At 39.3% G+C, this 72,089-nt stretch overlaps 1 protein-coding gene and 2 long non-coding RNA genes across 5 annotated transcripts; 1 reads left to right on the top strand and 2 right to left on the bottom strand.

The window, feature by feature from the left end:
- Nucleotides 1-20,231: 20,231 nt before the first annotated feature.
- LOC114322253 (uncharacterized) lies at nucleotides 20,232-22,798 on the bottom strand. Its single transcript, XR_014358567.1, has 3 exons — nucleotides 22,538-22,798; nucleotides 20,593-20,647; nucleotides 20,232-20,506 (listed from the first exon to the last, which is right to left on the bottom strand). It is a non-coding gene; the product is annotated as an uncharacterized LOC114322253 (long non-coding RNA).
- Nucleotides 22,799-24,228: 1,430 nt separating this feature from the next.
- On the bottom strand, nucleotides 24,229-30,981 carry LOC145816160 (uncharacterized). Of its 3 annotated transcripts, none has more exons than XR_014358597.1 (5): nucleotides 30,884-30,981; nucleotides 30,281-30,329; nucleotides 29,429-29,943; nucleotides 24,413-24,561; nucleotides 24,229-24,291 (listed from the first exon to the last, which is right to left on the bottom strand). It is a non-coding gene; the product is annotated as an uncharacterized LOC145816160 (long non-coding RNA). The 3 variants fall into 3 exon arrangements; XR_014358598.1 differs by having other exon boundaries at nucleotides 24,232-24,291; nucleotides 24,416-24,561; XR_014358596.1 differs by lacking the exon at nucleotides 24,229-24,291 and having other exon boundaries at nucleotides 24,308-24,561.
- A 7,524-nt stretch (nucleotides 30,982-38,505) lies between these two features.
- On the top strand, nucleotides 38,506-44,041 carry LOC145816132 (uncharacterized). Its single transcript, XM_082912377.1, has 5 exons — nucleotides 38,506-38,518; nucleotides 40,486-40,733; nucleotides 40,820-40,918; nucleotides 41,214-41,395; nucleotides 44,029-44,041. The coding sequence occupies exons 1-5, from the start codon at nucleotides 38,506-38,508 to the stop codon at nucleotides 44,039-44,041; spliced, it is 555 nt and encodes a 184-aa protein (XP_082768503.1).
- Nucleotides 44,042-72,089: the final 28,048 nt, after the last annotated feature.

The following is a 72,089-nucleotide window of genomic DNA, read 5'->3' on the forward strand; positions in this document are numbered from 1 at the left end:
ACAACTGTAATTCACTCCACGTAAGCACATAAACACATAAGCATTTACGAATTTCGTTTCCGGATAATGATAGTCCCGAGGCGTTGCTAGAGTTCCGGTCACAAACAGCATTGATCAAGTGCCTTTCCAACAGGACTCCCAGAAACCCAAGGATCCAATCAACATCCTAGAGACTAAACCCCATACCCACATAGTCACATAAGCATGTTATCAATTAAGCACATAACATATGACACTACATCTAAGTCTCTATCAAGCGAGACAAACCCATTGTGATCCTAATCACTTCCCACGTACCCAAAGCATTCGAACCCGGTACGCTCTGATACCAAGTTGTAACGCCCTCAAAATAATAACATTAAACCCATCAATATAAACATACATTTATATACAAAAGATCCACATTTCCTCAATTCATCAGAGTACTTCATTACAAAAGTATTACACGTTAACAACAAAAGTAAATGCCCTACGGGCTTACAGCTTTCCAAGTTAACACTAGGTTACAAAAGAGAGTATTGACTCGGTTACACATTAAGCCCTTGGCTTGAATTTTACATGTAATACATCAAAAGGAAAATAAGGCAACAAAAGTATGTTTGCCCCTAGCCTCCCAAGCTATGTCCTCAGAGGTGGCATGCTACCTGTACCTGAAATGATGTTCCCATATAGGGTGAGTCACAGCCCAGCAGAGATATACTAAACCAATTATAAACAATGCCTAAAAGATGGTCGATACTTACACCTCCATTTACATCTTATTTCAATTCCATGACAACCAAGCCTACGTTACAATTCACTTTTCATTTCTTATTCAACTTTGAGTTTGAAAAAAAAAGGGCTCAGTACTCTGGCCAAAACATTTTGATGAGATTATAGTTCATCACTAGAACACTTTCAAAATTCACGGTGGATGCACATTTTGGTGTTGTATCAATAACACATAAACTACTTCCATACTTCACAAATGATGATGATATACATTTTAGCGCTATATCAAATCAAACAAACTTTTCAATAGATAAGCATATGAGCTACATCACTACTGCAACAGATAAGCATATAAGCTACATCAATACTACAATCCGATAAGCATATGAGCTATATCAACATTCCAATAGATAAGCATATTACACATCAACAGATAATCATATTAGCTGTATCCACACTTCACTAGACAAGCATATGAGCTGTATCTACACTTCACTAGACAAGCATATGAGCTGTATCTACACTTCACAAAGATAAGCATATGAGCTGTATCTTCACTTCTCCAGACAAGCATATGAGTTGTGTCTACGGAGTTCATCCCCCATCCCCTCCCAATCCTATCCGGTTTAGAGGTACATCCCCCATCTTCCCCTAAACCGCGGAGTACATCCCCCATCTCCTCCTCTATACACAATGCATATAAACACAAAGGGTCTATACACAATCAATCAATACATAAAATTAATGTATTCTACCAACCGTCTACACATAATGCATATAAACACATTGGTCATATACACAATCACTCAATACATAAAGTTAATGTATTCTATCAACCGTCATACTCTATGACACATCTGATTGATTAGTTTTAGTTTGCCTAATCATCATGCATTGTCTACAATAATCAACACTACCCTCCACCGGTAGCCCAAAGCAATTATTTCTAAACAGGAAATAAATGCACAAATGGATAATATATCAACATTCCAATTAGGTGAGCAACAAATGATTTGTCTACACTCTTTAATCTCATACATTCCCAATTTCAACATTCTTAATTCAATTCTTCGCTTTCTTCAATTAATTATATGCATTAATTAATTAAACCAATTAGGGCAAATTACCGTAATTTACAAAACAACCCTAAGGTTCCATTTCCATCAATGTCCCAACATTAATCCCATTTCTCTATGCCTAACATGCATATAGGTTTATATATTTAAAACCCCAACTTTTGTAAAATTATACAAAGGCCCAAACTTTCTCAAAAATTACCCAACAACCACCAACATAACAAAATGCTAAAATTTAAAGACAAAGCTCATAAGATGGAGTACGTTATCCCTACCTCGAATGATGGGGCTCAACGAAGGAGGTGAAGAAACGAAAATGCTCAAAATCCTGAAATTTTCAGATTAAAAGATAGCCCTCGACGATCAACACAACTTTTGTAAAGGCCCAAGGTGAGAAAACAACTCCTACTAGATCATTCCCAAGAGAAAAGTTGGGGTTTTAGTGAGAGGAACTCTCAAAATAGCTTTTTGGAAAAGTAAGAGAGAGAAAGGATGTTGAAAAGTGAACAAAAAGGTCGAATCTCGACTTTATATAAAAGTCGCCCCGCTCGAGCGCCAAACTCCCCGCTCGAGCGTCACTTACAGATCCCCGCTCAAGCGTCCAATCCCCCGCTCGAGCGGCGGATGCATGCTCCTAGAACTTTTATAGACATGATGCCCGCTCGAGCGTCAAACTCCCCGCTTGAGCGTCAGACACATACTCCCGCTCGAGCGTCCAATCCCCTGCTCGAGCGTATACCACTGCAGACGAAATACTGGATGGGTGATTTCCCCGCTCGGGCGCCAACACCCCCGCTCGAGCGGACAAGCAACAGCAGAGTCCCGCTCGAGCGTCAAAATCGCCGCTCGAGCGGAAAGACCAAAAACTGGGCAAAGACTTTACGTTTTAAAACGCAACCAACTTATTCCCAACTTGCCCAACACAACTCCAAGCTCGAACACAAAGAGAAAGGGATAGAAAGAGGATAAGACAACAGCACCCTTACGAAATCGAATCCGGATTACAGTTAAGCACGAAAAGGAAAACCGAGATCGCTATACTATAAGCTTACAACTTTCCAAGTCAAAACTTGGTTAGAAAAGGAGAGTAGTAACTCTACACAAAAGAAGCCCTTGGCTTGATATACATGTAATACAAAAAGGTAATCACAAAAGATGTCCCAGCCACTAAGCCTCTCAAGCTACATCCTTTGAGGTGGCATGCTACCTGTACCTGAATGATGTTCCATATAGGGTGAACCAACGCCCAGTAGAGATATGCTAAACATAATATGAGCAATAACTAAAATATTAGCACTTGATAAATGTTTAACTTAACAAACTCAACTTATAAACATGGCTCAGAACCTGGCCAAATAACTGAAACAAGACTACATCTCATGCCAACAATACTACAAACTGCCATTTTACGAAAATTGCGTCCGCGGGACTCGACACCCGTGTATTTTCATTTTCTTATGGCCATTTTACGGATATTTCATCCGCGGGATTCGGCACCCATGTATATATATTCGGATTTCCATTTTACGAAAATTGCGTCCGCGGGATTCGGCACCCATGTATTTATATTCTCTTATAGCCATTTTACGAATATTTCATCCGCGGGATTCGGCACCCATGTATTCAAATAAACAACTTGATTAGTTTCAATTTACCTAATTATCATGCAGTGTCTACAACAGTCAAGACTATCTTCCACCGATAGCCCAAAGCAGTTATTTCTAAACAGATAATAAATGCCCCAACTCAATTTCATGACAAATGTCATTAATTACACTAATGACCCAAATATACCCAAATGTGGCATTTTTTCCCATCTTCTCAATATTGACCCAAAGGTCCAAATATTGTCAACAACTACAATAATCCCCTTTCTAGACACAAAACACATACGTATGAGCCAAATAAACAAAACCCCCTTTTAAACATTATACATCTCAAACCTTAACATCCCAAAACCAAACCATTTATACAAAGGCCCAACATTTAGGTTAAAACCCATAAAGATGAGTAGGAATCCCTACCTCAAAAGATGAAAACCAACGAAGGAGATGAAGAAAACGAAGATGCTCCAAATCCCAAAATTCTCGAATCAAAATGTAGCCCTCAACGATCAACACACTTTTTACAAAGGCCAAAGGGTGAGAAATTACTCTAACTAGATCAAACCCTAGAGAGAAGTGGAGGTTTTAGTGAGAGAAGCTCTCCAATGGCTATTTTGAAAAGTAAGAAAGAGAAATGGAGTTGAAAAAGTGATCCAAAAAGCTAGTGTTTAGAGTTAGAACTCTCTTTTGTTGAACCCAAGTGTTGACTTGGAAAATTGTAAGCCCGTAGGGTATTTACTTTTGTTGTTAACATATAATACTTTTGTACTAAATACTCTGATAAATGGAAATATGTGTTATTCTCTTACGGCTATGGATGTCTTGAATGATTGGTTTATATGTATTATTTTGAGGGCATTACAGAAAGTTTTGACATTTCCATTTAAACATCATTTCCTTCACTAGTAACTCTCCATAGAAAAGAAAGCAACTCATAGAGCCTAATCTTTAGAGCTGTAACAACCCGAAAATTTTAGTTGTCCCTTAAATTTTATACTAGTATTATGGTTTTATGTGATGATATATTATTAAATAAATAAAAATAAATACATAATCAAATTTGGCATTGGATTATCAAATATGGGATTAATTATGGATTATTATTTGGGGCAAATTAATAGAAATGTGGAATTATAATATTAGTCGGGCCAAATTAAAGTTAAAAATAGTAAATAAATAAATAAAAAGTATGAGTAAATAAAGAATAATAATAATAATAATAATAATAATAATAATAATAATAATAATAATAATGGGTGTGGTAGTAAAATAAATAATTAATTTTCTATTGGTATACGATAGAGTGTAATTTAATTAGGGATTAATTTATTTATATAGTTATATTAGAAAACTGGGCCAAAGTGTAATTGTCTTAAATATTTATTAAAGATAAGTATAAATCCATATAAATTATGATCAAATCTGTGGGAGGATTCGCATTGGCCATGTGTTGGATCGAAATCCCGCCTTAGCTGCCGAAAATGGATTGAAGAAACTGAGAAAATTTTGAGGATTTTTTGGATTGTGGTGGTTGTTGAGAAAAAAGAACTTTATGATCTATTATAATTCTTGGAAAAAAAGACAGAGATGTACAGATTGTTACACAACTTCAGAGAGGGAGTGGCTTCTATCGTGAAAGGTAGGTTCATTTTTTCCATATTCTTGGCGTTTACCCTGAAAGGTAGGTTCATTTTGTCCATATAAAGTTGGGGTATCAATGTGGAAAGTTTTGACGTTTCCATTTCAACTTCATTTCCTTCACTAGTAACTCTCCCTAGAAAAGCAAGCAATTCATATAGCCTAATCTTTACAGTTGTAACAACCCGAATTCTTGGCATTTAAACAAATAAGTATAAAAGTAAGAGTACATAAATAATAATATTGATAACAACAACAACAACAACAACAACAACAATAATAATAAAAATAATAATAATAATAATGGGTGTGCTGTAAAATAAATAATTAATTTTCTGTTGGTATACGATAAAGTGTAATTTAATTAGGGATTAATTTATTTATATAGTTATATTAGAAAACTGGGACAAAGTGTAATTATCATAAATATTTATTAAAGATAAGTACAAATCCATATAAGTTATGATCAAATCTGGGAGAGAATTCGCACTGGCCACGTGTTGGATCGAAATCCCGCCTCTGCTGCCGAAAATGGATCGAAGAAACCGAGAAAATTTTGAATATTTTTTGGATTGTGGTGGTTGTTGAGAAAAAAAAACTTTCTGATCCGTTGTAATTCTTGGGAAAAAAGACAAAGATGTAGAGATTGTTACACAACTTTAGAGAGGGAGTGGCTTTTATCATGAAAGGTATGTTCATTTTTTTCATATTCTTGGCATTTACCCTAAAATGTAGGTTCAATTTTTTCATATAAAGTTGGGGTATCAATTTGGAAAGCTTAGATAATTCCATTTCAATTTCATTTCCTTCACTAGTAACTCTCCATAGAAAAACATTAAATTCATAGAGCCCAATCTTTACAGTTGTAACAACCCGCAAAATTTAAGTTGTCCCATAAATTTTATACCACTATTATGGATGTATGTTATGATATATTATTTAATAAATAATAAATAACAATAAATACAGAATCTAATTTTGTGTTGGATTATAAAATATAGGATTAATAGGGATTATTACTTGGGGCCAAATTAATAGAAAATGGAATTATAATATTAGTTGGGCCAAATTAAAGTTAAAGATAGTAAATAAATAAATATAAAAGTATGACTAAATAAATAATAATAATAATAATAATTAGAATAATAATAATAACAACAATAACAACAACAACAACAACAACAACAATAATAATAATAATAATAATAATAATAATAATAATAATAATAATAATAAAATAAATAATTAATTTTCTGTTGGTATACGATTGAGTGTAATTTAATTAGGGATTAATGTATTGAAACGCCCTCAAAATAATAACATTAAACCCAACATATAAGACATGCATTGATATGTAAAAGTTCCATATTCTTCCATTTATCAGAATTCCATTACATAAGTATTGCATGTTAACAACAACAACAAATGCCCTAAGGGGTTACAGCTTTCCAAGTTAACACTTGGTTACAACAAAAGAGTACTAACTCATACACATTAAGCCCTTGGCTTGAATTTACATGTAATACATCAAAAAGTAAACCGACAAAAGTATGTCCGCCTCTAGCCTCCCAAGCTATGTCCTTGGAGGTGGCATGCTACCTGTACCTGAAAATGATATTCCCATAAAGCGTGAGCCACAGCCCAGCAGAAATGTACTAAACCAACCATGAACAATGACTAAAATATTAGCAATTGATAGATGGCCAACACTGATACATTCACATAAATCACATATTTATGTCATACGACTTATGAGTCCAAGTTACTTTTCATTTTCCCTTTTGCAACGGATAGGCATATAAGCACTAACCACATTCTCAACAGATATGTATAACAACAATATCCACATTCTTAGATAAGCATATAAGCTATATCCACATTCTACAACAGATATGTATAACCACAATATCCACAGATAAGCATATAAGCTATATCCACACTTCACAAAGATAAGCGTATAAGCTCTATCTTCACTTCTTTAGACAAACATATGAGCTGTATCTACGGAGTTCATCCCCTATCTTCTCCCAACACTATCCGGTTTAGAGGTACATCCCCTATCTTCCCCTAAACCGCGGAGTACATCCCCCATCTCCTCCTCTACACATAACGTATACAAACACAATGGTTCTATATACAATCACTCAATATATACAGTTAATGTATTCTATCAATCGTCAAATCCATGACATATTCCATTGATTAGTTTTCGTTTGCCTAATCATCATGCATTGTCTACAACAATCACGACTATCCTCCACCGATAGCCCAAAGCAGTTATTTCTATACAGAAAATAAATGCACAATGGATATTCAATCAACATTTCATTTCCTCATTCCTCACAATTAATTATCCCAATTAATTAAACAATCTAATTAGGTCAATTCCCATAATTAACATTCCAACCCTTAGGTCTCATTTTCATCAATGATTTAACATTCATTCCATTTCTCTATGTCAAACATGCATCTAGGTTTGTTATGAATAAAATCCCAACTTTTGTAAAATTGCACAAAAGCCCCAAACTTTTACCAAATTACCAAACCAACCCCAACATCTCAAAATACTAAAATTTAAAGACAAAATCCATAGAGAGGAGTAGGATATCCCTACCTCGAAGTTTGAGCCAAAAAGGAGATGAAGACTCGAAGATCAACGTGCTCCAAATCCAAACTTTTTCAGATTAAAACAAAGCTCTCAACACCCTCTATCTTTTTAACAAAGGCCCTAGGCTAGATTCACACTCTAGGGAGATCAATTCTTAGAGAGAATGCAAGTTTAGAGAGAGAGTGTCTCGGATCTAGGGTTTAGAAGAAAAAGAAAGTGAAAAAGTGATGTTCAAAAACGCTACTGTCCGCTGATATAAAACACGCTCGCTCGAGCGAAGACTTGGTCGCACGAGCGACCAAACACAGAAACTCTCGCTCGAGCCAAGGAACTCTCGCTCGAGCCAAAAGCTCAGAAGTGCGCTCGAGCTAAGGAATGCTCGCTCGAGCCAACAACTCAAACCCTCAGGTCTGTAACCAGAAGCACGCTCGAGCGACAGACCTCTCGCTCGAGCGAAGAACAAACCAGACCGCTCGAGCCAAGAAAAGCTCGCTCGAGCCAAGAAATACTACTCTCAGGTCCAGAACCAGACGCCATCGCTCGCTCAAGCGAAGCCACTCTGGCTCGACCCACCAGACACGAACTCAACTCTCGCTTGAGCGACCAACTCCTCGCTCGAGCGAAGGTCCAAAAATCTGGGCAGCAACACTAGGCTCCCAAACACAACCAACCTGAAACAAACCTGCCCAACACATCCTATAACTCAATATACAAAGTAGAAAGGATGCAAGCTAAATAATAAACAACTACCAACATCCACGGACACATGTCCGGATCACTGTACAACAAGGGTAAACCCGGGATCGCTATAACCTCCCCCCCTTAAAGAATTTCGTCCCCGAAATTAAGCACAAGTTTTCAAAAACAAGTTTTTTTTCTCCATTTAAAACAATGTTACATTTAACATTCAACAATTCGACCCATTACCGGTCATCCCATCCCTTTAACAAGAGGTATTTCACAATATGTAAACAACATATTTACTTTCAACATGCATCAACATTATGCATTATCTTTCCAATTTCAACAATATATTCAACAAATATAATGTTACATTCAACTTCCATATGAGGCAAGTTCCAAAACATACTTCCAATTAACCAAAACATTTTCAATGTTTCACAACTTCAGACATATATAAAAGCTCTTAAGTTCAACAATAGTTCAAAATGTAAATACAAGATTACACATCAACAAACAAGTCCGGATATTTCTCACGGACTTCCAACTCACGTTCCCAAGTGGCTTCCTCCACTCCGTGATGTTTCCACAAGACTTTCACCAAAGGAATGGTCTTGCCACGCAGGACCTGATCCCGCCTATCCAAGACCCGAACCGGTCTCTCCTCATACGAGGCATCCTCATCTACCTCTAAATCGGTCCAATCCAACACATGTGATGGATCTGGCTCACACTTCCGAAGCATACTCACATGAAACACGTCATGCACTCCAGACAACTGCGGCGGTAAGGCTAACCGATAAGCAACCTCGCCAATCCTTTCAAGGATTTCAAAAGGACCAATAAACCGAGGGGATAACTTCCCACTCTTCCCAAACCTCATCAAACCTCGCCTAGGTGATATCTTCAGAAAGACATGATCACCTACCTCAAACGCCAAAGGCCTCCTCCTATGGTCGGCATAACTCTTTTGTCGACTCTGGGCTGTAACAAGCCTCCTACGGATAAGCTCAACTTTCTCCGTCGTCTCCCTAACCAACTCCGGACCCAACAAAGGTGCATCACCCACCTCAGCCCAACAAACTGGAGACCTACACGGTCGGCCATACAAGGCCTCAAACGGTGCCATACCGATGCTAGACTAAAAACTGTTGTTATAGGCAAACTCTACCAAGGGCAAGTGCCTCTCCCACGTCCCACTGAAGTCAAGGACACAACCCCGAAGCATATCCTCGAGGATCTGAATAGTACGCTCGGACTGCCCGTCAGTCTGAGGATGATAAGCCGTACTAAAGGTCAACTTAGTGCCCAAGGCACTCTGCAAACTCTGCCACAACCTAGCAGTAAAACGAGGATCTCTATCTGAGACGATCGTCACTGGGACCCCGTGCAATCTCACTACATCCCAAATATACAAATCGGCAAGATGATCTACCGAATCTCTCACGCGCATAGGAATGAAGTGCGCAGACTTAGTCAACCGGTCTACAACCACCCAAATAGCATCACTACCCCGTTGAGTCCTCGGAAGACCTACAACGAAGTCCATAGTGACATGCTCCCACTTCCACTCGGCAATAGGCAAGGGTTGCAACAAACCCGTTGGCCTCTGATGCTCGGCCTTCACTTGCTGGCAAGTAAGGCACTTCGATACGAAAACAGCCACATCTCTCTTCATACCCGGCCACCAGAACTGGCGACCCAAATCCTGATACATCTTAGTACCTCCCGGATGCACCGCAAGGCGCGAATGATGAAACTCTCAGAGTACTTCCTCACGGCAAGACTCCGGTACAAACAAACGGTCTCGGTATCTCACACTCAGGTCGGGATACACCGTCAAACCCTTCTCAACTGTCCCACTGGAGATCTTCTCTCGGAGGGATTCTACCTCAAGGTCACCTCTCTGTGCCTCTAACACTCTAATCACAAGTGTAGGCTGCGCAACAACAGAAAACAAGGCCGCAGCCTCAACAGATTCGCCCAGTAGCAAATCAAACTCGCCAAGTGCTCCCAACATCTCCCATTCCCGGATGGCTATACTAGCTACATCACCAATGGTCTTCCTACTAAGGGCATCGGTCACAACATTGGCCTTTCCCGGATGATAGTGCAACTCAAAATCATAATCCTCGATGAACTCCATCCATCTCCTCTGCCTCAAATTCAAGTCTCTCTGGGTAAACAGATACTTCAAACTCTTATGATCCGAGAATACCTCGAACCTCTCACCATAAAGGTAGTGCCTCCAGATTTTCAAGGCAAAGATCACTGCCGTTAACTCTAGGTCGTGTGTGGGGTAATTCTTCTCGTGTATTTTCAACTGACGTGAGCCATAAGCTACCACTTTCCCTTCTTGCATCAATACACAACCCAAACCCTCTCGTGAGGCATCACAATAAGCCGCATAACCCAACCCTCTCTCCGAAATAATCAACACCGGAGCGGTGGTCAATCTAACTTTCAGCTCTTGGAACGACTTTTCACAAGTCTCACTCCACACAAACTTGACTCCCTTTCGAGTCAGTCTAGTCAACGGTGACGCTAACCTGGAGAAATCTTTCACAAACCAATGGTAATACCCAGCTAATCCCAGAAAACTGCGGATCTCAAACACACTCTTAGGCTGTGCCCAATCCTGCACTGCCTCAACCTTGGATGTATCAACAGACACCCCTTCCCCGGATACCACGTGGCCTAAGAATTTGACTTCCCTCAGCCAGAACTCACACTTCCCAAACTTGGCATACAGCCTATGGGCTCTAAGCAACTCAAACACCACTCTCAAGTGTGCCTCGTGCTCCTCCTCAGAAGACGAATAGGTAAGGATGTCGTCCACGAAGACGACCACAAATCGGTCTAAGAACTCCCGGAAAATCCGGTTCATCAAGTCCATAAAGACTGCCGGTGCATTGGTAAGCCCAAATGGCATCACCAGAAACTCATAATGGCCATCCCGCGTACGGAATGCCGTTTTCGGAATATCCTCTTCCCTGACCCTCAACTGGTGGTAACCCGATCTCAAGTCTATCTTAGAGAAACAACGGGAACCCTTCAACTGGTCAAACAAATCATCTATACGGGGCATAGGGTACTTATTCTTGACCGTAGCCCGATTCAACTTCCGGTAGTAAATACACAATCTCAAGGCACCATCTTTCTTTTTAACAAAGAGGGCCAGTGCTCCCCACGGCGAAACACTAGGGCGAACAAAGCCCTTATCTAGCAATTCCTGGAGCTGAACTTTCAACTCAACCAACTCTGCTGGAGCAAAACGGTAAGGTACCATAGAAATCGGCGCCGTGCCGGGCACTAAATCAATAGAGAACTCTATCTCTCGGTGAGGTGGCAAACTAACGAGATCTTCGGGAATGACATCCGAATACTCACAAACCACCCTCGGCAATACATGCTGGGTCTCACCACTCTCACCACTCTCAAAGCTGGCAAGTAGACTACTAAGCTCACTTCGCCCTCGCGAATCATACCCCGGTGGCAAAACACAACCAACCCGGTCTCCCAAGAAATGGAACCACTCCCCGCTCAAGGTACATAACGTGACCCTCTGGCGGTAGCAATCGATAACAGCCCGGTATGACGATAGCCAGTCCATACCCAAAATAACATCAAAACCCTTCATGGGCATGACAACAATCGGAAAAGGAAGGCTATAGTCGGCGACCTCTATATCACAACCTCTAACACCCTGTTTCAAGATCAACTCACCACCCAAAGGCGATACCACACAAATAGGAGATGCTAACTGTGCTAACTCCAATTCCAAAACAGATGCAAATGCAGCAGCTACAAAAGAATGAGATGCACCCGTGTCTATCAACACACTAGCAACCGAGTTGCAAAACAGAAAAGTACCTCTCACTACTGATGGAGCTGGCACTAAATCCTGCGCGGTAACAGCATACACGCGCCCCGTAGGCCCCTGGTCTACCTGCTCACCTCTCGGAGCAAAAGACTGCTGCACAGACTGGGATGACGAAGCTCCCAGATTGGCCCTCGAGGCCTGCACAGACTGAGCTGGCTGAAAACCCTGCGTCTGCCTAGAACCAGACGCTCCCGAAGTGGCACTCAACTGCGGGCAAAACCTCTTCAAGTGCCCAGGCTGTCCACACTGATAACAAGACAAGGGCTGCCCCCTGCCCAAACTCTGACTCTGCGGTCTAGCTGAAGAAGAAGCAGCTCTCCGACCCCCACCCTTCTGCGGGCAAACAGAAACCTTGTGACCCAACTGGCCACACTTGTAACAGGTGAAATCCCCCTGACCACCTCTCCCGGAGCCTGCACTCGGCACTGGGAAGGTCGATCTAGCAACACCACCCTGCGACTGCTGAGGGTTAGAACCCCTCTGCCTCCTGCCATCGCCCTGACCATCTTGGCTCCTCTTGGAGCCTCTCTGCCCCTCATCCTCCTCCTGCATCATGAGCTCCATATGAGCTGCAGCGTCCACTAGAGATTAGCCTCAACTTCCGCTCAAACTCATAACAACGGCGTTCCTCAGACGCCACCAGTTCAGGTGCAAACCTGGACAGACTGGTAAAAGTAGCCTCAAACTCGGCCACTGACAAGCCCTGTTGATTAAGCCGGCTAAACTGATCCCTCAGCTTCTCCCTAGCTGCTGCAGACAAAAACCTCTCCTGAAAAGCATTTATAAACGCCTCCCAAGTACCACCAACACGAACCTTCTCGAACTTCCACCATTGACCCGCATCTCCCTTCAGCTGGAAGGATACCAAGGTCACTTTCAGTGCTCCGTCCTCGATGCCAAGCATCTCGAACGTTTTACTTATTTGCTCTAGCCACTCATCAGCCTTCAGTGGCTCCTTCGGATCCCCGATAAACTCATCCGGATTAGACCGGAAAAACTCCCTCTTCAAGAAAGAAGGCCCTGCCTCAGATGCCTGATTCCCAGCTCTAAGAATACCCAAAGCTCCTGCTATCTCTCTGGCTAAGGCACCCATGGCCTGCTGACCCACTGGCTCAGCCACATTGGCCTGACCAACTCCCTCCTGCACTGCCGAAATCTCACCCGGTAACGGTACTTCCTGCCTCGCAGGTCTACCACGCCTAGCACCTCTTCCTCGTCCTGACATCCTAATAAAGGTAACATAGAACATTAGCACATTCACAAATGTGCCGAAACTAAACACTCACGTCTTAATGCATGGACAACTGTAATTCACTCCACGTAAGCACATAAACACATAAGCACTTACGAATTTCATTTCCGGATAATGATAGTCCCGAGGCGTTACTAGAGTTCTGGTTAGAAATAGCATTGATCAAGTGCTTTTCCAACAAGACTCCCAGAAACCCAAGGATCCAATCAACATCCTAGAAATTAAATCCCATACCCACATAGTCACATAAGCATGTTATCAATCAATCACATAGCATATGATACTACATCTAAGTCTCTATCAAGAGAGACAAACCCATTGTGATACTAATCACTTCCCACGTACCCAAAGTATTCGAACCCGGTACGCTCTGATACCAAGTTGTAACGCCCTCAAAATAATAACATTAAACCCAACATATAAGACATGCATTGATATGTAAAAGTTCCATATTCTTCCATTTATCAGAATTCCATTACATAAGTATTACATGTTAACAACAAAAGCAAATGCCCTAAGGGCTTACAGCTTTCCAAGTTAACACTTGGTTACAATAGAAAAGTACTAACTCATACACATTAAGCCCTTGGCTTGAATTTACATGTAATACATCAAAAAGTAAACCGACAAAAGTATGTCCGCCTCTAGCCTCCCAAGCTATGTCCTTGGAGGTGGCATGCTACCTGTACCTGAAAATGATATTCCCATAAAGGGTGAGCCACAGCCCAGCAGAAATGTACTAAACCAACCATGAACAATGACTAAAATATTAGCAATTGATAGATGGCCAACACTGATACGTTCACATAAATCACATATTTATGTCATACGACTTATGAGTCCAAGTTACTTTTCATTTTCCCTTTTGCAACGGATAGGCATATAAGCACTAACCACATTCTCAACAGATATGTATAACAACAATATCCACATTCTCAGATAAGCATATAAGCTATATCCACATTCTACAACAGATATGTATAACCACAATATCCACAGATAAGCATATAAGCTATATCCACACTTCATAAAGATAAGCGTATAAGCTCTATCTTCACTTCTTTAGACAAGCATATGAGCTGTATCTACGGAGTTCATCCCCTATCTTCTCCCAACACTATCCGGTTTAGAGGTACATCCCCTATCTTCCCCTAAACCACGGAGTACATCCCCCATCTCCTCCTCTACACATAACGTATACAAACACAATGGTTCTATATACAATCACTCAATACATACAGTTAATGTATTCTATCAATCGTCAAATCCATGACACATTCCATTGATTAGTTTTCGTTTGCCTAATCATCATGCATTGTCTACAACAATCACGACTATCCTCCACCGATAGCCCAAAGTAGTTACTTCTATACAGAAAATAAATGCACAATGGATATTCAATCAACATTTCATTTCCTCATTCCTCACAATTAATTATCTCAATTAATTAAACAATGTAATTAGGTCAATTCCCATAATTAACATTCCAACCCTTAGGTCTCATTTTCATCAATGATTTAACATTCATTCCATTTCTCTATGTCAAACATGCATCTAGGTTTGTTATGAATAAAATCCCAACTTTTGTAAAATTGCACAAAAGCCCCAAACTTTTACCAAATTACCAAACCAACCCCAACATCTCAAAATACTAAAATTTAAAGACAAAATCCATAGAGAGGATTAGGATATCCCTACCTCGAAGTTTGAGCCAAAAAGGATATGAAGACTCGAAGATCAACGTGCTCCAAATCCAAACTTTTTCAGATTAAAACAAAGCTCTCAACACCCTCTATCTTTTTAACAAAGGCCCTAGGCTAGATTCACACTCTAGGGAGATCAATTCTTAGAGAGAATGCAAGTTTAGAGAGAGAGTGTCTCGGATCTAGGGTTTAGAAGAAAAAGAAAGTGAAAAAGTGATGTTCAAAAACGCTACTGTCCGCTGATATAAAACACGCTCGCTCGAGCGAAGACTTGGTCGCTCGAGCGACCAGACGCAGAAACTCTCGCTCGAGCCAAAAGCTTAGAAGTGCGCTCGAGCTAAGGAATGCTCGCTCGAGCCAACAACTCAAACCCTCAGGTCTGTAACCAGAAACACGCTCGAGCGACAGACCTCTCGCTCGAGCGAAGAACAAACCAGACCGCTCGAGCCAAGAAAAGCTCGCTCGAGCCAAGAAATACTACTCTCTGGTCCAAAACCAGACGCCATCGCTCGCTCGAGCGAAGCCACTCTGGCTCGACCCACCAGACACGAACTCAACTCTCGCTCGAGCGACCAACTCCTCGCTCGAGCGAAGGTCCAAAAATCTGGGCAGCAACACTAGGCTCCCAAACACAACCAACCTGAAACAAACCTGTCCAACACATCCTATAACTCAATATGCAAAGTAGAAAGGATGCAAGCTAAATAATAAACAACTACCAACATCCACAGACACATGTCCGGATCACTGTACAACAAGGGTAAACCCGGGATCGCTATATGTATTTATATAGTTATATTAGAAAACTGGGCCAAAGTGTAATTATCTTAAATACTTAATAAAGATAAGTACAAATCCATGTAAATTATGAAAAAAGAAGACAGAGATATAGAGATTGTTACACAATTTTAGAGAGGGAGTGGCTCTTATCGTGAAAGGCTGGTTCATTTTTTCCATATTCTTGGCGTTTACCCTAAAACGTAGGTTCATTTTTTCCATATAAAGTTGGGGTATCAATGTGGAAAGTTTTGACATTTCCATTTCAACTTCATTTCTTTCACTAGCAACTCTCCATAGAAAAGCAAGCAATTCATAGAGCCTAATCTTTAGAGCTGTAACAACCCGAAAATTTAAGTTGTCCCTTAAATTTTATACTAGTACTATGGTTGTATGTGATGATATATTATTAAATAAATAATAACAAATACAAAATCAAATTTGGCATTGGATTATCAAATATGAGATTAATTAGGGATTATTATTTGTGGCCAAGTTGATAGAAATATGGAATTATAATACTAGTTGGGCCAAATTAAAGTTAAAGATAGCAAATAAATAAATATAAAAGTATGAGTAATTAAATAACAATAACAATAATAATAATAATAATAATAATAATAATAATAATAATAATAATAATAATAATAATAATAATGGGTGTGACAGTAAAATAAATAATTAGTTTTCTGTTGGTACACGATAGAGTGTAATTTAATTAGGAATTAATTAATTTATATAGTTATATTAGAAAACTGGGCCAAAATGTTATTATTTTAAATATTTATTCAAGATAAATATAAATCCATATAAATTATGATCAAATCTATGGGAGGATTCGCGCTGGCCACGTGTTGGATCGAAATCCCGCATTTGCTACTGAAAATAGATCGAAGAAACTAATAAAATTTTGAGGATTTTTTGGATTGTGGTGGTTGTTGAGAAAAAAGAACTTTATGATCCATTATAATTGTTGAGAAAAAAGACAGAGATGTTGAGATTGTTAAAAAACTTTAGAGAGGCAGTGGCTTTTATCGTGAAAGGGAGGTTCATTTTTTCCATATTCTTGGCGTTTACCCTGAAAGGTAGGTTTATTTTTTCCATATAAAGTTGGGGTATCAATGTGGAAAATTTTGACATTTCCATTTCAATTTCATTTCCTTCACTAGTAACTCTCCATAGAAAAGCAAGCAATTCATAGAGCCTAATCTTTACAGTTTTAACAACCCGAAAATTTAAGTTGTCCCTTAAATTTTATACTAATATTATGGTTGTATGTGATGATATATTATTAAATATATAATAATAAATACAGAATCTAATTTAGCATTTGATTATCAAATATGAGATTAATTAGAGATTATTATTTGATGTCAAATTAATAGAAATATGGAATTATAATATTAGTTGGGCCAAAATGAAAGTTAAAGATAGTAAATAAATAAATATAAAAGTATGAGTAAATAAATAGAAATAATAATAATAATAATAATAATAATAATAATAATAATAATAATAATAATAATGGCTGTGGTAGTAAAATAAATAATTAATTTTTTGTTGGTATACAATAGAGTGTAAGTTAATAAGGGATTGATTTATTTATATAGTTATATTAGAAAACTAGGGCAAAGTGTAATTATCTTAAATATTTTTTAAAGATAAGTATAAATCCATATAAATTATGATCAAATCTGTGGGAGGACTGGCGCTGGCCACATGTTGGATCGAGATCCCGCCTTAGCTACCGAAAATGGATCGAAGAAACTGAGAAAATTTTGAGGATTTTTTTGGATTGTGGTGGTTGTTGAGAAAAAAGAACTTCCTGATCAATTATAATTCTTGGGAAAAAAGACAGAGATGTGGAGATTGTTACACAGCTTTAGAGAGGAATTGGCTTTTATCGTGAAAGATAGGTTCAATTTTTCAATATTCTTGGCGTTTACCCAGAAAGTTAGGTTCATTTTTTCCGTATAAAGTTTTGGTATCAATGTGGAAAGTTTTGACATTTCCATTTCAACTTCATTTCCTTCACTAGTAACTCTCCATAGAAAAGCAAGCAATTCATGGAGCCAAATTTTTACAGGTGTAACAACCCGAAAATTTAAGTTGTCCCTTAAATTTTGTACTTGTATTATGGTTGTATGTGATGATATATTATGAAATAAATAAAATAAATAAAGAATCACATTTGGCATTGGATTATCAAATATGGGATTAATTTGGGATTATCATTTGGGGCCAAATTAATAGAAATGTGGAATTATAATACTAGTTGGGCCAAATTAAAGTTTAAGACAGTAAATAAATAAGTGTAAAGGTATGAGTAAATAAATAATAATATTGATAACAACAAGATCAACAACAACAACAACAACAACAACAACAACAATAATAATAATAATAATCGGTGTGGTAGTAAAATAAATAATTAATTTTCTGTTAGTATACGATAGAGTGTAATTCAATTAGAGATTAATTTATTCATATAGTTATATTAGAAAACTGGGCCAAAGTGTAATTATCATAAATATTTATTAAAGATAAGTACAAATCCATATAAATTATGATCAAATCTGTGGGAGAATTCGCGATGGCCACATGTTGGATCGAAATCCCGCCTCAGCTGCCGAAAATGGTTCGAAGAAACCGTAATGCCCTCAAAATAAACCCAAAAACAGACATCCATGATACAAGAAAGAGATATCACATTTCATAAATCAGAGTATTCTTACAGAATGTATTACATGTTGACAACAAAAGTAAATGCCCTACGGGCTTACAACTTTCCAAGTCAACACTTGGTTGCAAAAAGGAGAGTACTAGCTCTACACAAAATAAGCCCTTGGCTTGATATACATGTAATACAAAAAGTAATCAAAAAGGGCCCTCAGCCACTAAGCCTCCCAAGCTACGTCCTTGGAGGTGGCATGTCACCTGCACCTGAAAATGATATCCCAAATAGGGTGAGCCAACGCCCAATAGAGATATGCTAAACATAATATGAGCAGTAACTAAAACATTAGCACTTGATAAACGTTTAACCCATATAAACCAACATACAGTACAAGCCAGTTACATAATCCTTTACTTATCCACTTCTCAACTTATAAACACGGCTCAGAACCCGGCCAAACAACTTAGATGAGACTACATCTCATGCCAACAATACACCAAACTGCCATTTTACGGAAATTGCGTCTGTGGGATTCGGCACCCATGTGTAATTATTTTCTTATGGCCATTTTACGGAAATTTTATCCGCGGGACTCGGCACCCATGTATAGATATTATCGAATTGCCATTTTATGGAAATTTCATCCGCGGGATTCGGCACCCATGTATACAAATACTCATCATATACAATGATCAATCAACACACAAATTCGTTGTATTATTCCAACCGTCATACTCAATGACATACTCAAATTGATTAGTTTTAATTCACCTAATCATCATGCAGTGTCTACAACAATCAAGACTATCCTCCACCGATAACCCAAAGCAGTTATTTCTAAACAGATAAAAAATGCACTAACAGATAAATTATTAATAATTCTCAAATTTGAGTGATTATTAAGTCCAACTCCACCATTCTACTAAATAACGAGCCAATTTCATTATTCTCCACTCAATTTCATATTCCCATAATAAATGTCATTAATTACACTAATGACCCACATATACCCAAACATGGCATTTTCCCCATTTTCTCAACATTGACCCAAAGGTCTAAATATTATCAACAACATCCACTACTACAAAAACAAATAAAGATCACACTTTTTTTGTGTGATGTTTGTTATTTAATCACACCTTTTAAGTTTTATTAAAGTGTGATCTTTGGGGGTGTGATTAAAAGGGGTCATTTTTAATCACACCTTTTAAGTGTGACTAATAACATTTAGATCACACATTTTAAGTGTGATTAAAAACATTTGGATCACATCTTTTAAGTGTGATTAAAAACTAATAAAACCTGTGATAATAAACTTTAGATCACACCTTTTAAGTGTGATTAATAACATTTAGATCACACCTTTTAAGTGTGATTAAGAATATTTAGATCACATCTTTTAAGTGTGATTAAAAACTAATAAAACCTATGATAATAAACTTTAGATCACATCTTTTAAGTGTGATTAATAACATTTCGATCACATCTTTTAAGTGTGATTAAAAACTAATAAAACCCGTGATAAAAACTTTAAATCACATCTTTCAAGTGTAATTAATAACATTTGGATTATATCTTTTAAGTGTGATTAATTACTAAAAAGATTCGACATATTTGAAGAATAATCAATATTATTTTTGTACGCGCATTTTAGGAATGTAATACACACTATATACTATACTTTGAATCATAACCACATATTCAATGGAAAGGAATTTAGACTGTGCTTACATATATTAAATGAAAATTAAATATGTTCAAAAGTATAAACAAAAGAATTAAATAAAAAATTTTAGACTCTGCTTACATATATTAAAAAATAAAAAATAAAAACTTGAAAAACTAAGTCTTTGAATTCTTTGACCATATTTTGCATCTCTCCAAAAAATTTCTAACCTAAAAAATAAAAACACAAATTAATTCAGACACCACTAGAAGCATATGAATAAACAAACTATTTGCAGAGATTGTTCTAGTCTTACAAAAGATAAAGTCCGACCAATCACACCCCTTCAAATGTCTTAACATTAAATACCTCTGCCATGACATGAAACATGTAAAAACAAAATGTCACTTTACCCATAGAAGTTCCAAGTTCAACAGAAATTTTACTATAACCAACAACTTAATTTAAGAGGCTATATCCATCTCAAATATTTAATGTTCTACAAAAGAAATGCAATTCAATGTTGATTGTGCAAATACTTTGACTGCATTTCAAATATCTGTGGTGTGTTGAATGTCCGTGTCCCATACAAAAACACTTAACAATTAGGCAACCCTAGCCTGCAGCCCTTCATAAATATGCCAAAATTTTGAAAATGTATTCCTTCACTAAAATTTATCATTCAATGAACATGAGTTACCTGCACTGGTAAGAAGAATAAAAAGCAGTACAAGGTTTAGGTTTTCTTCCTAGAACAGCATTAAATTCCCTTGTTACAAACAAATATCACCATTAGCCAATCAAATCGACGAATCGAAAACTGAGAACAACACAGACCAAATAAGGGTATAGTGTCAAAATTCAAACAAGTTATTTTGATAAACCAAAGACATCAATGAGTCTGTTTTTAGGCTTTAGAAAAAACAATTAGAGTGCTATAAATTTTCAAACTTTCTTCTACACCCAAGAAAATGGGAAAAAATATAAAAATAAAAATCATTAAACAACACACAATAAAATCATCAAAACTGAAGATAAAATCATCAAAACTGAAGAGCTTGAACTGCTAATCTATAAGAAAGTTACAATTTTCATGCATTTGAATCACATTTTGTGCAGATCAAGCATTCATGAGCAATAAAGATTCTATAAAAATGAAGAAATTACAGAGACGAAGCATCTCTATTGAAAGATCAAAGAAGCTCCATTAAATTTTTATATATTCAACAATCGCAACATTTAGTTCAAAAACAAAAACAAAAGGAAATGAAAAAAATAAAAATAAAACATTTGAAAGCAAACAATCAAACATATGCAACCTGTATAGCTAATATCTCGAAGTTAAAAAGGAAAAGTGAAACTGGGCACTTTCAATATATATATACAGTGATGAAGAAGAAGATTGGAGGTTGTGTGGTGAGACTAAGGTCGAACAGAACACTACAGTCATCAATTGCTCTAATAATTTTAACAGAAAACTGAACAACCCAAACACATAAAACTGCCAATAGTTCAACCCAGAAAAGCAAAGTAACATCATCTCTACTTGTTGTCCTCAAGAAATAACTCTTGAACTACCCGAAAAGCTTCCTAGTATGAAACACTAACACCAACAATCTCCCAATCTCAATTAACAAATCATATCAATTCAACCAGACATGCTGCCAAGAGTGAAAGTATGTTCCATTTCGTAAAAAGAGGATGACCTATAATTGTCAATTAAATCTATGACATTCTATCTTCTAACTGAGCAATCTATGCCAACCCCTACCGTAACATTGCTGAGTAATATATGTATCTCATGCTCATTCTTTGTATATGTGCTACAGTGATCACAGCTCAATCTATATTCAATTTGACATGAATTCAGGAAGTTCTGGGATAGACCTACCATTTCATTTATGTATGCTTTTACACTGCTTATATACAGGTACGTATGCTTTTACACTGTTTGTATACACATACGTAGATACCATATATATGGAAAATTGCTTTGTGGAATGGTAAATGCTTGGACTGTAGATTATAATCTGAGGGCAGCCACTTCATGCAAACAATGCCAAAGGTTGGGTTTGTAGCGGCCACTAATCAACTAACCAACAAAAACATCCAAGGGTCTATTTTTTGATTTCATATTAGAGATTGATGTTGATATTAAAATTTGTAATGGTAACTTACTTGAAACATGAAAATGACATTGAAAAAGAGAAAAATATTGATTTTTCTATTCCATAAATTATATATATAAGTGAAATACTTACCCCGATTAAAAGGTTGCATTTCATGACTTCCAAAAGAGGATCTCTGATGTGTTTGTGGAGAAGCCTGGTGAATGCCACTAGATCCATCTGTCACCTCATTTATACAATAAAATTCACATGAGTATGATAAATTTAGAAAAGGATAACATATGATAAATTAATACATCATTTAGATACAAGTATTTGTTTTTTCATGTTATGAACATTCTTAGAATTATCAATACAATAATATAAACATAATTTGTGCATTTCTTTGCCTAATTCTCATATACGTATATGTATATATATATGTATAGATGTAATTAATCAAAAACTAACCTATTAATCAAATTAAATGAGCATTTTTTTTTAAATCAACAAAAGAAAAGGATCTTTATTGATGAACAGGCTTACTTGGCGTATGGAGTCCCAAGAAGTGACTTGAAGCTCTTTTCTTTGATGCAAAAGGTTTGATTTCTGGCATTAAATGCTCCCTTTACACTGATGCAAAAGCTCATTTTCCTAAAAGTGTGTCAAATCTGGACAGAATATGGTGTAGGGCCTATAGATAAAAATTCTGGTTAGGTTATGCAAATTCTGAAATTGGGAATGAAAGTAAACCTATTATTCCATATTTCTGTTCATTTTCAGAACCTAAAAAGGTCCAAACGTATTTTTACTGACCCAATTCTTTGGTTCCTACTAATCTAAAATTTGCTAAAAATGTGTTATTAATCTAAAATCTGCTGAATGAATTAATTAAAACTAGATAGTCCCTTCACTGAAATATTTCTCTGCTTTACTCAGTCATTCTTGTGTTCAATAATTGAATATTGATTTAATACATTAATTTATGTATTAGACTAAAAGGAAGTAATAACAGTAATCCCACAAGCTAGTGGTGTTTGAGGTATAAGATAGATATCAACAATCTACTACAACTCCCAAAAGAATCAAAATCAATGTTCACTTTAATGCGTTAGATATGAATTTTTCAACCAAAATCATCTACATGTCATACACATTTACTTTCCCACGTAGGGCCAATATTCACCTTCTTCTAGTTTTCATTTTGTACATTTTATAAATTAGATATGAACTTTTCAACCAAAAAATATTTTCTCTATATCTAACATAGTGCTTCCAAATCATTGTTAGAAGTGTAGAAATTGTAGCAAGATCCCATGGTCCATCAACCCTTTTTCTATTTGTTCATTGAGCACCCATTCATCATACTCTTCCCCATTAAAGTTCCAAGTAAATTTGTTCACAATCTATCTCGCACGCAAATTGAAGTTGCAAAAAATACTAGCAAAGAGACAAAAAAAATTGAAACAAAGATTAAAATGGTGGAACCACATTTTATAGTTTTGCAATTCTTATCAGAAAATCAGTTTCTTCTATGTGATAATATATCGAATTAAAAACTATAAAACTCCACATGGCTAAATGAAAGAAGAGTGAGGGAGGGAAAAGGTGGTGTATGCACCTTTACAAGCAATGACTTTCTTCTTGAGCTGGAACTTACTATAACTCCCATCGATTTCCTATCACGGTCAAACTCAAGAGTGGCAATCTGTCTTTCAATCTTACTCCACGTCCGACAACAACCTTCAATTACATAAAATTAAATGGTACACATTAGCAGCCACGTAAACACGTTTAGTAAACAACAAAAACATAAGTTATAATTGTAACGTACGTAGAACATCACCATAACGTTTAGATGTACCAGAATCCAATCCATCAGGAAGTCCCATTTTCTCAACCATAACCTGAAAAAAAATAAACACTCATGATGAGAAAATTGCTTCAGCTCAATATTTATTGCTTTGCATCAACTTCAAAGGATTGGAGCTTCATGAGGAGCTTCAATAGGATAAAAATGGAAGTAACCACTTGAAAGGATTGGAGCTTCATGAGGAGCTTCAGTGTGGGGTATATGCTAATCATATCAATGATTCGAATATGACCTCAGCAACTCTTTTTACTCTCTTGGTTCAACAATGGATACCTTGCAATGAATTAGCTCATCATGCATGTATCTGGAGGAAGCAACAATATTAGTAAAGATAAGAATACAACTACTCTGTTTTTTATTAGAAGCATAGGAAAAGAAATGCAAAACAATTTTTGAGCATTGATAGAAATTGAATAAATGAGGTCCAACTGCAAAAAAAAAAAAAAAAAAATAGATTGAATGTCTTCCAATGAAGCAGAAACGATATTGCAAAGATTAAAAAAAAAAAAAAAACTAAAGAACGAAAGCAACCTCAGATAAACACCACCACAAATTTGAACATAATGGGCATGCTAGGGGACAGAAACAAAAGAAGATATTGCTTCTGTGAACATCCTGCAGAAAACGAGGACACAAAATTCTGTCCATGATTGATTAAAAGCATAGCTTCTAGGAAATATTCCCAATTCTATCCTTATCACCACGAGAAGTTAAAATTAAATCATACAACTAGCACCAATATTCTCTCTAACTCTTGCTTTATAGTACCTTTAAATTTGAAAGTTTATTGTTTATACTTCCTCCCCTTCTGCGCATTTAAGCATGGTTTCAGTTGATTGTAGTCTTGAAGCCGAGAACCGTCAAATGAAGTGAAGCATTGAAGAAGTTAAGAGTTGAGAAGTTAACAAAATGATCATTTATTTACATTTCAGTTTGAATTTCTGTTGTAGCTATTCTTCATAATGGAAAGTAAAGCTGATTTTATCTTTTTCTTTCCACTATTGAAAATCTTTTTGAAAATAAATTGAAAACTTAAAGTTTGGGAACATAGGGAAATAGAACTCCACCACTGTTAAAAAGGAGAACTATTATTTTAAAGAGAAACAGAACTCCACTACTCTTTAGTTTATAACTAGTACAAAAGCAACATTAAGTGTAGAAAGAACTGGAACATAGACCCTCCTTATAGAAGATGAGCCAACCCTCAATTTTAATTTTTTTAAGTCCAGTGCTTCACGTGGAGAAATTATGGTATTAGGATATTTTATTTTACTCCTTTTTGACATTGTAATTGTAACTCTAATTGAGACCCTTCAGATTTCAATATAATAGTCTTCTCCCTTACATACAAGGACACCTAGCTTTATTACCTGAAGAAGAATGTCAGGGTAGTATAACACATGACCCCCGTGGGTAGTATAACGCATGACCCCTGTGAAAGAAACTCCTATTTTCTACAAAAATAGGGCACATCAATGAGCATGGTTAAAAATTATCAATGTGCACTTTAGGTTGAAGATTTGGGAAAAAAATAAGAAAGCAAGATGCAAAAATGTTCTTGGTTGACTTTAAAATAGAGGAAAAAAAAATAAAGGTCACTTTTTTTAATATAGATCAAGATGTATCTGGCAGAAATGTTACACTCAGAGGAGTCAAAAACAATTAGAAAAAGTAATCCACAAAGAAAAGCTAAGTCATTATACAGGATCTAGACCCCCCCCCAAAAAAAAAGAAAAAAGAAAAAGATTCATCATAAAGAAAAAGCAAAAGCCCAGTTGTTCATTTGTTCTGCAAAAGGAAGGTATTCGAGGCTAGAAAGTGGCCCGTTAGCATTCTCAAGAACTCTCTGTCACTAACTCGCACCAAACCTCGCATCAATCATCATGTTTATAGCCTAGATTGTGGATCATGTGCCAAGAATTATGCCCCGAGAATAAATAAAGATAAGATTAGACAACTAACTACTAAGAATATCAACCAAAAATTGGGTTAGATTAGATGCTCATTGCAAACAGCCTATAACACTCGTGCTGTGAGGGGTTGTGTATTTTTTAATGCTCAGATTTACGGCAGGGATGTTTTACGGAGGCTGGAGGACCAAGGCGTTAGGCCGAATCACGTATTTCTGTGTTCTCTATGTTTGATTTATTTTATTTATTGTTTTGTGGATTTGGAACATTTAATTATCACATAAGAACTCAAAAGACACACAAATGGCATGATATTTGTAGACAGGCGGCACCACACATGTGAGAAGGTATTCATTTTCAACTTTTTTCTTTTTCATACATTTAATGGATGTATTTTCTGTAACGCCCTCGAAATATTAACATTAAAACCCATCATCATAGACATGTGTCGGTATAAAAGATAAATATTCTTCTATTCATCAGAGTAGTTCCTTACAAAAGTATTACATGTTAATCAACAAAAGCAAATACCCTACGGGCTTACAGCTTTCCAAGTTAACACTTGGTTACAAAAAGAAGAGTACTAATTCAATACATATTAAGCCCTTGGCTTGAATTTGCATGTAATACATCAAAATAAATAAAAGAGTCTTCAACTCTCATCATCATCCAAGCTATGTCCTTGGGGGTGGCATACTACCTGTACCTGAAAATGATGTCCCATAAAGGGTGAGCCAACGCCCAGTAGAGATATGCTAAACACAGTATGAGCAATGACTAAGATATTAGCAATTGATAAATGTTCAACTTTCATAAACCAATTCATAATCCATTTCCATTTCCATTTCATGACTACTATGTTCATGTTTCATTTCGGTTTCCATTTCTTATCAATTTCACAATTTACATCAATGGCTCAGAACCTGGCCAACCACTTATATGAGACGATGACTCATATCGAACACTTTCCATTTTTCAATAGATAAACTTATTAGTTGTATCAACATCTCAACAGATAAGCATACAAGCTATATCCACATTTCAACAGATATGCATATTAGCTATATCAACACTTCCAAAGATAAGCATATGAGCTGTATCAATACTTCCAAAGATAAGCATATGAGCTATATCCACACATTATCTGACAAGCATATGAGCTGTATCAGTGGAGTCCATCCCCTATCTCCTCCCAAACAACATCCGATTTAGAGGTCCTTCCCCTATCTTCCCCTAAACCGTGGAGTACATCCCCTATCTCCTCCCACACACACAACATATATACACAAAGGTCATATACGCAATCAATCAATACATAACGTTAATGTATTCTATCAACCGTCATACTCTATGACATATCCAATTGAGTAGTTTTAGTTTGCCTAATCATCATGCATTGTCTACAACAATCAAAACTACCCTCCACCGGTAGCCCAAGCAATTATTTCTAAACAGATAATAAAAGCTCCAACAGATAAAATATCAATGTTTTCAAATGTGAGGGATTTATAAATCTAACTCCATAATTCAACCATATAATGAACCAATTTCATTATTTCCAACTCAATTCCACATAGCTACAATTTTCCCAAATTAATTATATCAATTAATTTATTCAACAACTTAGGGTTTTCCACCCCATTTCCCAATATTGACCCAATGGCCTATATATCAACAACCAACAACAACATCATTATTTTGAAACCCGAAACACATAATTTTGAATCAAATAACAAAACCCCCTTTTTACATTTTCAAACCCTAACTTCCCAAAATCAACCATTTAACAAAATACCCAAATATCTAGGTCAAAACCCATAGTTGTGAGTAGGAATCCCTACCTCAAAAGATGACACCCAACGAAGAAGATGGTGGAAACGAACTTGCTGCAAACCACGAGTTTCTCGGATTAAAAGATAGCCCTCGACGATCAACAACTTATTTGTGAAGGCCAAAGGTGAGGAAACAACTCTTGCTAGATTAATACCTAGAGAGAAGGCAAGGTTCTAGAGAGAGAAGCTCTCAAATGGCTTTTTAGAAAGTAAGAGAGAGAGAGAGAATGCAAAAAGTGATTTTAAAATGCCTAGCTACCAACTGATATACGACATTCCCGCTCGAGCGGAAAACACAACGCTTGAGCGTCAAGAACAAAAATCTGGACACACTCGAGCGCAAGAAGGCCCGCTCGAGCGCCAAGACACAAGAATAAAGCACATCCGCTCGAGCGCGAAAACCAGTCTGCTCGAGCGTAGATTTCCCCCTCCCAGAACTTATACCCGGAAAGTGCTACCCGCTCGAGCGCCAACAAACCCGCTCGAGCGCTACCGCTCGAGCGTAAAAAAACCCGCTTGAGTGTAAAAATCATGCCTGCAGAAGTTTTGCAGGGACTCGAAATACTGGGGGTGTGCAATACCCGCTCGAGCGCAAGAATACCCGCTCGAGCGGACCGCCTAAAAATTGGGCAACAAGGAATTGAAACCAAGGCCTAACCAACCTGTAACAACTCTGCCCAAAACACCCTAAAACTCAATCAAGTGGAATTAAAGGACGACAACAAGATAGATACAACTACCAACTTCACGGAACCGAGTCCGGAATACAACAAAACAGTAAAGGAACAACCAAGATCGCTATATTTTCTATATTTTTCATCCTTAAAAGAAATTTTTGAATACCTTGAGTTGCTTGGATTATCAATTGTCACCTTCGAAAAAAAAAAAATCAACATCTTGAGCTGATTAGAATGCCATTTTTATCCCTCAAAAAAATAATTGAACACCTTAGTTGTCGATGTGAGCTCATAACACCAAATATTGAATGCCCTTTTTATTTTTATGTCCAGTTAACCCTACTCAAAGTTTAGAATAAATTAGAATGGGTACTTAAAAAATTGGCAGAGCAATGATGATAGTTTCATCTCAAATACAAATCCCATTTAACAAATTGCTCATTTTGAGATTTTGGATCATCTTATTTAGGATTTTTGGAATAAAAGATCATATAAAATAAAAAATTTGAAGGAAAGTTAAAAAAAAAATGTTTGTAGACAATACAGAGAACGCATTTTGGTTCCATTAACAGAAGATATCACAATTTATATAACTCAAAAATTGGAAAAAAAAAAAAAAAAAAACTAGAGTAGAGAGAGAGAGAGAGCCATTTTGGTTCCATTAACAAAAGATATCACAATTTATATAACTCAAAAATTGCAAAAAAAAAAATAATAAAATAAAGTAGAGAGAGAGAGAGAGAGAGGCTCACAAGAAAGGAAACTAGTAGAAAGTCTCCACTCCAAGGCATTCAATCAGAGACGACCGCACAGACCCGAAGTAAAGCAATAAGGTGAGCCTGCACAAGCTTCACCACTAACATGAAACAAGTAGGCCTTATTGATTGAGCCAAAATCTACAAATGGGATCCCTGCACCTAGTGAAACATAAGTGACATGAACTACACATTATATCACCAAAGGGCCAAAATAGACCTAAGAAAAGTATTCAAAATAATCTCCATTATAAAACAAACATATGCGAACCCTATGTTGAGATTAAAATGCATTAGAAAGCACCAAAATGTATGGTTGATAGCTAAAACAAAATCAAGTTATTAATGAATGTCAATAAACTAAATTTTATTGATAAAAGGGGCCTTAAAATCATGTGGCGTGATTTATAACAAGAAACAGGCTCATACTTTCATCAAATTCATGTCAATGCAAACACCTCCATGAGGTGATAATGTATGACCCTCGAGTGATGTGGCTCCACCATAGGGACCTGCTCATCAAATTAAACCAAAAAATAAATTATAAAAAAAATAAAAGAAAAGTTCAAATAAATAAGCCAGTTGTCAAAATTATTTATAGTGAATATGTATATGTTAAATAAAAACAATCATTATATTTGGTTCTTTTCTGCATTTCAAATTTGGATTTTCATGCCTAATGAATGGATACAAATAATTATCAGTTTGAACAATCTAATAGCCCAAAACTCAAATGCGTAAAAGAAGAGTTACCCATTCACATTATATATTAGCAACTGAAAAACAATAAAACACAATTGAAAGAAAAAGAGAAAAATCAGACAACCCTCAAAAGCAAGGAGCTCAGACCTTATACTTGTTACAAGATTTGACTGTCTTGGACACTTCCTCTGCATTCCTGCACGCACAAACTACAGTTAAGGTGCATTTTGGAGAGAAAACTAGGATACATTACACAATGTACTACAGAGCAGACCACAAAAAAATGGAGAAAGAACTACTAAAAAATAGCTTGATGAACCATCTTTACAATAGACATCTTATCCCGTATCTCATATTTGTGATAACAACCAAACTAACACCAAGGACTGCATGTGTTAGTTCAAGTTAGATGAAAATTCTATGTATATCATGAAATGTTGAAGTAATAGCCTATGAATCAATAATGAACAAATTCAAGACACAAGTCAAATCTATGTCCACTATTAATAGCTAAAATAGGAACTGCATCATACATAGATTTTCTCAAGAGTATATGAAAACAGAAGCAACATATCAGTTATGAGCATTTAGTGAACAAATAAAATGTCGCGTTTTTTTTGAATGCACGAGCTCATGGTGTAAACTGGGACCAACACAACAAAAATGGAAAATAATGAAAATAAATACAAGTGCCAAATTATAAAAATAAACAAAATTATAGTTTCCAAGTTAAAAAAAGCCCAATCTCACCTTGGAAAAACTGCCACATCAGGGATATTCACTGCTTTGTGGAAGCTATTTTGTGGTTTCCCATGTAAGTACCTCTCATCAAAATCCATTGTCATATTGTAACAGCGCCCGCGTGGGCCTCATGCTACAGTTCGGACTCGATTTGTGTCACGGTTCTTAATCTGAACCAAAGAGTCCAAATCTGGCAAATCGTTTTGAGAAACAGATTTTTGAAAAAGTAGTGCCAAACATGGACTGCTTTGCCAGATACAGAGTCGCCACCTAAATATTTTAAAATGGGGGAATTTAGGAAACCCTGACTCGGTGCCGAAGGCCACATGTCCGTCATCACCGGAGTTGTCTCGGCTCGGGAGCTTGGGTACGATCGGGGAAGGTCAGCTATGAGCACCCCCTTTCGCCCGGTCCGAAGACCGGCCTCTACTAACCGTGATATCCGTTTTTGAAAACTTTATGTGTTCTTAAACCAATTGTTAGCCTAGAATTACTATGTTGTGCGCACAGCAAACAAGTATAGACCAAATCACCCAAATTGGAACAAAACATTTCATGTTTGTTTTGAAAATGGTTTGCTACTCGTAAGTAGGCTAAAATGCAGGTTTTGCCACCTTCAAGTGGGCTTTTGGAAAAGATGGTTTTGCCACTATCTAGTGGGCTTAAAAAAAAATCGCAGTTTTAACGCATTATCCCAATTTAAGCAATTTGACCTCCACCCACAGGCATTCAAGCAGTTTATCTCATGTAAGCACTTAGCCGCATGGCAAGCATACTGTCATGGCAACACTCACACGCATGCTGGATGCTAAAGCAAAAATACTTACATCGTACTCCGTGCCAAAACAGTAAACTAGTTAGCAAACATGCATGTCCTAGTTCATGTTAAAAGTGGCTAATGCAGCACATACAGGATGCAATTAGATAGGCTCGGCTAACCTAAGCATGGCATATGAAATGCGATCAGTTGATGCACGTATTCAATTTGGAATTGAAGTACAAATGCAGTTAGCGTGATGTACCGAGCCTAATGCATGTCAACAAATGCATGAATGCACGCATGCATAGCATAAGGTATGCTAAAATAAATGTGCCCTAATCTACCATCATAAGCAGGTAAATAAAAGGGAAGGAAGAAGTGGGGATGGAAGACATACACACACCCACACACACTTATTACAGATTTGCCCTCGCTCGGAGGGACCGAATAAATATTACAAATTAACTAACTACGCAAGCTAATTAATATTACAAATTAACTAATTTAATTAATCAAATTAAATTAAATTAATTAAAGCAGGAAAGCGTCTCGGGAGACGCGCCACCATGCGCAAGCTGCCTCTGTTTTCCTTCCTTTCCTCCTCTGGAGGCTGTCAAAGCCTCAGGACTACATCCTTGGACAGAGGGGATCATCACCGGCTGAATGAAACTTCCACCGGCAGTGTAGTATAGCCATCGGCACAAAATAGGGTCTGTCGGCAGAGAAAAATGTGCCGGTCGGCACATTACACTGCCGGTCGGCAGAGTATTCCTGCAGAACCTGCAACTCACAGCAACAAAGGGCAAAACAAGGCATGGCAGCATATTTCAAGGCATGTATGCATCAACCATGTCTCTTATCATTGTGATGACTCAAAGGGACATGTGCCTCGGTTCTTGGACCACCAATCATGCATTTCCATGCATGGTGGCCCAAAGAACCGAGTATGCATCTTTGATTTCAAATGTATGCACACCAATCAAACAAATAAGGCCCAATTCCTATCACCAATTCAAGGAACAAGGCATGCATGCGAAATGCAATGCAACCTAGGCATACAAGCTAGGAATGCAACATGGCATGGCAATCAACTCATGCAAGCATACAAGCATGCATATGGCAATACAAATGAGTGCAAAGATGGACTTAAACATGAATTAGGCGGCTCTAAAAAAAGGCCTAAAACAGTAGCCAATGTGCTAAGAGGTGAGGGCTAAATGGCATGCACACACACATGCACATAAGGACCAACACTTAAGCATGAATTAAACAACATTCAAGCACACTTGAAAGGAGGGATCATGGGCTAATTAGCATGCAACATGAACCCTAAAATTATGTTTATAAAATGATGCCAAATCAAGTTATAAATCAAGCCAAAACATGCACCGAAAGGCCTAAGCGTTCAAAGCAAATCAATGAGGCATTGAACTACACTAAGCAAGACCAAACAAGGCATGCAAAGAGAGACCAAAATCAGAGGTTTAGCATGTTAAAACAAACCTAAAGGACCCCTTAGATGGCATCTAAATGGCCCAAACACAAAGGCATATACCATGGCCAAAACATGGAGCATTGCAACACATGCTTTCAAAGCATTAAAGAGGCATGCGAGGCAATCAAACGAGCATGGAAATGGGACTGAAATAGCATGCAAGATGATCCCAATTCATCAAATTCATGCAAAGATGGCATGCTACACATGCACATACTCAAAGCCAACAAGCCTAAATGCAAAGGAGCCATATAAGGCATGCAAAGATCGGCCCAAACGACTATGGACAGAGCTAAAGCATGGCAAAATAAGCACATAATCTTCACAAATGCAAGCCTAAAACATGCTCCAACTAAGGCTAACAACCTAGATCATGTTAAGGCACAAACATGGCATTACATGGCAACTATGCTAAACATGCATAAGGTTCCAAAACCAACTTTAAATCATGTTATATCATGGATATATAAGCATGAAAAACAAACCAAACATGCTCAACACACACTCAAGCATAGGCTTCCTTAGGAAGGCCAAAATGTGCCCTTTTCAAGGACAACAAGGATAGGGGGTGGCCCTCTCCTTCTTGGGACTTCAAAGGATCATCTTCACCACTGAAATCCCTCAAGATTTCAGTGGTGAAGAGACCTCAACACCAAAATCCCGGAGCTAGCACAAAATGGCTCAAAATGAGGCCTTTTGAGGCCTAAGGGTGGTCAACACCCCTCAAACAACAAAACACTCTGAATAAACAATAAAGAGGGCCTAAAAACAGAACTTTTTTATGTTATACAACAAGCACAAAAACAGCTCTAAGATAGGTATAAAATCAAAGCAAAAATAAGGGAAAAAAGGGACTAGTTTCTTACCCTTGTAGTCCTTTTCAACAATGATGCTCCAATGGCCTTCTTGAGCTTGAATCTAACACCAAAATCTCAAAACACACTCTTTGGAACCTCAGCTCCAAGAGGAAGGTGAAACACTAGGTGTTTGTGTGCAATAGTAAGGCACAAAACACCTAGTGTGCAAAATGAGAGGGAAATAGAGATAGAAAGTGTATATCTAACCCTAACCCTAGAAAAACCAGAGCTCTTCTCTGTATTTCTCTCCCTCAAAAATGTCTAAGCCTCCTTTTCTTGCCTTAGAGAGAGTCCTCTCTATAAGCCTCTTGTAAAGCTTACCAAACAAGCTTTGCAAGAGGGAGATCCCTCCATACACGTGTATGGAGGGGAGCAAAAGTTATACAGCTGTCCAAAAATATCTGCAAAAGCAGATGAACAGCAATCGGCCGGCAAAAAATGCCATCTTGGCCAAACAAAGTGCCGACCGGCACAAAAAAGTGCTGACCGGCAACAAATAATGCCGACCGGCAAACTAAATTGCCGGTGGCAGCAAAAACTAGCCGGTGGCATCTAGCCACTGCCGGTGAAGGGTGGGGATGGTCTACAAGCCCCACTCTGCCTCTCAAAGGCAAGATGCAAGTGTTTGGTGCAAAACCAGACACTAAACGGTCGAGTTCGGGGATCCTGAGGCGGGGCGCGCGGGCCGAGACCTCCGGGAACTCCAAACGAACACAAACATGGATAATCACCGAGTGTTCAAACGGTGACGTCCAAGTCTTGAGGACGGTCAAAAATGGGGTGTCTACAGTTGCCCCTCTTTGACAGAACTCGAAAGTCATAACAATGACGGGAGTGAATGTCAAAGCCCAGAGACGACCCATTTTTGACAAGGCCGAAGACTTAGACAAACATGCAATACAAATAAGATATGCGCCCGGAGGCAGGGGCAAAATGCAAGACAATGCACGGAGCCGAGCATAACTTATGATCATGCAAAGAAAGCTGTAACGAAGCAAACATGCAACAGTTTTAAGCTAGCATACCAAACTACACTACAATGCAGAAAGGATGTAAGAGAATTATGGAATTCTCAAAATGTCTCACTCGGGAGATACAATACCTGTCCGGTTCGTCTGGTCGCACCAGCTTCAAATGAACCGTACATACAATATCGTGCCTGAAAAGAAAACAAACTTAACAGGTACAATATCGTTAGCAACATGCATGACAATGCAAAATGGATGCAAAACGAAATGCAATATATACAAAACAATGTATAAACAATGCAAATGAAGATGCAATGTAATTGAAACAATGCAAGCTACATGCAAAGCATTTGGATCGTGATCCAATCACGAGCGGTTCGAAACCACACCTATGTCAAATAGATTGATGGAGGTAACAAGTCTGTCTACCATAGAACGGTCAACTGAACTATGAGTATTGTAGACAGACGCAAGAACAAGTATTGGGTGGAATGACACAAGTGGGGAAACAACCCGCTGGAGAAAGGACTACGATCCTAATGCCGGATGCAAAAATTACACTACAATGTAATGGGTGGATATGGCACGCAGGCCAAACCAAATCTTGCCTAGGAAAGGCATGCATACATACAAGCCATGTGTAACACAGAAAAGGTGCCGCAACCCTCAACCAACATATCAACGTGGAATCGGCGCGATACACATACAGAAATGTGTTCTAACATGAAAAGTAAGGGCACATACCAGACCAAGCTCAACATGGAAAGGCGCAAGCCAAAGGCGGAAGGTGATGCAATGAATGCATGCAATCTACAATGCAATATTTACAAATATGCAATGGAATGGATACAATGGATATGGCATACAAGCCAAACCAAATCTTGCCTAGGAAAGGCATGCACACATACGAGCCATGTGTAACACAGAAAAGGTGCCGCAACCCTCAACCAACATATCAACGTGGAATCGGCGCGATACACATACAGAACTGTGTTCTAACATGAAAAGTAAGGGCACATACCAGACCAAGCTCAACATGGAAAGGCGCAAGCCAAAGGCGGAAGGTGATGCAATGAATGCATGCAAACTACAATGCAAATGCAAGACAATGCAAATATGCAATGACTATGATTGCAACTTTCCCTATCTTACCAACAGGGTGATATACTAGGTTGGTTCAGTATCCAGAACTGAGGCGTAGACATGCCGCCTCAACCTATGGGGCTTCCATACAGATTTCAAGCCGAGGGTAAACCTCTGGGTATTTCAACCAGACTTTAGTCTCGGAACTCCCGAACCTTTGCGTTCTAGGCATAAGCCGTTCGAACTCTAGTTTCCACCGTCCCAGTTGGTCTTCTAGGAACTCATCGCAAGCATAGGCAGGTGGCTTTACCAGACCACCGAAAGTCGTTCGGGCACGACAAACACCAAAGGAATTGCACCTTCAGAGGATTTAAGGTCTCCTAGACCGGAATGCAAAATGTATGCATGACAATGCATGTTTTTTGTTTGTTTTTTTTGAAATGCAAATGATGCAAGTGATACATGTTGCATGGAATGCGCGACTACACGCGGCTTAAGATATGTACAAAGCAATAGTGTGCACACCAATGCAATAAAGGTTTTGCACCTTCCAAGGATTTAAGGTCTCCTAGACCGTACGTGTTTAAGGTCTCGCCAGACCACGCGCGTTTAAGGTCTCGCCAGACCAGGGGTATTTACAAGACGCGTGACAATGCGCTGAAGGTTTCGCACCTCCAAAGGATTTAAGGTCTCCTAGACCGTGCGTGTTTAAGGTCTCGCCAGACCGTGCGTGTTTAAGGTCTCGCCAGACCAGGGGTATTGCACGACGGCATGATGCGCAAAATAGCGCAATGCGTTAGGCAACGCGAGTGCACAGGACAGTGCGATGGAATGCATGCAAAATGCAATGAGATGCGCAAAACAGCGCGAACAATTTTGAAATGCACAAAACAGTGCGATGCGCAGAACAGCGCGAGGTTTGAAATGCACAAAACAGTGCAATGCGCAGAACAGCGCGAACAATACAATGCACAAAACAGTGCGATGCGCAGAACAGCGCGAGGTTTGAAATGTAATGCACAAAACAGTGCAATGCGCAGAACAGCGCGAACAAAACAATGCACAAAACAGTGCGATGCGCAAAATAGCGCGAAGAAAATACAATGCACTAACAAGTGCAATGCGCAGAACAGCGCGAACAAAATACAATGCACTAACAAGTGCAAGTAAGGTGCGCAAGATAGCGCGAACAAATGCAATGCACTAACAAGTGCAATTGAGGTGCGCAAGATAGCGCGAACAATTTTGAAATGCACAAAACAGTGCGATGCGCAGAACAGCGCGAGGTTTGAAATGCACAAAACAGTGCAATGCGCAGAACAGCGCGAACAATTGCAATGCACAAAACAGTGCGATGCCAAGTGTGACGTGCATGCCACACGGAGTGTAAATGGGCTTAAATGCGCAACAACGCACGTATTCCGGAATGCATGACAATGCATGGAATGGAAATGCAATGATGCATGAGAGATGTGCACGACAATGCAAAGGGGTGCGTGTTGCAACGCATATAACACGTGCATAACAATGCAAATGTGTGACGCGTGACAGCGCGATGTAATGCACCGAAGTAGTGTGATGAACTTGTGCAACACACATGGGGCAACTTTTGAATTCAAAAAGGATACAAAAAGGATACACCTTGCACGAATTTGAGCGCCACGCACTGGAGACACGGTCTGCGGTCAAAACGGAGGCCGGTTGAGCGTCGGAGATGCACTTTCTTGCACTTTCTTCAGCTATGAAGACCTAAAACAACTCAAATGGCCTAAACAAGGCTGTGGGAACCCCACCGGCCGAAAGGGGAGGCCACCGGCTGGCCATCGGCACAAAAACAATTCTATCGGCACAAAAAAGTGCCGGCCGGCACAAAACATTGCCGACCGGCAAACAGTTGCTGAATCGGGGCAGTTCTGTCTTTTCACTTCGGGCATTATAAAATAGGGCTTGAAAACCCTATTCTTCACTTTTCCACCGCCGAAAATTCTTGCCCTCTCTCTCTAGAGTGCTTCTCTCTTATTTTTTGTCCATTTCTTCGCGTTCTACGCTCGTTTCGTCGTCGGATTCGCGATCCTCTTCGCGTTTCGGACATTTTCCACCGATCACATTCTCGTTTCGGTGCCTCGTTCGGCGTTCTCGCCTTCTCTTGGTTTGTTCCCCTCACTTTCCTCTTCATTTCCGTGCCTCTTCACATTCCGGCCTCCCCGGCCATTTCCGACCCTCTCGGGAGTTGACTTTTCAGTTGACTCTTCGTATTCCGGCTCGGTTTTCCTTTTCCGGCCATTTTCACACCACTCTCTATATGGCGGACGACATTCCACGTGGCGGGACTCCCCCGGACCACGAGATGGATCCCGGGGTCGAGCTCTTACCACTGAGCGAGCGCCCGTTCGACCCGGCGACCTACCGGCCGGCGATCCATGTTCTGCCCCCAGACGGCCTGCGTCAGTTCCGGAGCTTCGAGAGGCATGCGCCCCCTGAGTTACTGCTACGCCAGCCTACCTCCCACCTTTCATTCGGCACTCCCGAGGTAACTCTTCATCTTCTGCTTTACTTTCTGCAATGTAGGATACAAAACTGCCATAGTTAGCTGTATTCTTTAATTGCTGAAATCTGATATGCCGTAGACCGTAGTTGACTGTAAACATACATACAACTGATATCTGCTTGAGACTGAAACATTCACACACACTGCACTAGCCCTGAATCACTCAAACACACGGCACACACTGTATTCCACTGCACACACACTAGTACCCAGTATTTGTCTGAATCTGTTAGATTTGCATACATGCCACATCTGTTCTGAAACACCCAAACACGCTGACACAGCACACGTATTTTACTGTAAGCACACCGGCACCCGATATTTGCCTGAATCTGACAAACTTGCATACATGCCATATCTGTCTTTTCAAAATCGCATTTTGAATGTTGTCCTGCAATTGTTGTTTTCTGTTTGCAGGAGGGTTCCCATACCATCCGTGGGTATGGGAATACTGGCGCACGGGAGTGGTATGACGAGCTCCCTGATGCGGTCCAGCGCATCGTGGACCGAGCGGGCTTCGGCACCTTCTGCCGAGGGCTCTCTAGGCTCTCCACATGCAGACCTCTCCTTGCTGCTTTGGCGGAGAGGTGGTGGGACACCACCGATTCTTTCCATTTCTCTACTACAGGGGATATGACGATGACCCCTCATGACTTCTCGATGCTCACAGGCATCGGGGTAGGGGGTGATCCGATCCCCTTCGACATAGCGATGGATGAGTGGACCGCCGCTCAGGTTCATCTACTGGGGGAGGCCCCTCCGCTAGCTCGCCCAGGCTTCGTCCGCTATTCCTGGTTCGAGGCACAGTTCAGGGTCCTGCCTGCATTGGGGGAGGAGACTCAGATGACCGAGGAGGACGTGGAGAGGTATGCTCGGGGCTTCCTCATGTTCCTGTTCGGGACTACTATCTTCGCCGACCGGGCGAACACCTTGCCTCTCTGCCTTCTCAGCGCACTGGTGGACGTCCGAGATATTCTGCACTTCGATTGGGGCGGCGCTGCTCTGGCCACCTTGTACGGATATATGAGCTCGGCTTCTCGCGGCAGCGGCCAGCTGCTTGGAGGTTACTGGCGGGCTTGGGAGGTACATTTCTTCTCCACTTTTCATTTCTGTCCGATATTCTCTGCACTCTGTACACTGCACACACTGCGGTCTGCATTACACTTGCTGTACACTGTACACACGGCACACACATACATTCTGTTTTACACTGACTGTACACTGCTCACACTGTACACTGCAAATAATACACTGCACAACATACGGCTCTGCCATTTCTGCTTTATTCTGTATATCCTGCTTTATCTGATGGTCATACCGACATCTGTTTTGCAGTTGTGGGTTTACGCCTATTTTCCTAGGCTTGCACCCGTACCAGTCGCGGAGCCTCCTCCGGCTGTTCCTTTCTCGAGTCGCTTTGACGGGGGATGCACCCGGCGACCACGGGAGACATTCGGCTTCTTCCGCTGATATTTCGACACCATCACCCCGGCCGAGGTATGTTTTACTTTCAGTTCGTTTAGCTTCGCTTTCCCACTGCATGTTTCAATAACAGTAGATAACAAACTGTCTGTTACTTTCAGATCACATGGCGGCCATGGGCTTCCTTGCCGTCGGCGATGCGGGGTCGGTTCCCTGGTGCTGAGGAGACCTCGCGTTTCCGGATCTTGCTAGAGGGCCCGGTCTATCGGGCTTGGTACCTGGGGGAGCGTTTCCTACGCCAGACCCGCGGGTTACCTGAGCAGATAGTCCCGGTTCACCCTCCTGCAGAGATGAGGGAGACCGAGGGGCTGACCACTGAGCAGTTGGATGATTACTCCATCGGCTGGGAGGAGGCCGGCTTCCGAGGCACCGGCGACTATCAGGAGTACGTGCGGACGTACCTGATGCGACCTTTGAGCGGCCGTCGAGCGGGGGGGGGCCAGGCCTGTAGCATCGGCGGCTGGGGCCGGAGCAGGAGTAGGGGCCGGATCTTCGAGGAGGGCCCGGGTCCGTGGCAGGGGCGGAGTGCGGGGTGGACGAGGAGCTGGGTGGCCTGCCCTGCCCGCTGTGCTGACTTTCCAGGGGCAGGGTGGGGCGACCTATCAGATCCCCTTCGCCCCTCCACCGGCTGGGCATGAGTTCACTGACATCCCCGACCTTCCGCCGGTATGTATCACTGCACTTCGTACAGTTATTTCATTTCAGTTTACTTGATATTCCACAGAATACTAATGCATCTGATACCTTTGCAGGCTTCTTCTGAGTACACCCGTCAGTCGTTGGCGATGAATGCCTCGATGATGGGGATGCTTCAGCGGACATTTGACCTCCTGGCCGTCTACAGCATACCGGTATGTCCTTCTGACACTGGCCTCAAACCATTCATTCACTGCTTTACATAATCTGACGCACGGCACAACACCCGATACACTGATCTCGCAGCATCTGACACACTGCATACACTGCATTCTGCACTGTACTCTATACTGATAAACTGCTCACGGCATTCATACCCTGTACTCACACATTGCATTCTGCACTGATAAACTACTCACGGCATTCATACACTGTACTCACACACTGCATTCTGCATTGCTAAACTGCTCACGGCATACTGATGCATTTCACTTTTGTGCACTTTTTCAGCCTCCTTTCCAGATTCCCATGGCAGGAGGTGCTCCAGCTAGACCTGCTGTCCCTGCTCGGGGGAGAGATGAGGAGGGCAGGATATTTCCCCGCACTAGGGGTGGGCGTACTCACGTCAGGAGCAGCTCGCGAGCTCCAGCCCCGGACGACGACGACGACGAGGAGTCAGAGGCGGAGGCAGGGTCATCGGAGGAGGAGACCGGAGACGGTTCTAGCTCGGGCTCTGATGACGACGCTGTTGATGCTCCTGGACCCTCGTCCAGGAAGAGGACCAGGACAGACTGACGGCCCTTCGGAGTGCTTGACACAGATGCAGATTTTTGCTATCTTTTCCTCTTTGTACTTTTCTTTTTGTTGGTAGATAGATTACCTTGTACTGCCACAGGCAGATTTTGTTTTCAAAGCTTGTACATTTGAAAAGATAGTGAAATGAAACAGACTTTTTATCTGAAAAAGTGTTTACATTTACACATTTCATGCATTGCATCGCATCTCATCATGTTACACCTCAATGTAAATGGAATTGATTGGTTGTCTGAAAATTGAACACTTGCACTGTAATAATCAGATAACTTAAACAGCCAACAGCAAAATAACCCAAGCAACCCACTGCCTGATTCTTGACACACGGCCCTTACTCTGTTGGGGATTAATCTGTATACAGCCCTTAGTACAGCATTCGGTTCATCATGCACACAGCAAATTCCAAACAAACAGCCCAATCTGACAAGACGGAGCTCAAAGACGGAATCGGTTGGAGTCGAAACACGCTCGAATGTAGAGAATGGCACAGCATTCTGAGCATAAATGATTTTTGAAATCAAATGAGGGTTTTTCAAACCGGGATATCGAGCCTACCACTGAACACAGCGGAAAGGACTCAAATAAAGGTACACGACCTAAACACAACGAGACATGCTCGGGAGAGACTCAAAACAAAAGACGAGACCGTCAAATGAAAGAGACACGACACACAGACGCGCAAACGAAGATGGGGGACCTCGGACCACGAGGAGCCAGTTCAAACTGGGTATTGTTTCCCACTTTTTCTGATTTGTGATTCTCACATCACTCGGCTCTCAAGCTCGGATTTTCTCTCAAAACCCTTTTCCTCACTTTTCTCTCAACTTACACCTCTCTATTCTTCAATCTCTCATTTTTCATCCCTCCCCAGGGTGATTGATGGATGAACAGGAAGTTGCGGGTTCACGCCCGATGCCGTTAGCTCACCGCTATTTCTTCTGGCGGGCAGAGCGCTCTTCTGGCAAGTACGTCGGTGACGGGGAAAAGACATAACGCCTGGCTCAACTGTGCCCCTAGTTCATCATTTTAACCATTTTTCGTTTTTGCTTTCTACTAAAACAGTTTTGATCAAAATGAGAGTCGGATTAACGTACTCGTTCGATTTTTGATTTGAAAGGCATGCAAGTCAAGCTGCAAGCACTGAAAGTTTTCCTTTTTGGATCCAAGACAATGGTCCAGTTTTGGAAAATGAAATAGTTTTCGAGAAAATAGTCAACCTCAGTAAAAAATTTCAAAAACTATTTTTCAAACAACTGATGCTCAACAAGCATGGAATTTACCCTTTGAGACGCGCAACCTCGGATCGGAGGCAATGGAAAATTGCCCCTCGTTTGAAGGGAGTGGGAGGCAACGGAAGGTCGCCCCTAGTTTGAATGGCGTCTCACGATGGCTTGTGGCAACGGAAAGTTGCCCCTTGTTTGGGATGGTGCCGCAGCAATCCGCAGACAGTCTTCATTGGCGGTGGCCGAGCTCTTGGACACTGCGATGACGAAGACGGTCACAACAAATATATGGACACAGTCGCCTTTGGAGGGCGTTGGCCACTGGACTTTGAAGTCGAAACCATTGCATGGACTGGGACGCTTATGAAAGCGTTGGGGGTTGGACTTCATGATGAAGTTGCCTACGTATCCCAAACATGGTAATCAAGCCTTACGTAGTTCCGGTTAAGGTCCACTCGGGTATTTTAACCTTCACTTTGTTTGGCTCTCACTTTTGCCAAGGCACCCAATGCGGGTTTTCGACCTTGCGAGCTTCTTTTCATTTTCTTTTGTTCGTTTCTTTTTCTTTTCTTTTTTTTCTTTTCTTGCTTTTTTCTTTTTCAATCTTTCTTTTTGTATTTTTCTCTTGCTCTAACTTTTGCCTGGGTCGCCCTTCCGGGTTTTCGGCCCAGCGAGCCTCTCAAAGGGTAAAAGAGTAGCAAGTCCATGCCAAATGGTCTTTTTTTTTTTTGAAATTGAATTGAAGCCTCTCTGTGTCCAGGAGAACGGCTGTTGAACTGATTTGCGGAGAATCCATCAGGGTTACTCTACGAGCTTCTTCCGGCGAGATCTACTCCTTCTGATTCGGCCTTGGTGCCTTCTGCTCGAGGGCTGTTTCGAAACCGGCCACGCGGGCCTTTCATGGCGTTTGTCCGTTGAACTTTCTGAACATTCTGAACGGGTTCAGACTCGGAAAACAAATAGGTTGAATCTTGAGGCTGAGAGCGATCCTAGGCTGCGCAATCTCAAGAGCGATTCCACACAGGTCTTCGCAGGGCCGCGTAAAATATTTATTTTTGAAAGTTTTTAAGGAAGCGAGAAGTCGCTCGTGCCGAAGATAGTGTGGAACCAATCTGGATCAGGCCAGGGTCCTTCTCAGTACTCACGCCGACAAGCATGGCTTTATTCATAAAAAGGCTTAGCACGCCTCTCTTTCTCTCAAAATGATCAAAATTTTGCAAAACCCGAGGAATTCCTTCCTCTTCGTTTTTATCACCGCAGTGTTCAAAAGTTTTTTTCGAAAAACTCAGGTTAATGCTATGAGTTTGGCGCGCAGGAAAGCAGGCGAGATGTACTGTCAGCCCATTCAAATTCTCTGGTCCTTATGCTGAAAGCAAGCATGAAGGTTGAGATAGCAACAGCTGTTTCAATCGGCTTTGTTGGTGCGACTGGCCCCTCGGTAGAGACAGACTCAAAACAAAAACAGATAATTACAAAACAAAACGGTGTTCGAGGCAACAACCCCAGAATCACCTGGTATTATATACAACGGGGACTGACTCGATACAACAAGACAGCCACTTAAGCAGAAAAAGACTGACTCAAGACAGAGAGACAGACTCAAAACAAAAGACTGACTCGATATCCAAGCCAGGATTTACAAAACTCGGTTTCACCGATGCTCAAAAATGCGTGCCAAACGCTTCATCGAAAAATATACCAAAAGTTGCCCGCAGGCGGTTCACTTTACATACTCGCAGTATCTGAGCCCTCGAAATCCAGCAACTGGGTGGTAACGGGCTTGCCTGAGGTGGGTGGTAGGATAACCTTGTTATCGATCAAATCCTGCACTTCATGACGAAGGGGGGAACATCCATCGGTACTGTGACCGGACTGCTGATGGTACGCGCAGTACAAGGTAGCATCATGGGTGGTGGGGAGATTCTTCGGGAGTGGCCGGGGCTCCAAAGGCTTAAGATGCCCATTCTTTGCCAGTATTAGCAATGCCCTAGACAAAGGCATGTGGAGGTCGTGAAAGACCCTGCGCCCTCGGGGCAGGTACTTTGCAGTTTGAGGATTCTTGCCAGATGCGCTGGCGAAAGGATCGGCTGGCGCTGCCTTGGCTTTTTGAACCTTTCCCGGTGCAGGGTTGGGAACAATAGGAACTGTCTGGGCATGACGGGGCCCATCCCGGTTTTCTGTCTGGCTTGAACTGCCCTTGGTTGGAGCGGGGAAAGCATCATCTACAGCTTTGGTCACTATTGCAGATGTTTGTTGTTTGTTCATCCCTCTGGCCTTCAAAGCCTCGACTGCCCACAGCAGTTGCTCAATGGGGTCGGCGTCTATCTTTGCCTTGTCCTTTCCCCTGGCCTCAGCCTGATCGAGGGTCTGGGTTGGTGCTGACATGTCGTGGCTATAGCCGGAAGCCACCTCTGGTTGGCTGAGCTCTATCACAATCCGCCCCAGTAGCGGGGGCTCCTGTGGTACAAAATTCCCGGCATACGGTGCCGCTGGCGGTGAAGCCGACATTCCATAGGCGAGGTCTGCCACAGACCTTTGGAGATCGCCTATCATCCCCATCAATTCGAAGGTGGTGGGCTCACGAGCCTGGTATAACTGGGGAGCCCAAACCGGGTGCACAACGGGCGACCTGGGCGGGTATGACATACTGATATTGGCCTCACTCTGCGGAGCGGTCCCCTGCTCCGATACAGCTGCCATAACCATAATTTCTTCTGAACTTTGTGCCGCCATAAATCTTGCCTCAGCAAAGGGGGACACTGGCTATTCTGTTTCAACTCTGCGACTCTTTGAACTGAAAGGAAAAACAGACAGCATTTCAGCCCAAACTGATCAAACACGGGTGTAGCTAAACAACTGTACCCTACTGCTGATCACTGTTCCCAAATTTCTGTTCCCGAAAACTGAACCGATACCCGCGGATAACTGATTCCTACAACTGATACTGATACTCGTGTCCCCAGGTTTGATACTCAAACTTGCAAACTGACATGTGCGTTCCTGTAGAGCAACACTCTAAAAGCACATAGCAAGTAAAAGAGAACAAAACACCCCTATGTTGGGGTAGGGTTTCCCTGTCCTATTTTGTCAGGAACTAGGGTTTCACTACGCACACAGCGGTTTCAAACAACCTATAATCGGGTAAGCAACCTGTCCTAGCTTGGAATGGTCACTATGGATTCCGAATATGCACTAGGTCGAATGGTCAAAAAGGGTGCCCCGGAAAAAAAAACCGGGGTTTGTGTTCCCATGCTGTCAGAGCCCATAGCCGGTCAGCCTTATGGACATGCCTTGACAAGACAAGCCTCCGGCAAACCGTTCAGGAATGGCAGATGGCAAACACTGTGTTCCTAGGCGCACCAATGCACATGCAATGCAAAGAAACACATAAATGAAATCAAAACAGGATATCATGAGTTCGAGTCAAGCTCTCTAAATTCCCCAGCAGAGTCGCCAGAAACTGTAGACAGCGCCCGCGGGGGCCTCATGCTACAGTTCGGACTCGATTTGTGTCACGGTTCTTAATCTGAACCAAAGAGTCCAAATCTGGCAAATCGTTTTGAGAAACAAATTTTTGAAAAAGTAGTGCCAAACATGGACTGCTTTGCCAGATACAGAGTCGCCACCTAAATATTTTAAAATGGGGGAATTTAGGAAACCCTGACTCGGTGCCGAAGGCCACATGTCCGTCATCACCGGAGTTGTCTCGGCTCGGGAGCTTGGGTACGATCGGGGAAGGTCAGCTATGAGCACCCCCTTTCGCCCGGTCCAAAAACCGGCCTCTACTAACCGTGATATCCGTTTTTGAAAACTTTATGTGTTCTTAAACCAATTGTTAGCCTAGAATTACTATGTTGTGCGCACAGCAAACAAGTATAGACCAAATCACCCAAATTGGAACAAAACATTTCATGTTTGTTTTGAAAATGGTTTGCTACTCGTAAGTAGGCTAAAATGCAGGTTTTGCCACCTTCAAGTGGGCTTTTGGAAAAGATGGTTTTGCCACTATCTAGTGGGCTTAAAAAAAAATCGCAGTTTTAACGCATTATCCCAATTTAAGCAATTTGACCTCCACCCACAGGCATTCAAGCAGTTTATCTCATGTAAGCACTTAGCCGCATGGCAAGCATACTGTCATGGCAACACTCACACGCATGCTGGATGCTAAAGCAAAAATACTTACATCGTACTCCGTGCCAAAACAGTAAACTAGTTAGCAAACATGCATGTCCTAGTTCATGTTAAAAGTGGCTAATGCAGCACATACAGGATGCAATTAGATAGGCTCGGCTAACCTAAGCATGGCATATGAAATGCGATCAGTTGATGCACGTATTCAATTTGGAATTGAAGTACAAATGCAGTTAGCGTGATGTACCGAGCCTAATGCATGTCAACAAATGCATGAATGCACGCATGCATAGCATAAGGTATGCTAAAATAAATGTGCCCTAATCTACCATCATAAGCAGGTAAATAAAAGGGAAGGAAGAAGTGGGGATGGAAGACATACACACACCCACACACACTTATTACAGATTTGCCCTCGCTCGGAGGGACCGAATAAATATTACAAATTAACTAACTACGCAAGCTAATTAATATTACAAATTAACTAATTTAATTAATCAAATTAAATTAAATTAATTAAAGCAGGAAAGCGTCTCGGGAGACGCGCCACCATGCGCAAGCTGCCTCTGTTTTCCTTCCTTTCCTCCTCTGGAGGCTGTCAAAGCCTCAGGACTACATCCTTGGACAGAGGGGATCATCACCGGCTGAATGAAACTTCCACCGGCAGTGTAGTATAGCCATCGGCACAAAATAGGGTCTGTCGGCAGAGAAAAATGTGCCGGTCGGCACATTACACTGCCGGTCGGCAGAGTATTCCTGCAGAACCTGCAACTCACAGCAACAAAGGGCAAAACAAGGCATGGCAGCATATTTCAAGGCATGTATGCATCAACCATGTCTCTTATCATTGTGATGACTCAAAGGGACATGTGCCTCGGTTCTTGGACCACCAATCATGCATTTCCATGCATGGTGGCCCAAAGAACCGAGTATGCATCTTTGATTTCAAATGTATGCACACCAATCAAACAAATAAGGCCCAATTCCTATCACCAATTCAAGGAACAAGGCATGCATGCGAAATGCAATGCAACCTAGGCATACAAGCTAGGAATGCAACATGGCATGGCAATCAACTCATGCAAGCATACAAGCATGCATATGGCAATACAAATGAGTGCAAAGATGGACTTAAACATGAATTAGGCGGCTCTAAAAAAAGGCCTAAAACAGTAGCCAATGTGCTAAGAGGTGAGGGCTAAATGGCATGCACACACACATGCACATAAGGACCAACACTTAAGCATGAATTAAACAACATTCAAGCACACTTGAAAGGAGGGATCATGGGCTAATTAGCATGCAACATGAACTCTAAAATTATGTTTATAAAATGATGCCAAATCAAGTTATAAATCAAGCCAAAACATGCACCGAAAGGCCTAAGCGTTCAAAGCAAATCAATGAGGCATTGAACTACACTAAGCAAGACCAAACAAGGCATGCAAAGAGAGACCAAAATCAGAGGTTTAGCATGTTAAAACAAACCTAAAGGACCCCTTAGATGGCATCTAAATGGCCCAAACACAAAGGCATATACCATGGCCAAAACATGGAGCATTGCAACACATGCTTTCAAAGCATTAAAGAGGCATGCGAGGCAATCAAACGAGCATGGAAATGGGACTGAAATAGCATGCAAGATGATCCCAATTCATCAAATTCATGCAAAGATGGCATGCTACACATGCACATACTCAAAGCCAACAAGCCTAAATGCAAAGGAGCCATATAAGGCATGCAAAGATCGGCCCAAACGACTATGGACAGAGCTAAAGCATGGCAAAATAAGCACATAATCTTCACAAATGCAAGCCTAAAACATGCTCCAACTAAGGCTAACAACCTAGATCATGTTAAGGCACAAACATGGCATTACATGGCAACTATGCTAAACATGCATAAGGTTCCAAAACCAACTTTAAATCATGTTATATCATGGATATATAAGCATGAAAAACAAACCAAACATGCTCAACACACACTCAAGCATAGGCTTCCTTAGGAAGGCCAAAATGTGCCCTTTTCAAGGACAACAAGGATAGGGGGTGGCCCTCTCCTTCTTGGGACTTCAAAGGATCATCTTCACCACTGAAATCCCTCAAGATTTCAGTGGTGAAGAGACCTCAACACCAAAATCCCGGAGCTAGCACAAAATGGCTCAAAATGAGGCCTTTTGAGGCCTAAGGGTGGTCAACACCCCTCAAACAACAAAACACTCTTAATAAACAATAAAGAGGGCCTAAAAACAGAACTTTTTTATGTTATACAACAAGCACAAAAACAGCTCTAAGATAGGTATAAAATCAAAGCAAAAATAAGGGAAAAAAGGGACTAGTTTCTTACCCTTGTAGTCCTCTTCAACAATGATGCTCCAATGGCCTTCTTGAGCTTGAATCTAACACCAAAATCTCAAAACACACTCTTTGGAACCTCAGCTCCAAGAGGAAGGTGAAACACTAGGTGTTTGTGTGCAATAGTAAGGCACAAAACACCTAGTGTGCAAAATGAGAGGGAAATAGAGATAGAAAGTGTATATCTAACCCTAACCCTAGAAAAACCAGAGCTCTTCTCTGTATTTCTCTCCCTCAAAAATGTCTAAGCCTCCTTTTCTTGCCTTAGAGAGAGTCCTCTCTATAAGCCTCTTGTAAAGCTTACCAAACAAGCTTTGCAAGAGGGAGATCCCTCCATACACGTGTATGGAGGGGAGCAAAAGTTATACAGCTGTCCAAAAATATCTGCAAAAGCAGATGAACAGCAATCGGCCGGCAAAAAATGCCATCTTGGCCAAACAAAGTGCCGACCGGCACAAAAAAGTGCTGACCGGCAACAAATAGTGCCGACCGGCAAACTAAATTGCCGGTGGCAGCAAAAACTAGCCGGTGGCATCTAGCCACTGCCGGTGAAGGGTGGGGATGGTCTACAAGCCCCACTCTGCCTCTCAAAGGCAAGATGCAAGTGTTTGGTGCAAAACCAGACACTAAACGGTCGAGTTCGGGGATCCTGAGGCGGGGCGCGCGGGCCGAGACCTCCGGGAACTCCAAACGAACACAAACATGGATAATCACCGAGTGTTCAAACGGTGACGTCCAAGTCTTGAGGACGGTCAAAAATGGGGTGTCTACACATATTATCCTGCATAATGAAATGTGTCCATTCCCAACAGAATATTAAACATCTACTAAAGCACTTTATATTTCAATTCAAAAGTAATAATAATAATAATAATAATAATAATCAATGCTATTTTGATTGCTGAGGATTGTAGAAAATTACGAGAATAATCATTTGTGAAGTAAATATGGCAAATTCTCAATAGAATATGACAAAGTAAACAGACAATTCATCATTAGATTTACAAATTATCCACAAAAATCAAAACCCTTGTAACTAGCTCCCCTTAACACATAATTCATCATTAGATTACAGATTCTCAGCCACAAAATTGAAAAAGAAAATTCAGAAAAATCAAAACCCTTGTAACTAGCTTCCTTACATTTCATCAATTGAGACGAAGAATGAAGCTGAGAACAAATCACGGTTGTGCAGCCAAGAATTTCAGCACTAGGAAATTTCTGAACAAGGGCATTCTTCTAAGCCATCTTCCTTAGGAGGACTGGGATCAACTTAACAAATCTGACCAAATTTGTCAAAAGTAATTCATACCACAATGTTAGATTAAAAAACAAAACTAGAAAAATGGAGAAAGATAGGTGAAATTCATCAACAACACATGCTTGAACTCAATAATGACAATAATAAATAAATAAATAATGAAAACCGAACTTTGTAGCAGTATTTTCAAATTACAAGAAGAAGAAGAAGAAGAAGAAGAAGAAGAAGAAGAAGAAGAAGAAGAAGAAGAAGAAGAAGAAGAAGAAGAAGAAGTTGAAACTAACCTGTTAGGGCTGCAAGTCGAAGCTATGTTGAAGAAGAAGAAGAATCGAAGCTCTGTTCAAGAATAAAAGTCACAACTTCTCTTTACCCTAAACTGATTGATGTTGAACAACTTTAGGGCCATGCGAGAAAAACATAGATAGATATTAGATAGCTTCAAAGATTCATTTACCCAAAAAAAAAAAAAAAAAAAAGCTTCAAAGATTCAGAAAATAGTTTCAAAGATTCAGAAAATAGCTTCAAAGTGTTGAGGCATTGGCTTCAATTTCCTTATGCCTCATCACGAATTACCTCAAATTTGGACAAAGAGGACTTAGAAGAGCCACTGCGATACAAAGAATGATGTAATTACATACCTGACAATGGAAAAAAAGGAGGCCGATGGAAGTAATAGTAGCCGACGGAAGCACTGGTCGCCGACGAACTTCAGTTGATGATGGAGAAAATGGTTATGTTATTCTCCATATGTGTCTCTTCATTTTTATTTCTTTTAATTTTGATGGTGCTGGTGTTGTTTTGGATTTTTTATTTTTTTGGGGGGGCTTAATTTGCCGCTAAATTTTTCATTTTAGGGCTCGAAATTTTTATTTTGGCATTATGGGCATTGATTTAGACTCCCTTAGAACATCCACCCCATAATCTCTCACACACATGGAGGTTGGGGATTGGGTGAGAAGAAAAAATAAAAAAAGAAAAAGTTGACCAATCAAAACTAAAGGGGTCAAGGGGGTGACCCCCAAAGGGGGTCTCAACCTTTATTCTATTATTATTATGAGCCATGATAGAGACCTCCTCCAATCGCCACCTCTATCACTCCATACACACGTGGCGGATGGTGATTAGAGGAGCAGGAAAAAAAAATGTAACCAATGAAAGAGAGAGAGGTGGTCAAAGGGGGTGGGGGAAAATGGGGTTGAAACATTTTTGTATTATTATTATTATTTTCCTGATCATATCTTTCACGACAGCAATTGCATGTCGTGGAAAGCATAATATTTTAAATGGCTGGCTTTTGTACGTCGTGGAAAGTGTAATTTTTAACGACTGACTTTTTGTGCGTCGTGAAATGTTCAATATTTTTATAATTAATTTATTAACGGCATGCCATATGCATGTTATAAAAAGTTTTATTATCTACGGCTAACATTGCAAGCCTTTAAAAAGTCATTGTTATTAGCATTCACGACCTACACAATAGACATGTCGTGGTTGAAAAATTATTTACGACATGCAAAAAAAAAACAAGCCGTAAAAGTGAGAAACCACGGCTTGCATTTACTGTATGTCGTTGATGTGAAGCCGTAAAAACTCAGTTTTGTTGTAGTGGGTTAATATATATATATATATATATAATCGCACTTAATTAAAAAGTGACATAAAAAATAAATATTATCGCACTCAATTAAATTAAGTGTGATTAAAATATCAATATAATTTTTTTTATCACACTTCTAATAAAAGTGAGATATTTTCATTTATCAAAGTGTGATCTTTAACTATTTTTGTAATAGTGATATAATCACACTTTAATTAGAAGGTGTGATTAAAAAATATATAAATAATCACACTTTAAATAGAATGTGTGATTAAAAAATATATAAATAATCACACTTTAAATAGAATGTGTGATTAAAAAATATATATATAATCACACTTACTTAAAAAGTGTGATTAAAAAGTAGTAGTGTATATATAATCACACTTTAATTAAAAAGTGTGATTAAACATATATAAATAATCACACTTTAATTAGAATGTGTGATTAAAAAATATATATATAATCACACTTGTTCAAAAAGTGTGATTAAAAAGTAGTAGTGTATATATAATCACACTTTAATTAGAAGGTGTGATTAAAAATATATATATATAATCACACTTAATTGAAAAGTGACATAAAAAATAAATATTATCACACTCAATCAAATTAAGTGTGATTAAAGTATCAACCTAATTTTTTTTATCACACTTTCAATAAAAGTGAGATCTTTTTTTTTGTCAAAGTGTGATCTTTAACTATTTTTGTAGTAGTGATCAATAACCTCCTTTTTAGACCCGAAACACAAATGTTTGAATCAAAAGAATAAAACCCCTCTTTCCAATATAACACATCTCAAACCCGAACTTTCCAAACCAAACCATTTATACAAAAAGCTCAACATTTTGGTTAAAGCTCATAAAAATGAGAAGTTATCCCTACCTCAAAAGATGAGACCAAATGGAGAATTTGAAGAAAACTTGAAGTGCCCCAAACCAAGAGATTTTCGGATCAAAGTGAAGCTCACACCAAGCACAACCTTTTTTACAAACGGACTACGCTAGAAACACACTAGAACTAGATCAAACCTTAGAGAGAAGGTGAAATGTAGTAAGAGAAGCTCTCAAAATAGGTTTTGAAAAGTAAGAGAGAGAGTGAGAGTTGAAAAAGTGATTTAAAATCACCCAGCTGCCATCTGATATACGACTAGTCCACTCGACCGAAGAATAGGACGCTCGAGCGTCAAGCACAAAAACTGGACCCGCTTGAGCGCAAGAATACTCGCTCGAGCGTCAAGACACAACTGCAAAACACACCCACTCGAGCGCAAAGGGAAACCCGCTCGAGTGTAGATTACACTCTTCCAATACTTTTACAGACAAAGAACACCCGCTCGAGCGCAAAAAGGTCCGCTCGAGCGCGACCCGCTCGAACGTAAAGAAATCCGCTTGAGCGTGAAAAACACATCTACAGTATTTTGTCAGACAGACAAACTACTGAAGGTGTGCAAACTCCGCTCGAGCGCGAATGGATTCGCTCGAGCAGACCACCAAAAATCGAGGCAACAAGGAATGGGACTAAAGCTCAACCAACCTGTTCGAAACACGCCCAAGACATTTCTAAACTCCAATCCAAAGCATTAAAGGACAGAAATGAAATACAGACAACCACAGCTATCAACGAAACTGAGTCCGGAATACAGTAAATAAGGAAGGAAAAACCGGGATCGCTATAAAAACCGAGAAAATTTTGAGTATTTTTTGGATTGCGGTGGTTGTTGAGAAAAAAGAACTTTCTGATCCATTGTAATTCTTGGGAAAAAAGACAGAGATGTAGAGATTGTTACAAAACTTTAGAGAGGGAGTGGCTTTTATTGTAACGCCCTCAAAATAAACCCATAAGTCATACATTCGAGACATCCATATACTTAAGAGAATAGAGCATAATTCTATTTATTAGAGTATTCATTACAAAAGTATTACATGTTGATATCAAAAGTAAATGCCCTACGGGCTTACAACTTTCCAAGTCAACACTTGGTTACAAAAAGAGAGTACTAACTCAAAGCACAAAATAAGCCCTTGCCTTGATTTACATGTAATACACAAAATAAACAAGAGCCTTCAACTCCCACAACCATCCAAGCTAAGACCTCGGAGGCGGCATAATACCTGAACCTGAAAAATGATGTCCCATATAGGGTGAGCCAACGCCCAGTAGAGATATGCTAAACATAATATGAGCAATAACCAAAACATTAGCATTCGATAAATGTTTAACTCATAAATACCAACTTATAACGCATTTCAATTCCATGACAAATATGTCCATGTTTCATTCCATTTTCCATTACTCATCCAGTTCTCAATTTATGAATAAGGCTTAGAACCTGGCAAATAATTTAATGAGACTATAACTCATATCAAAACACTTCTATAATTCACAATAGATACACATACTTGCTGTATCAATACCACATCAAAACACTTTCATACTTCATAAATGATACACAGATTCGCTGTATCAATAACACGTTAAAACACTTCCATACTTCATAAATGATACACAGATTTGCTGTATCAATGGAGTTCGTCCCCTATCTCCTCCCAAATAAAATCCGATTTAGGAGTCCATTCCCTAGCTTCCCTTAAACCGTGGAGTGCATCCCCTATCTCTTCTCACACAACACAATGTATATAAACACATATCATATACATGAGCAGTCAATACATAAATTTGGTGTATTATTCCAACCGTCATATTTGATGACATAATCAATTGAATAGTTTTAATTCGCCTAATCAGCATGCATTGCCTACAACAATCAAGACTATCCTCCACCGATAGCCCAAAGCAATTTATTTCTAAACAGATAATAAATGCATCCACAGATAATTTGACAACAATTTCGTAAGTGAACGATTAATAAATTCAACTCCACCATTCCCTCTTATAATGAGCCAATTTCATTATTTCCAACTCAATTCCATATTTCTATAACATTCTCAAGTTAATTAAATTAAATCATACAACAATTTAGGGCTTTCCCCCTTTTTTTTCTACAATGACCCAAAGGTCCCAATATATCATCAACAACATCAATACCATCATTTTAAGACCCAAGATACACATTTATGAGTCAAAATAACCAAACCCCTCTTTATTCATTTTGAAACCCTAACACCCAAAATTACCCAACTTCAACATTACATCAAAATGACCAATAGTTTATGTCAAAGACCATAAAAATGAATAGTTATCCCTACATCAAATTCGGAGCTCAAAGGAGAAGATGAAGAAATTTGAAAGTGCTCCAAACCCCAATATTTTCGGATCAAAATGTAGCCCTCAACAATCTCCACACTTTTTAGAAAGGCTCAAGGATAGAAGATCACTCCTACTAGATCAAACCCTAGAGAGAAGTTGGAGTTTTAGAGTGAGGTGCTCTCCAATGGAGGTTTTGAAAAAGTAGGAGAGAAAAGAAAAATCAAAAAGTGATCCAAAATGTCACTTTTCGGACCGATATAAAAGTTGCCCCGCTCGAGCGTTAGACACAGACTCACGCTTGAGTGTCAAAAGCGCCGCTCGAGCGCCGGATGCACACTTCCAGAAGTTTTGCAGACCATGGTCCCCGCTTGAGCGTCAGACTCCCCCCTCGAGCGGAGGAACAAAATCAAAAGGGCCCGCTTGAGCGTCAAAACTCCCGCTCGAGCCTACAACAACCTGCAGGGAAAAATACTGGGAGATGAATATTCACGCTTGAGCGTCAAAATGCCCGCTCGAGCGGAGAAGCAAAAACAAAGGGCCCGCTCGAGCGTGAAGGCCAAAATCTGGGCAACAACCTTGGGTTTCTAAACACAACCAACCTGTTCCAAATCGGCCAAACACAACCCATGACTCAAATACAAAGAGTAAAGGATGAAAATAAGAATAAGACAACAACATAACCACGGAACTAGGTTCGGAATACAATAAACAAAGGAAGGAAAAACCGGGATCGCTATATTTATCGTGAAAGGTAGGTTCATTTTTTTCGTATTCTTGGCATTTACCCTGAAAGGTAGGTTCATTTTTTAATATAAAGATGGGGTATCAATGTGGAAAGTTTAGACATTTCCATTTCAATTTCATTTCATTCACTAGTAACTCTCCATAGAAAAACAAGCAATTCATAGAGCCTAATCCTTAGTTGTAAAACCCGAAAATTTAAGTCGTCCCTTAAATTTTATACTACTATTATGGTTGTACGTGATGATATAAAATTAAATAAATAATAACAAATACATAATCTAATTTTGCATTGGATTATAAAATATAGGATTAATTAGGGATTATTATTTGGGGTTGAATTAACAGAAATATGGAATTATAATATTAGTTGGGCCAAATTAAAGTTAAAAATAGTAAATAAATAAATATAAAAGTATGAGTAAATAATAATAATAATAATAATAATAATAATGGCTGTGGTAGTAAAATAAATAATTAATTTTCTGTTGGCATAAGATATAGTGTAATTTAATTAGGGATTAATTTATTTATATAGTTATATTAGAAAACTGGGCAAAAGTGTAATTATCTTAAACATTTATTAAAGATAAGTACAAATCCATATAAATTATGATCACATCTATGGGAGAATTCCCGAGGGCCACGTGTTGGATCAAAATCCCGCCTCAGCTATCGAAAATGAATCGAAGAAACCGAGAAAATTTTGAATCTTTTTTGGATTGTGGTGGTTTTTGAGAAAAAAGAACTTTCTGATCCGTTGTAATTCTTGGGAAAAAAGACAGAGATGTAGAGATTGTTAGAAAACTTTAGAGAGGGAGTGGTTTTTATGGTGAAATGTAGGTTCATTTTTTCCATATTCTTGGCGTTTACCCTGAAAGGTAGGTTCATTTTTTTAATATAAAGTTGGGGTATCAATGTGAAAAGTTTAGACATTTTCATTTCAATTTCATTTTTTTCACTAGTAACCCTCTATAGAAAAGCAAGCAATTCATAGAGCCTAATCCTTACAGTTGTAACAACCCGAAAATTTAAGTCGTCCCTTAAATTTTATACTACTATTATGGTTGTATGTGATGATATATTATTAAATAAATAATAATAAATGCAGAATCTAATTTTGCATTGGAATATAAAATATAGGATTAATTTGGGGCTATTATTTGGGGCCAAATTAATAGAAATATGGAATTATAATATTAGTTGGGCCAAATTAAAGTTAAAAATAGTAAATAAATAAATATAAAAGTATGACTAAATCAATAATAATAATAATAATAATAATAATAATAATAATAATAATAATAATAATAATAATAATAATAATAATAATAATAATAATGGGTGTGGTAGTAAAAATAAATAATTAATTTTCTGTTGGTATACGATAGAGTGTAATTTAATTAGGGATTAATTTATTTATATAGATATATTAGAAAACTGGGCCAAAGTGTAATTATCTTAAATATTTATTGAAGATAAGTATAAATCCATATAAATTATGATCAAATCTGTAGGAGGATTCGCGCTGGCCATATGCTGGATCGAAATCCTGCCTCAGCTGCCAAAAATGGATCGAAGAAACCGAGAAAATTTTGAGGATTTTTTGGATTGTGGTGGTTGTTGAAAAAAAAGAACTTTCTGATCCATTGAAATTCTTGGGAAAAAGACAGAGATGTAGAGATTGTTACACAACTTTAGAGAGGGAGTGGCTTCTATCGTGAAAGGTAGGTTCATTTTTTCCATATTCTTGGCGTTTACCCTGAAAGGTAGGTTCATTTTTTCCATATAAAGTCTGGGTATCAATGTGGAAAATTTTGACATTTCCATTTCAACTTCATTTCCTTCACTAGTAACGATCCATAGAAAAGCAAGCAATTCATAGAGCCAAATTTTTACAGGTGTAACAACTCGAAAATTTAAGTTGTCCCTTAAATTTCGTACTTGTATTATGGTTGCATGTGATGATATATTAGGAAATAAATAAATAAATACAGAATCACAATTGACATTGGATTATCAAATATGGGATTAAATTGGGATTATTATTTGGGGCCAAATTAATAGAAATATGGAATTATAATACTTGCTGGGCGAAATTAAAGTTAATGATAGTAAATAAATAAAGATAAAAGCATGAGTAAATAAAGAATAATATTGATAACAACAACAACAACAACAAGAACAACAACAACAACAACAACAACAATAATAATAATAATAATAATCGGTGTGGTAGTATAATAAATAATTAATTTTCTGTTAGTATACGATAGAGTGTAATTCAATTAGGGATTAATTTATTTATATAGTTATATTAGAAAATCGGGCCAAAGTGTAATTGTCATAAATATTTATTAAAGATAAGTACAAATCCATATAAATTATGATCAAATCTGTGGGAGAATTCATGATGGCCACGTGTTAGATTGAAATCCCGCCTCAGCTGCCGAAAATGGATCGAAAAAACCGAGAAAATTTTGAGTATTTTTTGGATTGTGTTGGTTGTTGAGAAAAAAGAACTTGTTGATTCATTGTAATTTTTGGGAAAAAAGGTAGAGATGTATAGATTGTTACAAAACTTTAGAGAGGGAGTGGCTTTTATCGTGAAAGGTAGGTTCATTTTTTTCATATTCTTGGCGTTTACCCCGAAAGGTAGGTTCATTTTTTTAATATAAAGTTGGGGTATCAATGTGGAAAGTTTAGACATTTCCATTTCAATTTCATATCATTCACTAGTAACTCTCCATAGAAAAGCAAGGAATTCATAGAGCCTAATCCTTACAGTTGTAACAACCCGAAAATTTAAGTCGTCCCTTAAATTTTATACTACTATTATGATTGTGTGATGATATATAATTAAATATATAACAATAAAAAGAGAATCTAATTTTGCATTGGATTATAAAATATAGGATTAATTAGGAATTATTATTTGGGGCCGAATTAATAGAAATATGGAATTATAATATTAGTTCGGCCAAATTAAAGTTAAAGATAGTAGATAAATAAATATAAAAGCATGAGTAAATAAATAATAATAATAATAATAATAATGGCTGTGGTAGTAAAATAAATAATTAATTTTCTGTTGGTAGAAGATAAAGTGTAATTTAATTAGGGATTAATTTATTTATATCGTTATATTAGAAAGCTGGGCCAAAGTGTAATTATCTTAAATATTTATTGAAGATAAGTACAAATCCATATAAATTATGATCAAATTTGTGGGAGAATTTGCGAGGGCCACGTGTTGGATCGAAATCCCGCCTCAGCTGCCGAAAATGGATAGAAGAAACCGAGAAATTTTTGAATATTTTTGGATTGTGGTGGTTGTTGAGAAAAAAGAACTTTTTGATCCATTGAAATTCTTGGGTAAAAAGACAGAGATGTAGAGATTGTTACGAAACTTTAGAGAGGGAGTGGCTTTTATGGTGAAAGTTAGGTTCATTTTTTCCATATTCTTGGCGTTTACCTTGAAAAGTAGGTTCATTTTTTCCACATAAAGTTAGGGTATCAATGCGGAAAGTTTTGACATTTCCATTTCAACTTCATTTCCTTAACTAGTAACTCTCCATAGAAAAGCAAGCTATTCATAGAGCGTAATCTTTACAATTGTAACAACCCAAAAATTTAAGTTGTCTCCTAAATTTTATGCTAATATTATGGTTGTATGTGATGATATATTATTAAATAAATAATAATAAATACATAATCTAATTTGGCATTGGATTATCAAATATGGGAATAATTAGGGATTATTATTTTGGGACAAATTAATAGATATATGGAATTATAATACTAGCTGGACCAAATTAAAGTTAAAAATAATTAATAAATAAATATAAAAGTAAGAGTAAATAAATAATAATATTGATAACCACAACAACAACGACAATAATAATAATAATAATAATAATAATAATAATAATAATAATAATAATAATAATAATAATAATAATAATAATAATAATAATAATGGGTGTGGTAGTAAAATAAATAATTAATTTTCTGTTGGTATACGATAAAGTGTAATTTAATTAGGGATTAATTTATTTATATGGTTATATTAGAAAACTGGGCCAAAGTGTAATTATCATATATATATTTATTAAAGATAAGTACAAATCCATATAAATTATGATCAAATCTGTGGGAGAATTTGCGCTGGCCACGTGTTGGATCGAAATCCCGCCTCTGCTGCCGAAAATGGATCGAAGAAACCGGGAAAATTTTGAGTATTTTTTGGATTGTGGTGGTTGTTGAGAAAAAAAAACTTTCTAAACCGTTGTAATTCTTAGGAAAAAAGACAGAGATGTAGAGATTGTTACACAACTTTAGAGAGGGAGTGGCTTTTATCGTGAAATGTAGGTTCATTTTTTCTATATTCTTGGCCTTTACCCTGAAAGGTAGGTTCAATTTTTTCATATAAAAAAGAAGACATTTTATAAATAAAAAAAAAACATTTAAAAATCACAATTCACATATATAGATAATTGTAAACACAATTCGTGCATAGTAAATGTAACTTAAATTATTAGATTAATAATAGAAACACTATATTAATTATTGTTAAATATCACTTCACTTCACATTTAATAATAAAATTGTATATTTGTCTTAATTATAACTTTTAAATTTGTATATTTTCATAACAAGAAGAGGCATGTCATAACTCATTTAATCTCATTTAATCAGGTTTAACTTTTTTTTTAATACAAATTATCAAAAGTGCACTAAATGTATATATCTGTTTAAGTTTTTTTAAACTAATAATTTAAAAAGTTGACTTATAAATTTCATATATGCCACAAGATAAAATATTAAATTACTTCAAAATAATTATAATACTTTTTTTAATTTATAAAATCCCGTGCATAGCACGGGTAACCACTAGTCTATACTTACTATATATTAAGCAAAAGGGGGTTTTTAACCCCAAACTTTGTGGGAGCTCCAATCTCTCAATCTAAATTTCCTGATTTTTTTATTTAAAAAAAAAAAACTTAGCATTTATTAACTTCTCACAACCCCCAAGTCTTACCCTCATAATAACACTTTAATGCATTAAAAACAAGTATAAAAAAAATTCTTTGAAATCCAACACATATGAATTCTTTGAAAAGTCCCAATACATATGAATTCCTTGAAAAGTCCCAACACATATGATTATTATCCCTCATAATAACACTTTAATGCATTAAGAACAAGCATAACAAAAAAAATTCTTGAAAAGTCCAACACATGATTATTATCAAAATATTAAACTTTAATATAATATAATAAAAAAAAGGACATTTAATTCCTTGAAAAGTCTAACATATATGATTATTATCAAAATATTAAACCGTATATATATATACAAAGTACATAAACCTACAACCTCTCCATCAATGAACTAAATAATAATAGAGTAAGGATAAAGAACAAAAACAAAGAGAATAAGAAAGATAGAGACCTACCACACACCCAAAAGTTCTTCGCTGTTTGCATCCCCTTTTTTTTTCATTTTCTTTTCTCTCAACCTCTCTCTCCCTGTGTCATATGGTCCTTGTAGGTGGGGAAGACAAAATACGGTTCGGTGATGGTGGCGGACGATGGCGGCTACTGCGGAAGAGAAAGAAACATAATCTCATTAGAAAAAAAGATAGTGTCAAGTTTAAATATTGGTAGTAGTAGAATCGTAAATCTATCCCACATCGTTCATAATCTAATTAGAAAAAGATAGTGTAAAGTTTAAATATTGGTAGTAGTATAATCATAAACTTATCCCACGTCATTTAAAAACAACGCATAATGTTTGAATATAAGGGGTGATTGAGACATCTAATAATTGTGGGGCTAAGAAGCGTTAGCTTACGACTCAAGCGAGGGCACCAAAGTGGTTGGATGATAGTAAAGTTGATAGATGGCTTCAACGCTTGAACTCAGGTTGTGGCCAGCATAGTTGAACGCAGGCTAAACTAGTGAACCTGTAGGTTCTCGGGCTATAGCTTTAGTTTAAGTCATTGGACAACCACTATTTTTTTTCTTTTTTTTTTCACGTGTAGTAAAATAAAAAAATTAATATTGTGATGATCAAGGATGAACTTTTATTTTTCATGTATAAAATAAAAAAAAAAAATTGTATTGTTATGATCATGGATGGATCTTGAAAATTTAAAAATCTAAATATACTTTCGCACCCTGTGGATCAGTCCTTGGTGATGATTACAAAACATAAAAATGATGATTTTTTCTATTTCAATCAATAGCATTTGGTAGGGTTGGCAACTAACCAAAAAAACTCTTTTTTTTTTTCTTTTGAATATTATATTTTTTAAATTTGCGTCAAAGATTTTATATTTTTTGTGTATCTAGTGTAGAATGATCTAAAAACTTCACCAACTTATTTTCACTTTTATTTTTAATGAATTGTTTTTCATTTTTTTTATAACTTATTTGGTCCATATAGTCGCGTAGATTCTAAAACGCAAACTTTTTTCAAAAAAAGTTCATCAAAAATGAAAAAAAAAATATATCCAGAAGTTCACGGCCCAACCCAGATCTGTTCCCTAGTAGCCAGAGTCACCACACACAGTGGACTAATTTCCCTGGACTAAAGTACACAGATGGTCCCAATAATCAATACACCTTAGTATCGCAAAACGTGTAACGCCCTCAAAATAATAACATTAAACCCAACAAATAAGACAGGCATTGATATTCAAAAGTTCCACATTCTTTCATTTCTCAGAGTTTCATTACAAAAAGTATTACATGTTAACAACAAAAGCAAATGCCCTACAGGCTTACAGCTTTCCAAGTTAACACTTGGTTACAACCAAAAGAGTACTAACTCATACACATTAAGCCCTTGGCTTGTATTTACATGTAATACATCAAAAAGTACAACGACACCATTATGTCCGTCTTAGCCTCCCAAGCTATGTCCTTGGAGGTGGCATGCTTCCTGCACCTGAAAATGATATTCCCATATAGGGTGAGCCACAGCCCAGTAGAAATACACTAAACCAACCATGAACAATGACTAAAATATTAGCAATTGATAGATGGCCAACACTGATACGATCACATAAATCACATATTTATGTCATACGACTTATGAGTCCAAATTACTTTTCATTTTCCCTTTTTCAACAGATAGGCATATAAGCACTCCCCACATTCTCAACAGATATGTATAACAACAATATTCACATTCTCAGATAAGCAAATAAGCTATATCCACATTCTACAACAGATATGTATAACAACAATATCCACAGATAAGCATATAAGCTATATCCACACTTCACAAAGATAAGCATAAGAGCTCTATCTTCACTTCTCTAGACAAGCATATGAGCTGTATCTACGGAGTTCATCCCCTATCTTCTCCCAACACTATCCGGTTTAGAGGTACATCCCCTATCTTCCCCTAAACCGCGGAGTACATCCCCCATCTCCTCCTCTACACATAACGTATACAAACACATTGGTTCTATATACAATTACCCAATACATACAATTAATGTATTCTATCAACCGTCAAGTTCCATGACACATTCCATTGATTAGTTTTCGTTTGCCTAATCATCATGCATTGTCTACAACAATCACGACTATCCTCCACCGATAGCCCAAAGCAGTTATTTCTAAACAGAAAATAAATGCACAATGGATATTCAATCAACATTTCATTTCCTCATTCTTCTCAATTAATTATCCCAATTAATTAAACAATGTAATTAGGTCAATTCCCATAATTAACATTTCCACCCTTAGGTCCCATTTTCATCAACGATTTAACATCAATTCCATTTCTCTATGCCAAACATGCATCTAGGTTTATTATGAATAAAACCCCAACTTTTGTAAAATTACACAAAAGCCCCAAACTTTCACAAAATTACCAAGCCAAGCCCAACATCTCAAAATACCAAAATTTAAAGACAAAATCCATAGAGAGGAGTAGGATATCCCTACCTCAAATTCGGAGTCCCAAAGGAGAAGACGACAAAACCCAACGTGCTCCAAAACCCGAGATTTTCAGATAAAAAAGTAGCCCTCGACGATCAACAACCTTTTTGTAAAGGCCAAAGGTGAGTAAATCACTCCTACTAGATCAAAACCTAGAGAGAAGGTAGAGTTCTAGAGTGAGAGGCTCAACAATGGTGATTTTGGAAAAGTAAGAGAGAGAAGAGAAAGTGAAAAAGTGACTTGAAAAGTCACAATTTCGGAACTTAAACCCAGTCGCCCACTCGAGCGTAAAACACCCCGCTCGAGCGTCACTCACAGACTCCCGCTCGAGCGTCCAAACTTCCGCTCGAGCGCCGGATGCACTCTCCCAGCACTTATACAGAACCAGGCCTCCGCTCGAGCTTCCAACTCTACGCTCGAGCGTCACTCAGACAACCCCACTCGAGCGGCCAATACCATGCTCGAGCGTACAACGCTGCACAGGAAAAATACTGAATGGGTGTAATCTCCGCTCGAGCGCCAAACCCCCGCTCGAGCGTACAGGCCAAAATCTGGGCAACTAGTTTTGGTTTCTAAACTCAACCAACCTGTAACAAACTTGCCCAACACATCCTATAACTCAAATACTAAGTAAAAAGGATGCAAACTAGATAATAAACAACTACCAACATCCACGGACACATGTCCGGATCTCTGTACAACAAGGGTAAACCCGGGGTCGCTATAACCTCCCCCCCCTAAAGAATTTCGTCCCCGAAATTAAGCACAAGTTTTCAAAACAAGTTTTTCTCCATTTTAAACCATGTTACACTATAACATTCAAAAATTCGACCCATTACCGGCCATCCCCTCCATTTAACAAGAGGCATTTCACAATATGTAAACGACATATGTACTTTCAACATGCATTAGCATTACGCATTATCTTTCCAATTTCAACAATATAATCAACACATAGTGTCACATTCAACTTCCATATGAGGCAAGTTCCAAAACATACTTCCAATAAACCAAACATTTTCAATGTTTCACAACTTAAGACATATATGAAAGCTCTTAAGTTCAACAATTGTTCAAAATTTAAACACAAAATTACATATCAACAAACAAGTCCGGATGTTTCTCTCGGACTTCCAACTCATGTTCCCAAGTGGCCTCCTCCACTCCGTGATGTTTCCACAAGACTTTCACCAAAGGAATAGTCTTGCCACGCAGGACCTGATCCCGCCTATCCAAGACCCGAACCGGTCTTTCCTCATACGAGGCATCCTCATCTACCTCTAAATCGGTCCAATCCAACACATGTGATGGATCTGGCTCATACTTCCGAAGCATACTCACATGAAACACGTCATGCACTCCGGACAACTGCGGCGGTAAGGCTAACCGATAAGCAACCTAACCAATCCTCTCAAGGATCTCAAAAGGACCAATAAACCGAGGGGATAACTTCCCACTTTTCCCAAACCTCATCAAGCCTCGCCTAGGTGATATTTTCAGAAAGACATGATCACCAACCTCAAACGCCAAAGGTCTCCTCCTACGGTCGGCATAACTCTTTTGTCGACTCTGGGCTGTAACAAGCCTCCTACGGATAAGCTCAACTTTCTCCGTCGTCTCCCTAACCAACTCCGAACCCAATAATGGTGCATCACCCACCTCGGCCCAACAAACTGGAGACCTACACGGTCGGCCATACAAGGCCTCAAACGGTGCCATACCGATGCTAGACTGAAAACTGTTGTTGTAGGCAAACTCTACCAAGGGCAAGTGCCTCTCCCACGTCCCGCTAAAGTCAAGGACACAACCCCGAAGCATATCCTCGAGGATCTGGATTGTACGCTCAGACTGCCCGTCAGTCTGAGGATGATAAGCCGTACTAAAGGTCAACTTAGTGCCCAAGGCACTCTGCAAACTCTGCCACAACCTAGCAGTAAAACGAGGATCTCTATCTGAGACGATCGTCACTGGGACCCCGTGCAATCTCACTAAGTCCCGAATATACAAGTCGGCAAGATGATCCACCGAATCTCTCACGCGCATAGGAATAAAGTGCGCCGACTTAGTCAACCGGTCTACAACCACCCAAATAGCATCACTAGCCCGCTGAGTCCGCGGAAGACCTACAACGAAGTCCATAGTGACATGCTCCCACTTCCACTCGGCAATAGGCAAGGGTTGCAACAAACCCGCTGGCCTCTGATGCTCGGCCTTCACTTGCTGGCAAGTAAGGCACTTCGATACGAAAACTGCCACATCTCTCTTCATACCCCGCCACCAAAACTGGCGGCCCAAATCCTGATACATCTTAGTACCTCCCGGATGCACCGCAAGGCGCGAATGATGAAACTCTTGGAGTACTTCCTCTCGGCAAGACTCCGGTACAAACACACGGTCTCGGTATCTCACACTCTGGTCGGGATACACCGTCAAACCCTTCTCAACTTTCCCACTGGAGATCTTCTCTCGGAGGGATTCTACCTCAAGGTCACCTCTCTGTGCCTCTAACACTCTAATCACAAGTGTAGGCTGCGCAACAACAGAAAACAAGGCCGCAGCCCCAACAGATTCGCCCAGTAGCAAATCAAACTCGCCAAGTGCTTCCAATATCTCCCATTCCCGGATGGCTATACAAGCTACATCACTAATGGTCTTCCTACTAAGGGCATCGGCCACAACATTGGCCTTTCCCGGATGATAGTGCAACTCAAAATCATAATCCTCGATGAACTCCATCCACCTCCTCTGCCTCAAATTCAAGTCTCTCTGTGTAAACAGATACTTCAAACTCTTGTGGTCCGAGAACACCTCGAACCTCTCACCATAAAGGTAGTGCCTCCAAATTTTCAAGGAAAAGATCACTGCTGCTAACTCTAGGTCGTGTGTGGGGTAATTCTTCTCGTGTATTTTCAACTGACGTGAGCCATAAGCTACCACTTTCCCTTCTTGCATCAACACACAACCCAAACCCTCTCGTGAGGCATCACAAGTTGGGTCTCACCACTCTCACCACTCTCAAAGCTGGCAAGTAGACTACTAAGCTCATTTCGCCCTCGCGAATCATACCCCGGTGGCAAAACACTACCAACCCGGTCTCCCAAGAAATGGAACCACTCCCCGCTCAAGGTACATAACGTGACCCTCTGGCGGTAGCAATCGATAACAGCCCGGTATGACGATAACCAGTCCATACCTAAAATAACATCAAAACCCTTCATGGGCATGACAACAAACGGAAAAGGAAGCCTATAGTCGGCGACCTCTATATCACATCCTCTAACACCCTGTTTCAGGATCAACTCACCACCCAAAGGCGATACCACACAAATAGGAGATGCTAACTGTGCTAACTCCAATTCCAAAACAGATGCAAATGCAGCAGATACAAAAGAATGAGATGCACCCGTGTCTATCAACACACTAGCAACCGAGTTGCAAAACAGAAAAGTACCTCTCACTACTGATGGAGCTGGTACTAAATCCTGCGCGGTAACAGCATACATGCGCCCCGTAGGCCCCTGGTCTACCTGCTCACCTCTCGGAGCAAAAGACTGCTGCACAGACTGGGATGACGAAGCTCCCGGATTGGCCCTCGAGGCCTGCACAGACTGAGCTGGCTGAAAACCCTGCGTCTGCCTAGAACCAGACGCTCCCGAAGTGGCACTCAACTGCGGGCAAAACCTCTTCAGGTGTCCAGGCTGTCCACACTGATAACAAGACAAGGGCTGCCCCCTGCCCAAACTCTGACTCTGCGGTCTAGCTGAAGAAGAAACAGCTCTTTGACCCCCACCCTTCTGCGGGCAAACAGAAACCTTGTGACCCTGCTGGCCACACTTGTAACAGGTGAATTCCCCCTAACCACCTCTCCCGGAGCCTGCACTCGGCACTGGGAAGGTCGATCTAGCAACACAACCCTGCGACTGCTGAGGGTTAGAACCCCTCTGCCTCCTGCCATCGCCCTGACCATCTTGGCTCCTCTTGGAGCCTCTCTGCCCCTCATCCTCCTCCTGCATCATGAGCTCCATATGAGCTGCAGCGTCCACTAGGTGTCTATACTCTCGGATATAAGACCCACCAACTCTCAACTTGAGGCCCCGCCTCAACTTCCGCTCAAACTCATAGCAACGGCGTTCCTCGGACGCCACCAGTTCAGGTGCAAACCTGGACAGACTGGTAAAAGTAGCCTCAAACTCGGCCACTGACAAGCCCTGCTGATTAAGCCCGCTAAACTGATCCCTCAGCTTCTCCCGAGCTGCTGCAGACAAAAACATCTCCTGAAAAGCATTCACAAATGCCTCCCAAGTACCACCAACACGAGCCTTCTCGTACTTCCACCATTGACCCGCATCTCCCTTCAGTTGGAAGGATGCCAAGGTCACTTTCAGTGCTCCATCCTCGATGCCAAGCATCTCGAACGTCTTACTCATTTGCTCTAGCCACTCATCAGCCTTCAGTGGCTCCTTCGGATCCCCAATAAACTCATCCGGATTAGACCGGAAAAACTCCCTCTTCAAGAAAGAAGGCCCTGCCTCAGTTGCCTGATTCCCAGCTCTAAAAATACCCAAAGCTCCTGCTATCTCTCTGGCCAAGACACCCATGGCCTGCTGACCCACTGGCTCAGCCACATTGGCCTGACCAACTCCCTCCTGCACTGCCGGAATCTCACCCTGTAACGGTACTTCCTGCCTCGCAGGTCTACCACGCCTAGCACCTCTTCCTCGTCCTGACATCCTAATAAAGGTAACACAGAACATTAGCACATTCATAAATGTGCCGAAACTAAACACTCACGTCCTAATGCATGGACAACTGTAATTTACTCCACGTAAGCACATAAACACATAAGCACTTACGAATTTCATTTCCGGATAATGATAGTCCCGAGGCGTTACTAGAGTTCCGGTTAGAAATAGCATTGATCAAGTGCTTTTCCAACAAGACTCCCAGAAACCCAAGGATCCAATCAACATCCTAGAAACTAAATCCCATACCCACATAGTCACATAAGCATGTTATCAACTAAGCACATAGCATATGATACTACATCTAAGTCTCTATCAAGCGAGACAAACCCATTGTGATCCTAATCACTTCCCACGTACCCAAAGTATTCGAACCCGGTACGCTCTGATACCAAGTTGTAACGCCCTCAAAATAATAACATTAAACCCAACAAATAAGACAGGCATTGATATTCAAAAGTTCCACATTCTTTCATTTCTCAGAGTTTCATTACAAAAAGTATTACATGTTAACAACAAAAGCAAATGCCCTACAGGCTTACAGCTTTCCAAGTTAACACTTGGTTACAACCAAAAGAGTACTAACTCATACACATTAAGCCCTTGGCTTGTATTTACATGTAATACATCAAAAAGTACAACGACACCATTATGTCCGTCTTAGCCTCCCAAGCTATGTCCTTGGAGGTGGCATGCTTCCTGCACCTGAAAATGATATTCCCATATAGGGTGAGCCACAGCCCAGTAGAAATACACTAAACCAACCATGAACAATGACTAAAATATTAGCAATTGATAGATGGCCAACACTGATACGATCACATAAATCACATATTTATGTCATACGACTTATGAGTCCAAATTACTTCTCATTTTCCCTTTTTCAACAGATAGGCATATAAGCACTACCCACATTCTCAACAGATATGTATAACAACAATATTCACATTCTCAGATAAGCAAATAAGCTATATCCACATTCTACAACAGATATGTATAACAACAATATCCACAGATAAGCATATAAGCTATATCCACACTTCACAAAGATAAGCATAAGAGCTCTATCTTCACTTCTCTAGACAAGCATATGAGCTGTATCTACGGAGTTCATCCCCTATCTTCTCCCAACACTATCCGGTTTAGAGGTACATCCCCTATCTTCCCCTAAACCGCGGAGTACATCCCCCATCTCCTCCTCTACACATAACGTATACAAACACATTGGTTCTATATACAATTACCCAATACATACAATTAATGTATTCTATCAACCGTCAAGTTCCATGACACATTCCATTGATTAGTTTTCGTTTGCCTAATCATCATGCATTGTCTACAACAATCACGACTATCCTCCACCGATAGCCCAAAGCAGTTATTTCTAAACAGAAAATAAATGCACAATGGATATTCAATCAACATTTCATTTCCTCATTCTTCTCAATTAATTATCCCAATTAATTAAACAATGTAATTAGGTCAATTCCCATAATTAACATTTCCACCCTTAGGTCCCATTTTCATCAACGATTTAACATCAATTCCATTTCTCTATGCCAAACATGCATCTAGGTTTATTATGAATAAAACCCCAACTTTTGTAAAATTACACAAAAGCCCCAAACTTTCACAAAATTACCAAGCCAAGCCCAACATCTCAAAATACCAAAATTTAAAGACAAAATCCATAGAGAGGAGTAGGATATCCCTACCTCAAATTCGGAGTCCCAAAGGAGAAGACGACAAAACCCAACGTGCTCCAAAACCCGAGATTTTCAGATAAAAAAGTAGCCCTCGACGATCAACAACCTTTTTGTAAAGGCCAAAGGTGAGTAAATCACTCCTACTAGATCAAAACCTAGAGAGAAGGTAGAGTTCTAGAGTGAGAGGCTCAACAATGGTGATTTTGGAAAAGTAAGAGAGAGAAGAGAAAGTGAAAAAGTGACTTGAAAAGTCACAATTTCGGAACTTAAACCCAGTCGCCCACTCGAGCGTAAAACACCCGGCTCGAGCGTCACTCACAGACTCCCGCTCGAGCGTCCAAACTTCCGCTCGAGCGCCGGATGCACTCTCCCAGCACTTATACAGAACCAGGCCTCCGCTCGAGCTTCCAACTCTACGCTCGAGCATCACTCAGACAACCGCACTCGAGCGGCCAATACCACGCTCGAGCGTACAACGCTGCACAGGAAAAATACTGAATGGGTGTAATCTCCGCTCGAGCGCCAAACCCCCGCTCGAGCGTACAGGCGAAAATCTGGGCAACTAGTTTTGGTTTCTAAACTCAACCAACCTGTAACAAACCTGCCCAACACATCCTATAACTCAAATACTAAGTAAAAAGGATGCAAACTAGATAATAAACAACTACCAACATCCACTGACACATGTCCGGATCTCTGTACAACAAGGGTAAACCCGGGGTCGCTATAAAACGTGGTTGTTCACCATTATAAATATGAGACCAAAACCAATTGTTTACAGTATGCTAAGTTCACACATGTTTCAGAAATAATTTGATTCCATTGATAATATAATAATTTTATCAAAACAGTTTAGTCCTGAAACCATAATTTAATTTTCCAACTGTTCAAGGTAGGAGAACATTTATAAAAATTTGTAGCATGAAACTACTCACCTAAAAATGAAATAATATAATCCTCGAATATAGTATGAAAGTCCAACTAGTGCCCTGAACCAAGTATGAAAACTACACATCACTACTAATTTAAAAATAGTAAAGAGAATAATAAATTATGTATCCCACACTAAAGCGCACTAACACAGCTCAACCCCACTCACCGTTACTCTTAAATAATACCTAAGTTCATGTTATTCAAGGTCTAAAATTACCCAAGACATGGGTTCAAATCGAAACTTAATTAAAAGTAACTTTAAGATAAAGCAGAGTTTTAAACAAATTTTCCCAATCAATTCGATAACTTTGAAAATTAAAAAACCCACTCCACGCTATTCGAAAAATTTCAAAACCCTCCAGATAACAACTAATATATCCTAAGTTTCAAACCCAATTGGTCTCACTTGATTTGCTTATCAAAATAATTATTTACAATTAATTATATCTAAACAGGTCATTTTCTGCAGCACTTTAAAAAAAAAATTAATGGTTCTTTTAGTATACACGAGAAATCAACACAAGGCCAAAAGTTTAAGAAACTAGACTCGTAACCGGTTCTAATGACACTAATTTGATAATTTTTGGATTTATACCGAAAGAGAACGACACTCCCGAATTTATTGTTTTAAACCAATTTTCTGGACAGATTTGAACGCATCAGTTTATATAGATTTTGACTTCCAAAAACTTTGAAAAACTTCAGATATGCAA

The sequence above is a fragment of the Camellia sinensis genome, unplaced genomic scaffold, assembly GCF_055761805.1.
Source record: "Camellia sinensis isolate YWXY unplaced genomic scaffold, ASM5576180v1 Unanchor3, whole genome shotgun sequence".
NCBI lineage: Eukaryota > Viridiplantae > Streptophyta > Magnoliopsida > Ericales > Theaceae > Camellia > Camellia sinensis.

Coding starts and splice junctions, on each gene's coding strand:
- LOC145816132 (XM_082912377.1), top strand. Junction 40,734..40,819: donor ACATCCCCGACCTTCCGCCG/GTATGTATCACT, acceptor ATACCTTTGCAG/GCTTCTTCTGAGTACACCCG. Junction 40,919..41,213: donor TGGCCGTCTACAGCATACCG/GTATGTCCTTCT, acceptor GCACTTTTTCAG/CCTCCTTTCCAGATTCCCAT.